Source organism: Zingiber officinale, chromosome 8B (assembly GCF_018446385.1).
Source record: "Zingiber officinale cultivar Zhangliang chromosome 8B, Zo_v1.1, whole genome shotgun sequence".
Lineage (NCBI taxonomy): Eukaryota > Viridiplantae > Streptophyta > Magnoliopsida > Zingiberales > Zingiberaceae > Zingiber > Zingiber officinale.
In genome coordinates this window covers 30,575,551-30,631,338 of record NC_056001.1, presented here as the reverse complement: position 1 = coordinate 30,631,338, position 55,788 = coordinate 30,575,551, and the positions used below count along the sequence as shown (strand labels likewise).

Here is a 55,788-nt window from a genome sequence, read left to right as displayed (position 1 = left end):
CGTGCGCGACATTCGAGGGACGAGAAGCCGAGACGGAAGTCTACTCGAGGAAAAGGCCGAAAATTGGGTTCAGGTGAGCCCTATTTCGGTTGGCCACAATCACCCAAGAAATCAGAGTTTCGGAAGAAGAAAAGGAGTCAAAAGGAGCTAAAAAAGCTTGCTGGAGGTACCTTCAACGAAGTGCTGAAGACGCCTGCGCTGACTACAGTCTTGGAGGCGCCTCCATTACCTTGAAGGCGCCTCAACCTTGTCCGAGGCGCGCCTCAAGGGCATTAGAGGCGCCTCAGACCCAGTCTTCGTGATAGTTTGCAACCGGATAGAGATTTATCCGGTCAAACTGACGCAGCTAGAGAGAAGGACGACACGGGAAGGGAGCCGACAGGCTCGGTGCGTCCGAAGGATGAAAGAGCTGTGAAAGAGTACACCGGTGGACGAGAAGAGCGTGCGCGACATTCGAGGGATGAGAAGCCTGGACGGAAGCCTACTCAAGGAAAAGGCCAGAAATTGGGTTCAGGTGAGCCCTATTTCGGTTGGCCACAATCACCCAAGAAATCGGAGTTTCGGAAGAAGAAAAGGAATCAAAAGGAGCTGAAAAAGCTAGCTGGAGGCGCCTTCAACGAAGTGCTGAAGGCGCCTGCGCTGACTGCAGTCTTGGAGGTGCCTTCATTACCTTGAAGGCGCCTCAACCTTGTCTGAGGTGCCTCAAGGGCATTAGAGGCACCTCAGACCCAATCTTTGTGACCGTTTGCAACTGGATAGAGATTTATCCGGTCAAACTGCTTGGAGGCACCCTCAACCCTCTTGGAGGTGCCTTCAACACTCGGGATAAGATTTTCAGGAGCTATATAAAGGCCCCTGGAGCTAGGAAATTAATGAATCAACTCTGTATTAAGTTCCTAGCAACTTCTGAGCGTTCGTAGTGTGTAAAAAAGGCTTCTCTGCCTATAATAAAGGGGGCATTCTAGTGGAGTTGTTCGACTACCTTGGATTAACAACCCCCTGGGTTGTAACCAAGTTAAACTTCCTGTCTCTCTTTTACTACTGTTATTTTACATTTTATTGTTGCTATTAATTTTTGAGTTAAAAAATATTAAGGAGGGTATTCTTTATTTGCAGGCAATTCATCCTGTTAGAGTGTATACTAAAAGCCTAGCTTTTGTAAACATTTATTTGTTGAAATAAAAGAATCACATTGGTCAATATCTGCATTTATTTGTTAAATATAATTGTTTAATTAATTTATATAGTAGATAACATGGAGTGTGGTGTCACACTCAGAAAATCATGTTGTCGGTTCTCTATAAATTATAAACAGTTGCTCATGACTAAGATGGAAAGGAACAAACCATCATAATAGTCATAGTGTAATTAAGTATTAGTTTGTCTTGACTAATAAATTACACTGACACACTCTAAGTGTATTGAGTATGATCATTTAGGTAAGTTCTTTTTGTACTGACTTAGTAAAAGAACTAGACCTTCGTTATTATGGAAGTGTGTGCTCTTAATCCTAATATAATAACAAGCACATATATTTAATATTTATTTCTTTGACTTATCAAAGGGTGAGGTTTGACTCGATAAATCAATATGGCCGATAAGTTGGGAAATAATATTACTTATAGTGTGTGTTGTTGATTATAGAAGGAATCTGTGTCTTAGTTATCTAGGTTGAGAATGTCTCCAAGAGGAGCTCATAAGGATTATCATGTTAAACCCTGCAGGTGAACTTAGTCCGACATGACAATGAACTTGAGTGGTACTACTCTTGGAGCTAGATATTAATTAAGTGAGTTGTCAGTAACTTACTTAATTAGTGGACATTTGTTATCTTAAACACAGGGAGACTAACACACTCATGATAAGAAGGAGCCCATAATGTAATTTGGGATTGGTGCGGTAGTACGATAATAACTCTCTAGTAGAATGGGTTATTATCGATGAGCTTGAGTTGTGTGTTCGGGGTGAGCACGAGATACTCAAGCTCATCGGAAGGCCAAAACTAATTTCTCCTCTAGGTCCCTGTCGTAGCCTCATTATAGCCTCAAGTCCATCCAAATGTAAGGCTCTTCTTGGTGTCCAAGAAGGGGGCCGGACAATTGCTTGGTGACCAAGCAATGGCCGGCCACATCCTCTTATAGGGGCCGACCCTATTGCTTGGTGACCAAGCTTGTAGGGGTCGACCAAGAATAATTCAAATAGGAGAGTTGTTTTGAATTTTTAAAATCTTCTCTTTAAAGAAAATTATAAGTTTTAAAAGAGAGATTTTAATTTTAAAAACTTTCCTTATTTGAATTTGGCCACATGTTTTAATAGAGAATTTTAAAAGTTTTAAAACTTTCCTTTTTTAACCATCCTCATGGTTTAAGAAAAAAGGGAGATAAGTTTTAAAATTAAAATTTTCTATCATCATGTTAAAAAAGGAAATTTTATAAGAGAGTTTTTAAATTTTAAAACATGGTTTTAATTTTTAGAAACTTTCATTTTTTAACTCCTACTTTAGGTAAGAGAGCTTGTAAAATTTTATAAGAGTTTTTCTTGTAAAATTTTATAAAAAAAATATTTCCTTTATTCCCTTGATGAGGTGTCCGGCTACCTTGCTTGGTGCCCAAGCAAGGGGCCGGCCATATTAAATTAATTAAAATCATCACAAAATTAAAATTGGTGATTGATTCAATCAAGAGGAAAGAAAAGGAAAAATTAAAAGGGAAAAGGGAAAACCCTTGGATGATTTTATTTTTTGTAAAAAGTTTTTTCCTTATTTGCCTTGGGAAAGTAATATAAAAGAATGGGTGAGGGGGCTTCATGAGATACAACTCTTATTCTTTGGCTTGGAGACTCTCTTGGTGGTCGGCCCCTCTCTCCCTCTCTTCTCTCTTTACTCTCTTTTCTATTGCGGTGGTGGTGGCCGAATATTACAAGGAGGAGAAGCTCTTTTGGGTGGTGTTCATCTTGGAGGATCGTCGCCCATACGACGTCCAAGGCGAGGCGAGGAATACGGCAGAAGATCTCGAGGTCATTAGCTTACAAAGAGAAGGTATAACTAGTAGTTTTCTTCCGCATCATACTAGTTATTTTCTTTGTAAGAATTCTAAATACAAGAGATAATTAGATCTAGTTTTTCGAATAAGTTTTTCGAGTTTATGTTTTCTTCTTTTTCGAATTTGTGATTCGATTGTTCTTTTTGGTTAACCTAGAGTTATTTTAAGAAATTAAATATTAGCTTTCCTTAAAAGGCTTTGCCTAGGCGGTGGTGGTTGCTCCCATATCCAAGAAGGCCATGCGCCTCGCCATGCAGTCCTGGAAGCCAATTTTGGAAATTAATATTTAATGGAATTAATAATTTAGGTAGATTTGAATCAATAGTGTTAAGTTCCGTTTGCGATTCAAATCTAAACCATTAAGAACAGATAAGTTAAATTTGGAATCAATGATGTTAAGTTCCGTCTGCGATTCCTAATTTAACTTCTAAAGAACACAATAGGTTATTTAAGGAAAAGTTCGACACTTATACAAAAATTTTGTACAGTGGAATCGGTATGTTTTCCTAGGACTAACCAACACATCCCTCCCCTCTTGCCAGCCCCGCTGCACCAACAAGTGGTATCAGAGTCAGACCGTCTCAGAAGGATTGACCGCCGACTGAAGTACAAAGATCAAGACAATGGCCGGAACAAACATTCATCCCCCAAAATTCGACGGAGACTTCGCTACATGGAGACGAAGAATGGAGGTTTTTTTTAAAACGGATTTTGACATTCTTCTAACTATGAAATTTGGTTTTACAGCTCCAAAAGACAAAGAAGAGTATCAGTGGACGAAGAAAGAGCAAGCTGATTTCATGGCCAACGGAAAGGCGGAATTTCACCTGCTCAACGTTATACCGCCCCAAGAGGTAAGTCTGATAGGAAGCTACGACTCCGCCAAAGACATCTGGGAAAAATTCCTGGAGCTCCACGAAGGCACTTCAGAAGCGAAGCTAGCAAGGCGGGACATCCTCCAGACTCAACTGACGAATCTCTGGATGAACAACAGCGAGAACTCCAAGCAAGAATCAAAGAGCTGATAACTCAGCTAAATAACCTCGGAGAATTGACAACAAACCGAGACTCGATCCTGTAGGCACTCAACGCCTTCCCAAGATCTCCAGAATGGGCGCCCTTAGTAGATGCATACTACATCTCTAAGGACTTTGAGGTAAGTACTTTAGAAAACCTATTTTCTACCTTCGAACTTCACGAGTCTTGAATTGTAGAGCCAAGTCAAGCAAAGCCAAATCTCAATATTGCCCTACAAGCAGAAAAAAGATGATCCTGACTCTGAAACGTCGATCAACGAGTCTGAAGCGGCTCTATTAGTAAGAAAATTGAATAAATTTATTAAGACTAATAAATTTAGATCACAGTCAAAAAGGCATCAACGCAGTAAAAGGGCAGTTTGTTGCTACAGCTGCAACGAGGAAGGGCACATCAAGGATGACTGCCCAAGACTGAAGAAAAGGGACAAGGAGAAGTTTCAAAAGCCGACGTCCTCAAAGCGCAAAAGTCTGAAGGCTACATGGGATGAATCATCATCCTCGGAATCAGAAGTCGAAGCCTTCTCGGGATTAGCACAGATGGCCAACCATCTTTTCAAAGAAACTAGCTCGGAGATGAGCATAGATGAAAGGGGAGGATCATCAGAAGAAGAAAGCTGCGATGAAGGGGGAGCATCAGATATAGAGGTAAGTGAGGTACGTAATCTGACTCCCAAGCAGTTCTTTCAATTCATAAAAGTTTTCACTAAAGACTTAGTTAAATAAGAAAAGGAGAATAATGAATTGAAATTAAACTTAGCAAAAGCATGTCCACTAGAAATGCACGATAATTTAAAATTAAAGAATGAGAAATTGAAAAATTGAAAGATAATTATGCATGCTTAAATAAATTTCCAAAATTAAGACTCAAGTTATATGGCAAATTAAACTGGTACATTAGAAAATATCAGGGACAACATAGGAAAGTTCCCGAAAGTTATATACCCCCTAAGTTCTTGATTAATCCAGTAGGAAGGAACCTTTACTGAGTTCCAAAATCTTTTCTAGACTAACTTTTTATTGGTTAAAAGCTTTCAGCAAGAAAATTAAACGTTAAAATTTCTTTATGAGGCTTTGTCTAAGGAAGTGGTTGTTGCTCCAATAACTATGAAGGCCTAGTGCCTTGCCACGACCTGGAAGCCAAAATATTGAAATAAAATGTTTAATTAACTTTTTGGTAAAGCATTAAAATTAGAATTAAATAAAGCTTTAAAAAAAAATTCAAACAATTTTTTCAAAAATATTTTTATACTTAGAAAAATATTTCAGGCATAAACTTTTTACTTAGAAAAAAATTCTAAACTAATATTTCCTAAGGTAAAATTTCTTCTGAAATTAGAAATTTATGCTTAAATTTCTTTTTGAAAATTATCTTACCTAAGTTTAACTTAGAAAATTTTCAAAAGAAATTCTCAAAATTGTTTAAAAATTACCGAAGTTAAAAAAAAATTTCTACTTAGAAAATTTTCAAAAATATTTACGTTTACCTAAGTTAAAATTTTTTTTGGCAATTATTTTGAAACTGATTTATTTTAAATTTTATTTAACATTGTTTTTAACTTAGAAATTATTTTGAAAATGATTTCTTTTAAAACTTGAACTTTTCTTTAAAAAACTTCTACTTGATAGTTATGACCCCCATTTTTTGCTGTGATCAAGGGGGGGGGGAGATAGGAACACGTTAGGGAGAGTTAAAAATTAAAAAATTTATTTTTGTTAATGCTGCAAATTCTATTATTGCAATCTTTATACTTAAACTATTAGTTTAGTAATTTCTATAAATTACTGTTTGTCTACTTTTTTCTTAACTTGAATTTGGGTTGACGCATATAAAAAAGGGGGAGATTGTTGGGCCCCGTGGTTGTTTTGATGTGATTAACCAAGTTAGGTTAGGTCATGTTTGTTATTTGATCCATGTGTCTAAGTGTGCAAGAGCTTAAGAGTGCAGGAAGTCGAGCGGAAGACGTATCTAGCGAGAAGGATGGTACGGGAAGAGAGCCGACGGGCTCGGTGCGTCCGAAGGACGAAAGAGCTGCGGAAGAGTACACCGGTGGACGAGAAGAGTGTGTGCGGCGTTCGAGGGACGAGAAGTCAGGACGAAAGCCTGCTCGAGGAAAAGGCCGAAAATTGGGTTCGGTCGAGCCCTATTTCGGTTGGCCGCAATCACCCATGAAATCAGAGTTTCGGAAGAAGAAAATGAGTCAAAAGGAGCTGAAAAAGCTAGCTGGAGGCGCCTTCAACGAAGTGTTGAAGGCGCCTGTGCTGACTGCAGTCTTGGAGACGACTCCATTACCTTGAAGGCGCCTCAACCTTATCCCACCCTAATGCCCTTGAGGCGCCTCAGACCCAGTCTTCGTGACCGTTTGCAACCGGATAGAGATTTATCCGATCAAACTGCTTGAAGGCGCCCTCAACCCTCTTGGAAGCGCCTTCAACACTTGGGATAAGATTTCTAGGAGTTATATAAAGGCCCCTGGAGCTAGGAAATTAATGAATCAACTCTGTATTAAGTTCCTAGCAACTTCTAAGAGTTCTTAGTGTGTAAAAAAAGCTTCTCCGCCTACAGTGAAGGAGACATTCTAGTAGAGTTGTTCGACTGCCTTGGATTAACAACCCCCTGGGTTGTAACCAAGTTAAACTTCTTGTCTCTCTTTTATTACTGTTGTTTTACATTTTATTGTTGCTATTAATTTTTGAGTTGAAAAGTCTTGAGTAGGGTATTCTTTATTTGCAGGTAATTCACCCCTCCCCTCTTGCCGGCCTTGCTACACCAACACAAGAATCTTCTAGAGAGGCACCTCTCCGAGACAGACGCAAAGGAAAAGTCGTAGTAGTGATAGTTCTCCTAACCGAATCACCACCCGTTCTCCCAACGGGTGTTGGAGGATCCATTGACAAAGCACTATCAAAGTCTGAACATAGGAGAGTATTCATGGACAACCGACCTGGAAGATCATCTCCTTAAATTTGAGAATGCCGCCCTTCTCCAACAATTTACAAACAGAGTGAAATGTTGAATGTTTCTCACCACGTTTGGCAGGGTAGCCTAGTGATAGTTTAAACGGCTGTTAGACAACTCTATTCGTCGCTTCAAGGATTTCTATAAAGTATTTCTCCACCATTTATCCAATAACCGATGCTACCACAAAACCCCTTGAAGCCTCTTTTTGCTCAAACAAGGGCCTAAAGAGACACTCTGGGCATACATCAAGAGATTCAATCAGGTGGTTATAGATGTCCCCATGACCACCTCGGAGATTTTAGTAAGTGTCTTTTCTTAGAGACACTCTGGGCATGATTAGCAGATATCAAAGTAACCTTGGACAAGAACATTGGACTGCTGTAAATCATATATTAAAGTACCTGAGAAGGACTAGAGATTATATGCTAGTTTACCAAGCAGATGATTTGCTCCCTATGGGTTACACAGATTTCGACTTCCAATCAAATAGGGACAATAGTAAGTCTACATCAGGCTATATGTTTACTTTATGAGGTGGAGCCATTGCATGGAGGAGTGTTAAGCAGAAATGTGTTTCTGACTCAACTATGGAAGCTGAGTATGTGGCAGCCTCTGAGGCAGCCAAAGAAGCTGTGTGGCTCAGGAACTTCCTAATGGACTTAGATATGATTCCTGGTTTGCACAAAATCATCATAATTTATTGTGATAATAGCGGTGAAGTAGCAAACTCGAAGGAACCACGAGCCCATAAGGCAAGTAAACACATAGAGCGCGAGTACCACCTGATACGAGACATCGTCAAGCGAGGAGAAGTTGTTGTCGCCAAGATTGCATCAGCGGATAACCTGGCAGATCCTTTCACTAAGGCCCTTCCGGCGAAAGCTTTCGATCGACATGTTGAAGGAATGGGATGAAGAAGGAAACCCTCATTTACACATTAGCATGAGATGAAGAAGGAAGTTGAGCTAATATGGGTTAGCCTAACTTAAGTACATTGTCAAATATAAAAAAAAAAGAAGAGATTGTTAGTGCAATCATCTTCAGGTCAAGGTTGATCATTTTAACTAAGCTCAGGTTGATCCAAAGTTGAGTTATGATGTTTGACAATATATGAGAGAAAAGTCAAGTAGGTCAAGGGAGGACTAGATACTTGATAGAAAAAATCTTAACTGAAGGCTAGGCAATAGAAAGTCCTAAATGAAAGTTAGACAATGAAAGTCCTAGCGAGGCTAGGCAGTGGAAGACCTAATTAGGAACTAGGCAATAGAAGTCCTAGCGGGGCTAGGCAGTGGAAAATCTAGTTGGAAACTAGGTAATGAAAATCCTAGCAGGGCTAGGCCATGGAAGACCTAGTTGAGAATTATACAATAGAAGTCCTAGCGGGGCTAGACAATGGAAAGTCCTAATTGAAGGTTATGTAAGGAAAAGTCCTACCTAAAGGTTAGACAATGGAAAGTCCAACAGGAAGTTAGCAATGGAAAGTCCAAGTGGGTCAAGAAGGACCGGACACTTGGTGAAAAAGCCCTAGTAGATCATGGTTGATCAGATGCTAGGCAACGAAAAGTTCCAACAAGTCACAAATGATTAGATGTTAGGCCAAGGAAGTCCAAGTAGGTTGAATCAACCGGATACTAGGCAAGATACAAATTCAGCTTAGAAAGACTGAAATTAGGGTTAATAATCGACTGTTAGGAATTGAAATCGATTAGCAAACCCTAAATCTAGAATTCTGTGTTTGCATGCTCGAATCCATTAGTCTGATCGATTGAGCAATGCAGCTGTTTTGTGAGGAAAGAAAAAGCTATCGAATTGATTGGCCTAATCAATTCGGCCTTGTCAATCAATTATGCTAATCAACTGATAATGCAATTTTGCGAGAAAATACTAGGCTATTGAATTGATTGGCTTAATTGATTGGTCACTGTTTCTCTATGAATAGAAGGATTCTGAAGCAATTGAAGCAATCAATTGATAGGAGTTTCGCAAGGAAACAAAAGCCTACCAAATTCGATTACTCCAATCGATTGAAGACATTTTTGCAAGAGAACAGAAAGTTTCAAAATCGATTAGAGGCTAACCAATCGATTGGTATGGCTTGTCAATCGATTGGTTGGACTAAAAAGAGTCGTTTTACAGGTTTTGTACAGTCGATCTGACGTGTCAATCAATTGGAGGTAAGGTTAATCAATTAGGAGGTGTTTTTCAGCTCGAAAGGAACCCTAGAAAAGGATAGTTCATAGACATTTGTAGATGTCAATTCTTAAAAAGTTATAAGCGAAGTGTTGTTGCATTTTCAATTGATCAAGAGACATTTCTAAGCAACAAGATAGCAAGTTAAGCAAGATCTCATTGTAAAGTATTTACTTTCATTTTCATTTGTGTATTTGTTATGCTTGTTGTGTTCTTGTGAAAACAAAGTGTACAAGGCTTCTCGGCCTCCGGAAGGTTTCCGAGAATGAGATATTTATAGTGGAGCTGTAAGTGTGAGGAGTGAACCCTTAGATTAGTCATAAGATGGATACCAAGTAAAATCAAGATGTTAGTATATATTACTTTAAATTTTTACTGTTTAATTAAAATAGAAGAAGTAAAGTGAGCTATTTACACATTTTAGCTCATATATGTCCCAAGTGGAAATGTTAGTCTTCATCATCAACTATTAAATATGAAACTATATTTTTTATTTGTAACAAGAGTAACAAAGTTAAACTCTTGTAACCTTTAACCTTTAACCTTTTGCAATGACATATCGTTATCGAAGCATACGAGGGTGTCAAGCCAAAAATTGCTTGGTTGTCAACAATTCCCTAACCCTAAGGTCATGTAGGAGTACCCTAAGCAGGCAAGGACAATCAACAACTTGGGATAGTACACATTAATTTGTCAGTCTCTTTATTTTTGAGCCCACAGATTTATTAGGATCGATTGCAAATGTGTCGGGTAAGTAGGTGGGTTAATAACGTTTGATCGAAAATGGAAGTATGTTATCTTATCAATTCAAATTTTTTTAGTCGTCAATTTTTGTGATCACGTAAGTGTCTGCCCAGTGATAAATCCTTCAATCAACTCAACTTGATTGTTCTCTCTAGCAATGAATATTTTAGTTGACTCAACCTTTTGTTAGTCAATTGACCTGCAACTTTGTGTAAGCCATTTGGATCAATTGTTTGGTCGATTCAATTATCATAAAAGCTGGTAAAAAGTATCTAAAATTCCGACAATGTTGATCACTAAATACAATTGTCTAGAAACACAGTTGCAAAGTAATCCAAGAGAGCCAACTATGCATTGAGTCGATTAAAATCATAGATAGTCGTTAAAAGAAAAGGAGAGTAATTAACATGGTTAAACACTTTTAAGCATTACCCTTTCTTTATGGCATATCATTGTCGTATAATTAACTGTTTGGGCGTCAAAAGATCACTAACCCTAAGGTCACGAGGGAGAGCATCTTAAGAACTTAAGGGAAGGACAATCAATAACTTAGATGAGGTAGGACACATTTGCCAATCCTTTGGGGCCACATTAAGTTTGACTAGTAAAAAATGTTTAAATTTTTATTCATATTAAAATGGCCTTTAATAATTATATATATATTTAATCTTAATTTGTCCCGTCATGGTCGCACTACTCACTAGTTGCCTATCATTATTACTTATTCTCGTTGTTCTATTGCCTTTTACATTTAAATATTGTATAGGCTTTAATAAAATGATCCTTAATTATCACATACTTTTTTTTTAATCTAGTTGTTTAGACTTCGCACCTTCTTCCTTATTTTACTTGTCGATTAAATTTAGTATATAATTTATGTACATGTATTTGTAATTTATACTTAATCCTTTTATTATTCCTTTAAATATTTTACCATGTATACATTTTCTTTATCATACAAGGTAGAATCAGACAATAATTTCACACGATCGATTCTATGACCAAGAAATAAATCAGAAAACTACAGTTTAACACTACTAAGAGGGTAAATTTCAGAAAATCTTTTCTTTTTATAATCTAAGTGCCCGTATTTTAATCAATAACAATCATCTTCTCTAATTTGCCTATCATGTAAATCTAATACACAATTTATGAAGACTTAGAAACTAACTTTCAAACTATTTATCATATTTAAAATTCGAACTAGATTGTTATCTTATGCTTAATCACTATATTGGTAGTGTATATGAAATCAGACAGTTAAAAGTTAAGGGGACGTGGCAATCAGAAATCAAGGAGATATGACAGTCAGAAGTCAAAGGGATGTGTCAATTAGCAGTTACGGAGAAGGAGTTAGACCGTCTGGCATCATCAGCCGCATAATTTTCGATCGGGTACTGACAGGTTAGGATCCCAGATCTGAGACAGGAGATGTAGCCTCGACTGAGGCCTGACCTTCTCCAACTGGTCTGGTTTCCTCAACCCGATCTACATAGATAGGTCTGGTACTTTCAGTAAGATAACTCCCGGTTGGCCCTTCAATACTCCAATCGTGAAAGATGGGACCCTCGTCTCAGCTTGTCTTCCTCATTAAGACTCGGGCTAGGCGTCACACCCTAATGGTAAGCCCGAACGGCTCATAGCTAAACCCAGGCGGGATAGAAGACACTAGACGACAACAAGGTCAGGAAATCATAACTATCTGCCAGGGAATAACTGTCATATGTCAGGAAATATTTCAATGGTCTAATGTCATCTGCGAATAAAACCTTCCCTCGATCCATAAGAGGGTGCCACATGTCCTCCATCATCCGGCAGACCCTGACACCCGACATTCTCTGACATCGGTCAGGCTCCAGAGGTACGCATGGTCATATAAAAAGGGAGGTCCTCTCCCTTGAGTAGGGACGCTCTCTCGCACATTTGCACTTATCCTCTACCATTTTTTTTCCTTCGTACACCTTTCTTCTGGGAAAAAATTCCATGACTTGAGCGTCGTAGGGTCTGCTCTGAGGACTTTTTCCCTGGTTTCTGACCTCTAACGCTCCGTGTACTTATCTGAGTGTGCGCAGAGTTTAAGTATTGTTGGCTTAGTTATCACCGTCCGATAAGGGTATCTTAGCCGCTTCTCCATCAACATCAATAATAATTCATCCGACTTTCGTCTGACTCATATTTCGAACAGGATTATATATATATATATATATATATATATATATATATATATATATATATATATATATATATATATATATAATAAATCCAAAAACCATTAGAAAAACTATATTATCATGCACTTACTAGTAAGATATTTATGGCACTATTTTTTGTTTTTGTTTTTTTGATAATAGGTAAACATTATTATTAATTATTAATACACTTGCGGGGTCCACGATTCTGGTAAATAAGAACAAACAAAGGGCGAATTATTGTAGGCCATGTCGGCAGCCGAGAATCTACGGCTTCTTCTTTCCCTCCGGTGGCCGCAGCGCTTTGTAGGTCGAGTACCCGGCCACCGTCGGCGCCTTATCCCTTGCCTCCTCGCCCTCTTTTTCCAGAGAGAGCTCCTCTTCTGGAAGACTACAAGGGACGTACTGAGCAGTTGGGCACACGGGCTTAGCCTGCTTCTGGAACCGGGCGCAGTCCTGCGCCGGCCGCTGCCCTGGCATTCCGGAGATGCAGTTCCCTTTCACGTCCAACACATTGCATCCGATCAGCCCCACGCAGCTCGGCCCCACCGAAGTGAAGTAGTTTCCGGAGAGCGAGAGGTTCACCAGGCGGCCGTACTTTGAGTTCGCCAGCCGGCAGACGGAGTCCGGCACCTCTCCGGAAAGCATGTTCCCGGCGAGGTTGAGCTGCTCCACCTTCTTCAGGCAGCCGAACGAGAGCGGGATCGGACCGGTGAGCTGGTTGCTCCCTGCGTCGAACACCGTGGCATTCCTCAACAATCCTATCTCGTACGGCAGGCAGCCGGAGAGCCGGTTGCCGAGGAACAGGATCTCGAGCAGAGTGTTGCAGGCTTGCCCAATCGACCGCGGGATCGGCCCGGTGAAGTCGTTGTACGCGAAGGTGATGTAGTTCGCCGGAGTCTTCCCGAGGTTGGCCGGGATTTCGCCGTTGAACTTGTTGTTATTGAGGAAGAGCACCTGCGTTTGGATGTCGAACACGGAGGGAGGGACTTGGCCGGAGTAGCCGTTATAGCGGAGGTCGAGGAAGGAGAGGTTGACGAGGGAGAGGACGTTATTCGGGAAGCAGCCGGTTTGGAGGTTGTTGCTGACGTCGATCTCGTAGAAGAAGGGGAGCTGAGTGAGGTTCGGCACCGTGTCGCCGAAGCGATTGGAATTAGCATGGAAGATGGCGAGGTCCGGGAGCTGGTCGATGAACCCGCGCACCGTCTTCGCCTCCAGGTAATACCCGTTGAAGTCGACGGAGGCCACCGTCGGCATATTCCGTTTATCCGGCGGCCCTTCGCAGTAGAATCCGCAATAGCTGCCACAGAATTCATCAAAATTCAATATTTATCAGCGCAATCAACTAAAAATTCAATTTTTACGATGATAAGCTAACGATTACCCAGTGTTCCCTTTGGAGCAAATCTGAGCACCGACCCAGGTTGCGGTTATGTTGTAGGGATCGCAGGTTATGGTGCTCAGGAACTTCTGGATGACCTTGTAAGCTCTGTACTGAAGAATGTTGGCGAAGTCGCACGGTTGCAGCTCGCGCAGAGGCTTCGGTGGCGGAGAACGGTTCGAGCAGGAGGAGGGATGAGGCAGCGGCGGAGAACGGTGTGGAGGGGAGGTGGAGGAATGAGGAGGCGGCGGAGAACTGCGCGAGGGGGAGGAGGGAGAATGAGGAGGCTCCGGCGAGCCACCGATCACAATTCCTGGCGAGCCACCGATCCCAATTCCGATCCCAATCTCTATGGCTTCTCTGTTCCCATTACTGCCAGAACAGGGGAACAGAAACCAACAGAGGAAGCAGAGTAATTGCAGGAGAAGCAAATGGCGACTCCTCCGGCGATCCTCCATGGCTGAAGCAAACTAAGAATCGCTGCAGACGTTTATATAGGAAGATGAACTTGCTTTCTGCATGGTTGAGAATCGGAGAGGAAGCGGATAACTACAGCTGGAAGATTTGGACTTGGAAGTGGATGTTTCTGAAACTCCATGTGGAATGATGGGAGAAGGAAAAGTAGAAGATGTTGTTTAAGGTCTGGTGAGGGTAAGCCATTGCCATCATCGCACTCGTGACGACGTGGACCGATGACTGTCGGTCTCCGTTTTTTCGATCGATCAAATAAACTAATTTGGATGAAGAAAGAGGATAGGAATATGTTGCTCTTGGTAGATAGTTTCGGAGAATCGCGGCTGCATCGGGGGACGAAGCTTCATCGTGTAAAAACAATGTCAATAAAATATATTCAAGGGTGAAAATAAAAAAGTTGTTGGACTGTGGGGTTATTTTGATGTGATCAATCAAGTTAGGTTAGGTCATATTTGTTATTTGATCCCTGTGTCTAAGTGTATAGGAGCTTAGGAGTGCAGGAAATCGAGCGGAAGACGCAGCTAGTGAGAAAGATGGCACGGAAAGAGAGCTGACGGGTTTGGTGCGTCCGAAAGATGAAAGAGTTGCAAAAGAGTAAACCCGTGGACAAGAAGAACGTGCGCGATGTTCGAGGGATAAAAAGTCGGGACGGAAGCCTGTTCGAGGAGAAAGATGGAAATTGCATTCGGATGAGCCTTATTTTCGGTTGGCCGTAATCACCCAAGTAATCAGAGTTTCGGAAGATGAAAAGAAAACAAAAGGAGCTAAAAAAGTTAGCTTGAGGTGCCTTCAACGAAATGTTAAAGGCACCTGCGCTGCATACAGTGCTGGAGGCGCCCTCATGGCCTTGAGGGCGCCTTCAACCATGTCCGAGGCGCCTCAAGATTATTGGAGGCGCCTCAGACCCAATGTAGTGACCGTTTTCGCAGATGGATAAAGTTTTATCCATCTACTCGGCTGAAGGCACCCTCAACCTCGTTGAAGGCGCCCTCAAGGCTCGAGATAAGTTTTCCAGGAGCTATATAAAGGTCCATGGAGTTAGAAAATTAATGAATCAACTATGAATCAATTTCTAGCAACTTGTAAGAACTTTTAGTGTGTAAAAGACTTCTCTACCTTCAGAGAAAGAGACTTTTTATAGTGCGCCTATTTAACCGCCTTGGATTAACAACCTTCTTGATTGTAATCAAGTCAATTCTATGAGTCTTCTTTCTTTTCTTTTATTGCTGTTATTTCTTCTATTTTTGTTGCTAATTTTTGAATTGAAAGTTTCAGGAAGGTATTTTCATTTACAGATAATTCATCCCTCCCTTCTTACCGACCCCGCTGCACCAATAAAAATGTCTCCTATTTTCATTATCATTATAATTAAAATAAACTAATGCGCTCATACACCTCATCACTTTTATTATATTTACATATCATATAAAATTCTATATAAAATTAGGATATGTAATATGTTCATTAAATTATATACTAACTATATTTATATTTTATATATGTTTATTAAGTTATTATAAACTATTTATATTAAATCTAAAGTTAAAATGTCAATAATTCATGCTAATTTAACAAATATTCCCTTTTGTTTTTTACTACTTACAGAAGGTAGGTGGGGCGTTATGTCACATTTCGGCCGTCACCACGCCGCATAACCGATATAGTAATAAACCATTATAAGCTACTCCTACCTGCAGGTTGCTTGGCGGTGTGGGGATTCACCGTCGGAGTTCCAATCTCGTCTCAAGGAGAGAGCAGAGGAAGCAACGGGAGCTGCGATCCAGATCCGAAATGGTTTGTTTCCGTGCCAATCTCTCAGAGTCCGGTATGTTGTAGTTTTCCTGTTTCTTGTCGTAGATCTTCTGCGATCCTCGTTGAATGTTCCGGTTGTCTTTGGCGATTTCTACATGTTGCTTCCTTCGTATTTCCTTGGATCTTTTCTCTTCTTTTCTTTGGTCTCTCTTGGTTTCAGTAATTTTACTGAACATATAAAGCAGCGGATCTGAAAGAATCTGAAAGTTGATTATTCATCTACCAACAATGTTTGCTTTAGATGTGCGGGATACATTGATTACACTGTCGTTAAATCCTGAATCAATGTTGGGAAAAAAAAAGTTATCACCTTATAAAGGAAACTAGTGTCAATATGTTGCCATCTTCACAGATGACTTAGAAGCTAGGGCTTGAACGATGGATCCTTTCCCCATTTTGTACTTCCATATTGCGTTAGTGTTGAAGAAGCCAACACCAATTTTACACATTTATTTTGTTAACTGAATTTGCTATGGGAACAGATATGAAGTATCTTTTTTGAAGGTAGGTAGTTGTAGCTGCCTAGATTTGGTTCCGAAGGATCGATTCAATACTCAGTGGATTGTGGTGTTAATTGATTTATCTTAGGATTTTGCAATCTGTATACTAATTGCTAAAGTGCCTATAGCTGCTACGCCCTCACTTCATGCACGACCGGTATATCATTTTGTTATGAGATGGCTTATCCCACCTTTTACAGAGCGAGTCTCGGGCATGCATATAATACTAGATCCCTATAGATCAAACCATGGAGCTAAGTCTCTGAGGTTGCACAAACCATTGTCTCTTGTGCTTCTAATAATGGATCATTATAGGTGAGCTGTTGTTGCATTGTCCATTTGCTTGTTTTTCTTTCATTAGTGGTTAATCCACTATTTGGTAGAGTATAGTAAAACGTTGCTGTTCTGTATGTTGTATTTATTATCTTAATGGCAAGTCTTCTATTATTAGTTACAGTTTGTTTACAAGTAAAGGAATTATAATTATTCTTAGGCGTAGACAGGCATTCTAGATATGAGGCTTCTTAAGAAATCTACATCAAATTGTCGTTGCTACTAATTTTTCTCCTTTCAGATCCATTTTGTAATTCTACTTAGTCGACAAGGGAAAGTGAGATTGACAAAATGGTATTCACCATACCAGCAGAAGGAACGAGCCACAGTAAGGCAATCTACTTATGCCTTGATGTTATCTGACTATTTTTCAGGAAAAAAAAATCTTTAAGAATGATATCATAGAATCTGTAGTTGACTTGGTATAATTTTTAGGTCAGTTCTTTCTTCTTAAAAGTATTAGATGGTTTTGCACATGAAAACTAGAGGACCACATGTTGATTTGTGCGATGCTTTCAATTTACAGAATTTTTAAAGTGATTGGGTATCCGTTATCGTGTCCTAGAACCAGTGCATAAATTACTTAGTAAAACAAACTAATGTTATTTTGTTATTGTGTTGGTCTGTGCTAATTTGTGTATTTATGTTTACACATTAATTTTAAGGTTATCCGGGAGCTTAGTGGCCTTATTCTTTCACGAGGACCAAAACTTTGCAATTTTGTCGAGTGGAAGGGGTACAAAGTTGTATATCGAAGGTATGTAACTCTATTGTGACTGTGGTGACTTAATAATTTCTTACTCAGTTTATTAACCACAGTAGCTATCTTGTTTATCAATCATTGACCAGATATGCTAGCCTATACTTCTGCATGTGCATCGATCAAGACGACAACGAGCTGGAGATCCTTGAGATCATTCATCATTTTGTCGAGATATTAGACCGTTACTTTGGCAGCGTGAGTAATACACAAGCATCTTTTGGAATGTTCCACTCCAATTAAGTTTATGCTTCATTTGTCTCTTTTTGTCCTGCCAGGTCTGTGAACTCGATCTGATCTTCAATTTCCACAAGGTATCGCTGTTATTAAAATTATTGTTTGTAATTCACATGGAACTCTTGGGAATTCTTCCTCTCTTGCCTGAACAAAGCAATTTACAGGCATACTACATTTTGGATGAGATTCTAATTGCCGGTGAGCTTCAAGAATCAAGCAAGAAAACTGTTGCTCGACTTATAGCTGCCCAGGTAACTGAACTGATATATGGAGTGTTGAGTTCTTTTCTATTTCAAAGCCAATCTGCTAGGCGAGATCAGTTAGGTTGCCAAGTTGGGGTAAGTATGCTATACTGTCAATATCAAGTAGATAAGGTAAGTGACTGTATGCGAGCTAATCATACACATGGACGAGTAGCTCCTAGATCCAAAAAAGTATTTCCATCAGGTTAAGCTTGTTCCGTCTCAAAATGAATTGTGACAATTGCCCTAATATACCCACAATACGAACTTTCGCACTTGTCCATGTGAGACTGATTCTATTATCGACATACTCATGTGATTACTGACATGAATCTAATCCTGGCTCTTTCAGGACACAATGGTCGAAACGGCAAAGGAAGAAGCTGGTTCAATCAGCAATATGATTTCACAAGCAATGTGATCAAGATCGCCGAGTGCTGTTGTCTTTTCTACTCTTAGACACCTTTGTCAGTATTTTCATCTCATGGTTCTGGTGATCTACAGCATTATTCCTTTGACTTCTTCTATCTCATTCTATGCAAATATTGCTAGTTCCATCTGAATTTAAATTTACTTTAAATTTTAGGTTCTGTATTGCAAAAGCTTATTTATGCAATTCGAGCTCTTGATCATAGAAGGGTTTATCTTCTCTTCTTTGTAGCAATTTTGGTCATTATTTTGAAATTTTTTAAGGAAATAAAATTTATTTATTTTTATTTTTACTTTTTTTTTAAGAAAATAAAACTTTGCAAGAGGAGAAAAAAAAATGATGACAAAATTTAAATTTTAAATTTGTTGATAGAATTTTAATCAATTATTATAAAATATGATATTTATGGAAATAGTATATTTGTGTGTATATAATATGCATACACATAAATATTAATTGGTAGTGAGATAAATCGCATGACGGCGACCGAGAAAACCGGCGAAACGGCGGCGCCGCTGCTTCTACCGCCGCCTCGTTCCTCGGAGACATGCTATGGTGTACCCGCCGCCATTTCATCCGTCGCCGTTTTTCATGACCCGGAGCCCCCGGCATACGTCTCGCGACTGCAGATGCTTCCGCTGTTTCGGCTCGATGATTTCTTGTTCCACCCTCCTCTTCGGCGCCTTCCTTCTTGTCGTCCTCTTCTCCGCCGCGTTCGTCCTCTGGCCCTCCGACCCGGAGCTCACGTAGTCCACCTCCAATTCGATCACATCCATGTGACCACGAGATCCGAGGCCGATTTAGACATCTCCATGGGCGTCGAGCTCAGGATCCGCAATCCGGCCTTCTTCGCTCTCGATTACCGCTCCATCGTGGTATCGATCGGGTACCGTCGCGGCTAGGGGAGGCCGTATTAGGGCACGAGGGGAACTCTCTGGTCCACGCCAAGCTCAAGCTCAACAGGATCCATTTTTTCAAAGATGTCTATTCGATCCAGGATCTTGCGACGGGAATCGGGATCTCTGCCTTTGGACACAGAGATCGTGGGTGAGGGCAGGATGCTGCTCTTCTTCTTCGATGTCCTTGTTAAGGTAAATTTTGCAAAGGCTAGAGCTTGTTCTTATTCTTCCGAATTGCACATTGAATTGGTTATGCTTTTTGTTCCTTCTTATTCAATGTAAATTGCTTTTCCCCTCCCGATGTGACACCGCACCCCCTTCCCCTCCTCTCTCTCTCCCTGTCAAATGACAGATTTATCCTTTTTCTTTTCTTTATTTTTTAAAATTTTTATTTAATTTTATTTTTAATTAATTTTATTTATTATTTTTTTCATAATACTTATATATTTTAAATTTTATTTAATTTATTTTTTTAATTAATTTAGTTTATTATTATTTTCATTAATACTTATATATTTTTAAATTTTATTTTTAAATTAATTTTGATTATTATTTTTTAAATTTTGATTTAATTTTATTTTTAATTAAATTTGCTTATTATTTTTTTATTTTTTCAAAACACCCTTTTCTTTTAAATTATGATCTTAACTCTTGACATATATTAGAATCTCCATTCCCTTTAAATTATCCATCTTCCAACCGACACATGTCAAAATCTATCATCCATTTAAATTACCCCTCTTCCAACCCTTGACATATGTCAAAATCTTTCATCCCTTTAAATTACTCCACTTTTAACTCTTGAAACATGTCAGAACTTATCACTCTTTTTAAATTACTCATGTCAAAATCTCTCACCCCTTTAAATTACCTCCCTACCTCCCTTCCAACCCTTGACATATGTCAAAATCTTTCATCCCTTTAAATTATCTCACTTTCAACTCTTGACACGTGTCAGAATTTCTCACTCTCTTTAAATTATCCATCTTTCAATCTTTGATACATGTCAAAATACTCCTCTCCTAAAATATATAACTAAAAATAAACAAAAGATTATAAATATATAATAAAAAATTATAAAAAAATATGGATCAACAGCTTCTTTTTTTTAGCTTGAGCAACACATTTAGAGAACTCCTAAAAAAAATTATTTAAAAAAAAAATAAAATGGATAAAAAAATAGATTAACAAAAATAAAATAAAATAAATAAAAAATAAAACTTAAAAAATAATAATAATAAATTAAAAAAATAAGTATTGGTGAAAATAGTGAATTGTTTGAAACAACTTTTTTTTTTTAAAAAAAAAAGGGTAAACATGTCATTTACGAGGGAGAGAGAAGAGATGGGGGAGGGGATGCTGACAGTTGGGAGGGGGGAAAAGCAGCTCTCTATTCAATCTATTCGATCATAGTTTGAATATATGAACATGTAAGAATTGATTCCCCTTATTTGAAGATGCAAATTAGGAATTGGATTTCTTCACCTCGGTGCAATTGTGTTAAGGTAAATTTTGCAAAGGCTTGATCTTGTTCTTGTTGGATCGAGCTTATTTACAACGGTTCTTGTTGGATCGAGATGTACATGAGAGGGGGGTGAATCAGGTGGTTTTGAAAAACTTCAAAGTAAGTAAATGAGTGTAACATAAATAACAATATAAACAAAAAATACAAGAATGCAAGCGATTTTACTTGGTTTAGAGCCTTCGGCGACTCATACTCCAAGACCCAGGTCCCGCGGACCTATCGATGGATAATCCATTAATAACCTATTCTAGAAACGTCAGAAGAGGGGATCAATTACAAAAAGAATAGGAACAAGTGTAACACGCTACACTTTTCCTTTTGCTATAATTAAATATAGAACTAAATTTCATTACCCAACACTTTCGAAGATGATAGACTTAGGCTCGGTGTCGGATGACTCCTTAGCAGTAGTCAGACGTAGCAACGGCAAGAAGTCGGAACAGTCGAAACTTCAAACGGACTTGTAGAAGCTCATAAAAGAGTTGGTGAAGAAGGTTTGGTCGAGCAACACCTTTATAGAATGTGGAAGGCACCTTCAATGGCCCTGAAGGCCCCTTCCATACACAAAAGTCTATCCCAAAAAATGTTGCTCCTTATCGCCGACGAAGTGAGATTTTATTTGATGGAAGGTGCCTTCCATAAACAGTATTGAAGGCGTCTTCCGTCACCTGTAAGGCGCCTTGGGTACTATTCATCCGAGGCTTTTTGTGCTCCCTTTACCCTGCAACAAGTGTTAATCCAATGCAAAGATATTTAACCTACAAAACAAGCTTAGCACGATAAAAATTATGATTAATTTATGACTTAGATCCTGCCCTCCAGATCCGGATCTAGTCAGGGTATCAATTTAGGTTTTCAAAATGGACTTAAATTGGACTGGCGCCAACTGTCCCCTTTAATCGAGACTCGTCCTCACTTAGTCACTCTCCTCCAATGACTTACCTTCACTTACCAAGTGTTGAGTTACCTCCTCGACGTCCAATTTGACCCACCGGGTTTTCCTATCGGAATCACACATCCGGACTTCGCCAACCGAGAATCGAACATCCCAATCTCCTGTCGGAATCGCACATCCGGACTTCGCCAATCGAGAATCGAACATCCCGATCTCTTACCGGAATTGCACATCCGGACTTCCTTCCATCGAGAATCGAACATCCCGACCTCCACCAAAATCCTACATCTGGACTTCCTGTTTGGTGTCAGGTCCTCTTGACCTGTCAAGTTAGTAAATCCTGCACACTCGATAACAAGATTAGATCAACAACACATCTAACTTTAATTTATTTGTCATTTATCAAAACTCAGGTTTGATCATATGTGCTAAATGCACCAAAAATCTCCCCTTGTTTAATGTAATGACAACCTGGGTGAAAGAAAGAATATATGTAAAAAAAAAAAAAGCAAAAAAGCAACATATATATAAGAAATGATTTTAAGAGACAAAAAATGAAACAATTAAGTTTAATCTCTTTATCTATTTAGGGTTAAGTTTCCAGAGTTTTTCAAATTTTCTTTGATTTTCTTACTTAAATCATAACCTTCCCCCTTTGTCATCCATCAAACTAAGTAGATAAGTATACCAAATTGCAAATACACAAGTAATAATTTGTTCAACAAAACTTGTAGGTTTATTAGAGGGAGGAAATAAAATTGAATAGAAATTTTTTGATTTTCCAAAACATTTTGACAATTAATTGTGCAAAATAAACAATTTGTAAAAAAAGTTTGCAAAAATTATACAAACTATTTTAGAAAATATTTTTGAAAAGTTTTGAAAAGACAAGTTGTGCTACTTTTGAAAAGTTGTTGCACCTTATCTTTCTAGAATACTTTTGAAAGCATTTTCAAAATAGTTTTTGTTGTCTTTGTTGTTGTTAAAGACAAGTTATTTTTCAAAGTGGAAAAACAACCTTTGAAGAAATTTTTTAAAAAAAATCAAAGAGTTTTCGAAGCAAATTTCAAAATATTTAAAGTATTTTTAAGCAAATTTTAAAAAACTTGTATTTTATTTTTCAAAATACATGTTTGACAAAAACAATAAAATTTTTTGCAAAAGGAATTTTTTAAAGTATTTTATAAAATATTTTTTACACGAAAAATTAGTAGAAAAGGAAATAAATCATTTTGAAAATCATTTTCAAATATCCTCTCCTGAACCTGATATATTTTTATTTAAAAAAATATTCATCAAAAAATTTGTCTTAAATGTCTAACCGTTAGTTGCTGAGTAATTATCAGAAGATAACAATGTTCACTTGGTTAGTCAAGTTAAGTAAATATATCCAGTTAGTTGTCGACTAAAATGGATTACTTAACCTAATCACTATAATTTTGGTATTTTTCGCTGAGACTTATAGTGATGCACTAATATTAGCATCTGAAGTCCAGGCAATAGGCCTATGTATCTCACGTCATTCTGAGTTTTTGAATACACAATCAAGGTAGACCTAGTGTATTTGTGAGATGCTCGATACCTAAATCTATAGGAACATGCTTTCTATGAGTTTGATCTAATTTAAGGCCAAAACAAATTTTGAAATACTAGGAAAATGAGAATTTTTAGAAAACATAAGTAAGGAATTTTTCTAGAATTTGAAAATTGTTTTAAGGAAACACATCCTCCTCTACAAAGGAATTTCCTAGATTATCCAAATAAAGTGAAAAATTTTTGACTATATAGCTCAAGCAAATAGATACAATAATATATAGCAGTGCACCGAATATAATTAGGTCTGGTCATCATCGGCAGGTGGAGGTGGGGGCTGCTCAGGCACTCGTAAAACTCGAAGGATCGACTACATCTGTATGTCTAGCTGCCAAAGTCAAGTGGTCATCTCCTCCTAGAGAGAGGTAAATCTGGTGGTCATCTCCCCTCGAAGTGAGGTGAACCCCTCCGAAACTAACTGTCAGATTTATGCGGAAAACTCCTCAAGTCTGGCAAGTTGGTCCACTACAGAAAGTGAAGTCGAGGGTTGAGTTGAGGTTGAGGGTTGGGTCGAGGTTGGAAGAGATGCTCCTCTATCGTAAATGCTAGCATTTCCTTTCCCTCAGCCTGAATGATAGGTGGCATATCCTCCTCGGCCTTATTTGGAATGTCTAACTGCGGTCCACTCTCCAAGCTAGTCCCCCTTGAGCGATGACATCTATATATAATGCAAGCTAACGCTGACCAATCTCATCATATGCGTTAAGGGAAGTCGACGTACCCTGGGTCATATCTACTCCTATGGTCGAAAATATGGAAGTCAAAATGTGACAGTAGGTGTGACAGGACATATGAACCTATCACCTAGTGATGAGACTGGATGCATGGATGACATTCTGAAATATGTGTAATGCAATGTTGATGTCTATGTGCTGGAATAGTGCATACAAGAAAAATGAGTGGGAAGGACACATCATCGCAACATCGCGAGATGTAATGGGCAAAATGCAGGTGGTTAGAACTCGATACAGGACATAGTCCCGAACCCTAAAAGAGAGATACCTAAAGTTAGTCACTATGGGTACTCTCTCCTCTCTAAAGAAATACATATAAATAGTATCTAATGTAATATGAGAATAGGGTTCGCCAAATGGCAAATCCCTACTAGGGTAACATAAAAAAGGGTAGGCAGACCTCCTAAATCCTAAAGTATCATACAATAGAGTGGGTGAGAACCTAAAGTTCTTACCACCCATTCTAGTGGAGTATGTCAGGTCATCGATCTTAATTAGGTTATTATAAAACTGGACATATAAGTCTAAGTTTACTGAGTGACTACAGTAGACTAGCCTATCCAACTGATAATAGTCTATAACCTCTATGATAGGGGTGAAGAATGATCTACTTAGAAACCTAGATTTAAGTGTAATATATGAACGCTCTAGGAAATTTAGCCTAAGTCGCTCAGTGGGAAATCTAGCATCGGTAAAGAGGATACTGCTGGAACTGGTCTAGGACGAAATAATATTTTGTCTTTTCGTAAAGTGGTTTATACATGCAAACATTCAAGAAAAATCATATAAATAAGGAAAGTAACTGTATAGATCGAGTTAGAGGGTACCTAGGAGGAGGAAAGAGTGAAGAAAAAGGTGGAAAATCGCTGCTAGAAGGTGCCTTGCTGCGAACAAAATTGTGAACAGAGCAAGCCTCTGTTCGTTGTAAAAATTCGGATTGAAGGCGCCTTCAAATCGATGGAAGGCACCTTCCATGTGTTATGGAGGGCCCCTTCAGCCGACTGAAGGTGCCTTCATTCGGTTGGGTGAGAATTTTCCCGCCCTTTCGAGGGCACCTCCAATTGTATTGGAGGCACCTTCGGTGCCTGCTCCTTTTTTAAAAATTTTATTTTATTTTAATTTAATTTAATTCTAGTTTAAGTTAAGTTTAAATGTGATTTTAAGTTTTAAATTAATTTTAATTTTTAAGTTAGGTTTAGATTTTATTTTATTTTATTTTAGTTTACTTAATTTGATTTTAATTTAATTAATTTGAATCCTTATTCATGTCATCCGATCAATATTTTCAATCAGGGAATCCTATAATTTTGTAAGATGAGTTAAATTAAATTTTAGGGTTTGGTTTAACTTGTATTAGATTCAAGTTTAGCTTCGAGTTCAACAAATAGACATTGTTTGGATAAACGTCTAAGTTGTGGTGAGTCACCTGGACATCATTAGAGTAACCACGCCTTTGAAGTTTTCCAAATAGTTTTATCTACTAAACTTAATACAAAACTTTGGTCTAACCAGTTAGGATTAGTAAGGGGTAATTTCAGTTAGTTCTACTAAGCCAAATGCAGCAGATCAAAACCATATCTTTCTAGACATGTATAGACAGAGCTTCCCTAACCTACTATCATCCAAACTTCTCGAGTACCATTTATCAAGTTAATCTTTTGTCTCTATTTATCCTAGTCCTAATTACCCAGTCAGGTAAATTATTATTTTTAGAGATGCAAACTAATTTGAAACCTTCCCCTGAATTATTGAACTTTGAATTTAGGTTTTAGGTTTGTGTCAATTTGCTTTATAGTTATAATAGACTTTGTTATAGTTTGAGTTTAGATTAATTTTGTTTTTATTTAATTTAGGTTTAGTTTTTTATTTATTTGATTTGATTTTATTCTTTAGGTTTGAATTTAGTTTTGAAGGTTTAATTTTTTAGATTAAGACTGAGTTATTTAATTTATTTTGATTTAGGTTGTATATTTTATTTTTGGGTACATAGTATTAATTAAGTTTTACTTGCGTGGTTAGACACGCTTTCGGAACCCAAGCTTGAGTTAGTTTTTTATTTTGAGTTAGGATTAGGAATGATTTAAAGGTATAGTTAGACTTGTATCCCAGTCCGGATTTATTGTACACAGCTCTTTGGGATCTAAACATCATGTTTAGATACTTGAATCCTGAAATAAACTTTTCCAACTATTATGTTAACTCTTTAACTTGACTTTTCAAGACAGAATTTTCTTCCTCAAGATTTATAGCTTGAGTTGAATTTCTGTTTTGAACTTCGTCAGTTAAGGAGGTCGAGTTCGATTGTTCCTTAAGGATGTTATTTTCCATAAGGAGTTTAGCGTGTTCCTTAACTTTTGTTAATTTTTTGTTTAAACAGGAAATAATTTAAAAATATTTTGTGGTATAATTAAATATTACCTCAATTGGTTCATCTGAACCGGATGTGGATCCGTTGCTCGATTCGTATTCAGATTTTTCTTCTTGATCTGTTTCACCTCCGGTTGCCATCAGCGCGAGGTATCTAGTTTGCTTTGGTTCATCATCTTTCAATCCGTCTATGGAAGACTCGTCCCAAGTCGCCTTTAGTGCTTTCTTTTGCTTTGTCTTCTTGATCTTGTCTCCGTTTGGATATTCGTGTTTGAAGTGCCCTTTTTTGTTGCAGCCGTAGCATGTGATGTTTGCCTTTGAGTTGTTGGATGCGGACTTAGACATCTTTTTCATGTCTCATTTGGTGAAGTTTTTTTTGCGTCCAGTGAACATCTTCTTTATTATGTTCACTAGTTGCTCTTCTTCATCTGATTCCGAGTTGGACTCAGTTTCCTCCTCGGGTTTAGCTCTCTTCGAAGTACCTGCAAAAAATGTAATTCCTTTCTCAACCTTTGTGACGTTAGTTTGTTCGTGCAGCTCCAATTCACAAAATAGTTCATTTAATTTTAACTTTGAAAGATTCCTCGAAACTTTATAGGCATCTACGATCGATGCCCATAGTGAGGTTCGAGGAAACGAGCTCAGAGTGTACCTTATGACATCGCGGTTCTCAAGTTGATGTTCAATCATGTGCAAGTCGTTGAGAATATCTTCGATCCCCGCGTGTAGTTGGCTTACTGTTTCTCCGTCCTATATTTTAATATTAAATAAAGTATTTAGAAGCAGATCTCGTTTAGTTACATAGGCATTGTTGGTTCATTCGTGTAATTTGATGAGTTTGTCCCATAGCTCTTTTTACATTTTCGTGCGGGCCGATCCGGTTGAGTTCTTCTTTCTTGAATCCACACTGGTTCGTGTTCAATACCTTCAAGTCGATCTGGGCCTTTTTGTTATCATCTGTGTTCCATCTTTCTGGATCGAGTGGTACTTTAGTTGCTTCATCTACAAGCGGCTGGTACACTTATCGGATGGTAAACCATTGCTCGATGTCCGTCTTCAAGTAGACCTCCATTCTCTTCTTTCAATACGAAAAGTCGTTTCCGTTGAAGAGAGAAGGACGAGCGGTGTTGTATCAATCAAGTTGGGCCATTTGAAATATTTTGTAAAAAAATAAAAAGAATATCCCAAAACTAGGTTTTGGATTAACAGAGTTTGATGTGAAAATAAATATCGAGGACTCGTCTGGTGTTGCACTAGCTTCGAGTTAAAACCGAACGAGAAAGATTTATTTGAAAAGGTAAATTTTACCAATTCCAATAAAATACGAAAATTGAAATTCAAAAAAAATAATTCCCCCGGCTTGATTGGTGGTTGCACCAATTCAGAGCTAACTTGGTTCTGATAACACTTGTTGGATCGAGACGCATGTGAGAGGGGGTGAATCACGTGGTTTTGAAAAACTTCTCTTTTCTTTTAAAATCAAAGTAAGTAAATGAGTGCAGTGGAAATAAAAATAGAAACAAAAAAATACAAGAACGCAAGCGGTTTTACTTAGTTCGGAGTTTTCAGCGACTCCTACTCCAAGACTTAGGTCTCACGAACCTATCGATGAGTAATCCACTAATAACCTCTTCCAAAACCGCCGGAAGATGCGATCAATTATAAAAAGAATAGGAACAAGGGTAACAAATTACACTTTTCCTTTTTACTATAATTAAATACAGAACTAAATTTCGTTACCCAACACTTTCAAAGATGATCGGCTTAGGCTCGGTGTCAAACGACTCCTCAGCAGTAGTCAGACGCAGTAACGTCGTAGCGGAGCAACAGCAGGAAGCCGGAACAGTCGGAACTTCAAACGGACCCATAGAAGCTCGTAAAAGAGTTGGTGAAGAAGGCTTGGTCGAGCAGCAAGTTTATAGAGTGTGGAAGGCGCCTTCAATGACCCTAAAGGCGCCTTCCATCCCAAAAAGTTTGCTCCTTATCGCTGATGAAGTCAGATTTTATCCAATGGAAGGCGCCTTCCAAGCTCCTGAACTCACCTTCCATGAACAGTACTGAAGGCGCCTTCGGTTGCCTGGAAGGCGTCTCGGGTACTGTTCACCTGAGATTTTTTGTGCTCCCTTTACCTGCAACAAGGTTAACACAATAAAAATTATGATTGATTTATGACTTAAACCCTGTCCTCCAGACCAGGATTTAATCAGGGTTTCAATTTAGATTTTTGAAATGGAACTAAATTGGACCGACGCCTACTGTCCCTTTTAATTGGGACGCATCCTCACTTAGTCACTTTCCTCCAGTAACTTACTTTCACTTACTAAATATCGAGTTACCTCCTCGATATCCAATCTGACCTACCAGGTCTTCCTGCCGGAATCGCACATTCAAACTTCGCCAACCAGGAATTGAACATCCCGATCTCCTGTCGGAATTGCACATCCGAACTTCCTCCCATCGAGAATCGAACATTTCTACCTTCTATTAGAATCTCACATCTGGACTTCTTGCCTTGTGTCAGGTCCTCTTGACCCGTCCAGTTAGTCAACCTTGCACACTCGATAATAAGGTTATATCAACAACACATCTAACTTTAATTCATTTGTCATTCATCAAAACTGATCATTTGTGCCCAATACGCCAACAGTTCTTACTTGTCCCAATTGCACATTGAATTGGTTATGCTTTTTGTTCCATCTTAGTCAATCTATTCAATCATAATTTGAATATATGAAGTTATTTGGAGATGCAGATTAGGACTTGGATTTATTCACCTGAGTGCAATTGCTTGTGTTAAATAAGACAATCAAGTGAAGCATGCTACAAGCTAAATCTAGGAATAGATGAAAAGGAACAAGATAAGATTTTACTTGCAACCAATTTTTCTGTTGTCTCTTGGGTAGGAGTCCTTTCCCCTCTATTTCTTGTAAGTCAAATTCATGAAATTCATCTACTAGTTAAAGAAAAAGAGATAGGAGAGGGATTGTGACAAACCAAAATTACTATCTTGCCTTTAATTGCACTCACAATTGCATGTTACCCACCACCTTCTTTCCAATGTTTGCCTACTATTAGGCACCTTGCTTGATCCTGTCATCGCTATTACCGTTGGTGCCACTGGCCCAGTGCCCTCTTGGAGCAACTTTAGCTCCATCAAGCTTGCTCTGACCGGAGCCTCAAAGAATGCAACAACCCAAATGATCATGATAAAATGAAAGCAAAAGTTAATTGGAAAGACAAGAAAGCTGATCCACACATTAATCATGGAAAAAAGTGAATCATCCTCTTTATTTACATCCGTTCAAGGGGACAAATCGAAGTATACTTTCTTGTCATTCACCCCCTCCCTCCATCTTTCCGTAGTCTCAATATACCTACTCGTTCAGTTTTAGAGGCTTTTGATATGAGAAGTGATATTTTAGTGAAGAAAAATCCTTAAGAGTTTCATTAGGAAGGGTTGGCTTATAATCCATTGTGTTGTAGTAGTTTAATCTCGATCACCTCATGAGACTCCCTATCTACGAGATGTCTGGTACTGGCGTCCCTTTATTTCACACTGAAGCAGCTTCCGTGAAGATGATTAACAAATAGTATGACTGAATTGTAGAATAGTAAGATCCTACAATTTAACGATTCTTCTCTAATGTTTAATTATAATGCATCTTCTATTTAACTAACTTTCTAACAAATATATCACAATGAAAAAGGCTAAAAATCTCTTAAACAACGGTGACCCATATGGATCACATAAGTAGTTTTAATTCTCCAGGTTTATATTGTTTTCTTTGGCAACCCTCTCCTGTCTTCATCTCTGTCTAATTCATTGTTGCAGGGAAAATTTTCCCGTTCAGTGATGATTAACCCAGAAACCCATAGAATCATTCATCAAGACTGCTACCTTGAAGTATGCCAATTGACTCAATCATTTACATTTAGTAATCTTTACTCCGAGTGTTGAATTGTCTCTCAATCTTCCTTGAACTCCTAAATTCTGATTTAATTCTTTGAAACTATCCAGAAACTATTGACTAATTGATCTTTTTAGCAGAAGATGAACGGGTGATGATTATCACAAATTTCATCTACCGATGAATGCCAACTTCATCCATTACAAGGTATTCTGACTTACCCTGTAATATATGTCTTCCTATTTGTAGCAAAATAAGTTATCGTTAGATCATCTGTCGGAGGTGTTGTGCTAATAGATAGTTTTCATACTTTAACCTATAAAATTCTTGGTTTATGTTTGTGTTAAATAAAGCTCATTGAAAAATACTGTTGTGTTAATTTGTACTTGTGAACTTACGATAACGTTAACAAGGTTTTAAATACTGTTTTTGTATCATTCACCACACAGACTTAAGTTGTGAATTGTGTTTGGTTTAGAAAATTTTATAAAAAGATTTGTTTTAAATATAAAATAAATATTTAGGATTGATTTTTTTTTAACATGTCTAAATTTATTAAGGTGGATGACAATTTTAATTATTTTATTTTTTAAAAATTACAAGTTGAAAATAGATTTTTTTTTTTTAAGTTAGTAAGATGTCTCCCATCCATTGACAATGTTGGCTTGGTTTTAAAAATTGTTGTGTGATAGTAGGCCTGGGTAAAACTTATCCTCAAGTTTGAGAGCTTCCATTTCAAGAGAGAGCTAGGCTTTAGTGGGAGCTTCTGCAAATAGCATGATATAGCTTTCGTGAGCGACCACAAGGGACAAGCTTATGTGAGCAATTGTAAGGACTAGGCTTTTGTGCTGGAGCTTCAGCAAGCGACTATGACAAAGCTTAAGAGAGTGAAGGTTACGGTTTAGTTGTTTCGTAGTGAAGCTTTTATGATAGGACTTTCACGACTAGGGATCTTTTGCAAGTGTGATTTTTGTTTACATCCTTTTCCTCCTCAAGACCTATATTATTTTCTCTGTCTCCTCCTTGATTACATCCTCCCCAACTCTAGAAACCACTACGATTTGTAGGTAGTTTACTAGAATGAAAAACAACTAACCCATTTTCTATCTAGTTTGTGTAACTCGCATAGCTTGTTAAGCTCATTTGACTCTCTTGCCTTGTCTAGCTTACTTGCTTCATCTCGACACAATTGCCTCACCCTATTTGGCTCACTTGACTTAGTAAGTCCGCTTTGATCGGCCAGTTTGCTTCCTAGTGTGTTCAACACATTTGTTTCATCGCATCCTCTAAATCCACCTAGCTCATCCCAGCTATATGGAACACTTAATATGCTATCTATTCTATTCTTCACCTTCCTATCGATTAGCAGAATTATATTTTCTTTAGAATAATAATAGTCGAGAAACATAATTGAAAATAATAAAATTTTGAGGATAGGTATTTTTAAATTACTTTTTAAAATGAAATACAATAATAATACTCCATAAAAAGAAAACAAGTACTATGCTGGATGCTGTGAACCAAACAAGCAAGAATAAACTCACAACACTTCAATGTGATATATGCCTGATGCAGCTCTGATGCAATCACCAAACACCAAAAGTAAACACCAAAGTGAAAAAGTCTCACCCACTTGAGAACCCTCCACTTTTTTTTTTAATGCAGAAAAAAAAAATTTATTTTAGCTCCTAATGCTTACTTTTCTTAAAGATGTCACTGAAATTATAACTTATCATCATACTGTACAATCAGAAATGTCTTAGTTAACTTAAACTCAATAGTGATGTGACAATTTTTATGATAAACCAAACAAGTAAATCTTGAGGGAGTACATGAATTTTTTTTGTCAGAAAAAGGAAGACAACAAAACAAAACCAAGGGTGTTTGCTGCCTTTTTCTCTGGTAGTCTCACATGTGAATGCCTCTGTATACTTTAATGCAGAGACCAAAGTGGAACTGGTCCACATACAAATTGGCTGTGTGCTGAAGTGTCCCCAGTAGCTGAAAAGATGACAAACAGATATGAGGCGGCAAAAAATATATGAAGAATGACGGTTGAAGTTAGAGGGGACCAGTTCAGCTGGTTCATATGGGAAAGTAGATGAAAACCAAGCCAAAAACCAATGGCCAGAGGCTAGCAACTAGCAAGTATGAAGAAGGGTGGTTGGTGACTTGGGAATGGAAAGAAGTGGCACTTTGGTGTCCAATTCCTAAGTGCCATCATGAAGCAACAAAACTGGACTTGCATGTGCCAGAAGAAATAAGCCTCATGCTTTTGTCCTGCCATTAAAGGTACTTTTAAAAGGACCTCTCTGTGGACTTCTTTTTTTATTTTTTTTTAATCAAGATAGAAGATTTTTTACATATCACTGTGATTCATATTTATATATTGATCCTTAGCTTCAGTCTAAGCATAACATCATCCTCAGTTTGCTAAACCATCAGTTTTCATAATTTATGCCTTGTATAGTTTTGATTATTTTACCTCATGATTGAACCATGTTTGTACCAATATTGATAATATTTAAACTATTTAAGGAATTCAAAGTATTTCATACTTATTTCAATTATCTAACCTGTCTAATAATGTTCATGTCAATAACATATTAGATTTTTCACCTTTAAATTCCCCCTAATAAAATCAACTATTCTAACTATATGTTTTTTATCATATTATCTCAATTTATTTTCTATTACTTCATCATTAATCAAAAGTACACTTAATTATTATTAAATATTAGTATTCCTTTTCCATTTCATTCTCTGTCATACTTTCCACATTTTATTCCTATTACTTTTTCAACGGCTCAATACTTTCATCTATGAAGTATGAACAAAGTAGCTCAATAGAATCGTATTGTTAAACAGTTCAATTCTGTGATCCGTAAATTGTTCAATATTGTGATCTATAAATTATTATTATTGTTGTTGTTTTAAAGTTCAATATTTTGATCTACAAAAAATATGGCTCTTTTCACTTTATAACGTTCTCCAAAGTGAATCAATCTGTAAAGCTATTCGAACAATCACATAGTGGAGCTAAACATCCAAAGTAAACACGTAGCTTAAGATCCTACTATTTCATATGGAAAATAACAAATCCAAAAGTGCATTCAACATAAAGCAAATAAAACTTTTGATCCCAACTAATTGAAGAACTATACAAGCTTATACTTTAAATTTCTGAAGTCATGACAATTTAAAGATAAAGAAGTGCAAAGTAGTCAATAATCGATCATAGAAAACAGATTGTTAAAGAGTTCAGATGTCTACATGCCAAATTTCAATGGTTTAACTTAACACTGAGGCAAGATAGGTTACAATAAGCACAATAATCTTGTAAAAGAAACAATCACAACCCCACTACTCCTGTCTAACAAAGCCACCAGAGGTGGCAGCAAAGCAAAACACAGCGATAATAGCAGCGAGTACTGTGGGAACAGCTTTTGTTCCGGAGTTGGTTGCAGTTGGAGAGATACCACTGCTAGCACTGGTAGTAGGGGAACCAGGCAGGGAGGTGGATGATGCGGTGGGGGAAGGGGAAGGGGATGGGGAAGGGGAGGAAAGCTTTGAAACTTTAATGTCCACCCGTTGTCCAGCATCACAATGACCCGGAAAGCCACAGATGAAGTAGTAGTGACCCTTATGCTTGATTGTAATGGAGTCGTTGCCGGTCGCATAGGTGGCAATTGGAGATGAACTATTGCATGCGTTGTAGTTGGTCTTGTTGACCTCAACAACATTGTGGAAGCTCTTGGCATAACTGAACACTGCCAGTTGGGAAGATAAAATGAATTGGTTAGACATGGAAGGTAGAATCTTGAGTTTTGAGGCTGCATCCTATGAAGAAATTAGAAGAGTAAATTTTGGTCGACAATAAATCTACGTAAAGCAAAACAAGTATCAGAAAAATGAACATAAGGACAGGAAATGTGGTTTGCAAGTCATGAATCATCGCCTGCTATAACAAAAGCTTGTGATGAGCGCAAGCCAAACATGCTTTTGCTTTTTACTGTAAAAACAAAAGCTTTGTTTAGCTTGATAGCCATTATCATCTCTTTTAAAACATTAGTGATACTATAAGGAAAGCAAGATCACATTTCCAAAATCAACAAAGCAAAAGTTTCTGATGATGACAAAGTCAATCAATGCAATTAGTTGCCTACAAGCCCCACTGTATGGGGATCGATTTAAACAGAGTTGTCCTGACCTGAGGAGCAAATTGACCTTGAAGATCTGAAAATTTTAAAGGGAAAACAACTCGGCTAGAGAGTTGAAGAATGGCAAGAAGAATGTTGTATGCTCATGGAGAACAATCGCAAATTCTTAAGCCCGAATTCAAGTTTCTATAGCCAACATGTACACTTAAATGTTATAGTTGCACTTCATCATTTGTTAGAGCTTGTAAAAGTGAGTAGAAGGCTGAAGGCTTCATTTCAATCGGGGAATTGAAGAAGGCCTCACCTCATTGAATTTGCCCTAGTTCTCGACCACGGTTCACAGAACACAAACCCACAGATCGAGCTTTTAGAACTGACGAACACACTTGCCGAATTGAGGAACTTGCCTTCATTGAGTGTATTGAAATTTTCTTACCTATGCTGACCAGCATGAAATGAAAATTAGAACCCTAAGTACAAGGTTATATAAATTAACTTCGCCATGTAAGTATGATATATCTAGATGAATTCCTTCCTTCAGAGATCCCACAGAAATATTAAAGCCCACTGCCAAATGGACACATTATTATCACTGTTTAACTTCACTATCTATAAGTTTCATAGACCAAAGGTGGAAAATCATGAACAGTGTGTGTTTCATATATGCCTAGTTCAAGGATCAACTAAGAAATTTTATGCTAAAACATTAAAATAAAAAAAATTAAAAAAAAAAGGTAAAATGATGTTTCAGTTACAAGAAAAAAAAACTTTTAGGGTTAGATGAAAAAAAGAGAGAAGATGATTGTATGGATATTTTAGTTGTCTCTGGTTGAGATACTGGATATAAGCAAAAGCTAGAAACCTTCAATTTCTAGAACAAATCCACAAATAAAAAAAGTATTTGGAAAAACGAAACCGGAAATCTTTGTTACAGATCTAACAGAAAGTTATTTTTCAAAAAAAAACACATAAAAATCAAAGTAGATGTGAGGAATGAACTCATACTTGCCCCCAAAAATTAATAATATACAGATCGAACAAATATGTGTCATATATCAAACAGAGTTAAGATTTGTCCTCCAGAATAGAAGCACCTTCGAGAAAAGACGAGAAAATCACACTGAAAGTGAAAGATGAACTGTTACTTTTTCCCTCAAAATGGAATCTGAGTCCTGAGAAACAAAACAAGCTTTTCTTTCGCTGATAGAGATCGAAGAAAGGGGGCGGGAGGGAATGGGGGGGAACTAACCGATGGTGTCGCCGACATGGAAGGTTTTGCTTTCGGCCCAGGCGGTGTAGTTAGGGCTTCCCATGATGGTCCATCCCAGGGCATCTCCTACAGTGAGGACGGCGCCGTCCGACGGCACTACGCTGACAGCGAGCAGAACCCCCACCACTGCCATTGCCGCCGCCGCCGCCGCCGCCGTGGGCTTTCTCTCCATGGCAGCACCGATAGAGAGAGAGAGAGAGAGAGAGGAAGGCTGGTTCCTTCACTTGGTCACTGTGGAGCTTCGCGGAAGACGAGTGATGGTGGGAGTGCGATTTATACAACTTCCCTTCATCGTGATTTTATTTTATTTTATTATGTAAATTTTATTTTGCCCCCTGCAGTTTATTTATATATTTAAAAAATAATAATAAATAATATTATAATTAATTCATATATTTCTAATTTATTAATTGCAGTGTGTTATCTGTTATCATGTCTTTATAAGTACGAATTGATTGGTGATGTAATAAATTTTAAAGGAATTAAAAAAATTAAAGAACATTTTTAGTTCTTTTCATCTTTTATTATTAAAAAAATATTTTATGTTATTTTTATTGTGATATTTATATTAAATTGTTGAAGTGATTTTGACAAAATTAGAGTAATTTTTAATTAAGTAATAATAATAATAATAATAATAATAAATGGAATATTATTACACATCTTTTGTTGCACAACCCATCCAGTATATTTTTTTATACTATTTTTTTTTTTGCCTAAATATTAAATCTTAAACTTTAAGAGTATTTATATTAATTTCTCTATAATATCTTTAAAATTTGATATAATTCATCCATTTTATTAAATTTAGATAATTATTTTTCACCATACACTATATCATATACCCTAAAATTCATTATCTTTTATTTTTTATCTCTCTTTTACTTTTTAAATTATTTTTTCTCTCTCCCAAATTAAATGATATTTTAATATTTAAGAAATAAATTTCATTATTTAAATTTAGAGAACTACTATTCATGATATCTAAATTTAAAGAATATATAGGATAGTTGATGCAAAGATTTTTTTTTTATATAAAATATAAAATTTAAGATAAATTATTATTCAGAGAAGCTAATGTGTGTGTATATACACACACAAATTTGATATGTTGTTCTATTTTTATGCTTAACTACCTTGACTCAGTGCGCTGGGTGCTTGGAAATGATTTAGGCTCCTGGAAGTATGAGTCACTTGTGGACAAAGTCGTGTGTGTATATATATATAATTTTAATTAAATCACAAAGAATCTATCAAAGGGTGCTCCAGCGTACATAAAATCACATAATTATCCTTCAATACTATTTCCATTATTATTCTGTCTATATCTTTTGCCTAAATCCTGAATTGGTCGAGCGTATTGTAGCAGCTACGAAACCGTAGTTGCTACAACTACAAATAATTACAACAGCAACAAATTGTAGCTGCTACAACTACAAATAGTTATAGCAGCTACAGTTTCATAGCTACTATAATTATAACAGCTGCGGTTTCATAACTGTTATAACATGGAAAGTAACCTTAATAAAGAGATTCAAAATTTTTAGAGTTCCAAAAAAAAGGTTTTAAATAATAATTTTTAGCCTAAAATTGTGTCTTTATCGGTTATACATGATAACAAATATACATTTATGAATGAGATTTGATTTAAATATTGTGTCATGTAGTTCAATTAAAGTAAAAAATTATGACTTCTCAAAACTTATCTAATATTCACATTATTGTAGTAACTACTATAATTATGTACAACTATGAGTTTTTGTACAATTATGTACCTAACTACCATGCTCAACTCAATGTGAGTGCTTGGAAGTGATTCATGCATCCGGAAGTATGAGTCAGTTGCGGACGAAATCGCACACAGGGAGTCAGGTAGCATATATATATATATATATATATATATATATATATATATATATATATATATATATATATATATATATATATATATATATATATATATATATATATATATATATATATATATATATATTCTTCAATACTATTTCTATTATTATTCTGTTTATAGCTTCCGCCTAAATCCTGAACCGGTCGAACGTGTTGTAGTAGCTATGAAATTATAGCTGATACAACTACAAATAGTTGTAATAGTTACGATTTCGTAGTTGCTATAATTAAACTAGTTATAATAGCTACAGTTTTATAATTGTTATAACATGGAAAGTGACCTTAATAAAGAGATTCAAAATTTTTGGAGCTTAAAAAAAATTATTTAAAATGATATTTTTTTACTTAAAATTGGGCCTTTACCGTTTATACATGATAACAAATATAAATCTTTGAATGATATTTGATTTAATATATTATGTCACGTGATTTAATTGGAATCAAAAGTTATGGTCTCTCAAAACTTATCTAACATTCACGTTGTAGCAACTATAATTTATAACTGTTACAATTATGTACAACTATAAAACCGTAGTTGCTACAACTGTGTAGCAGCTATGGATTCATACTTACTACAACACGTCCTTGTTCAAGATTTAGACGAAAATTACATGTGAGAGATAATAATAGGAATAGTATATTGGAGAGTAGTTGAGTAATTCAATATGGAGTGACATCCTTTTTTATTAAAAAAATAAAATGATCGTCTCCAAAAATAAAAGATTCCTTTTTGCTTTAAATTTTAATTAAATTAAAATAATTTTACTATAAGTATTTCAAATAAGGATACTTTTAAAATAAAAATTACTATGAGATTTTTTTAATGAAAATAAGACACATGAATTTTATTAAAAATGTTTATCGATTTTATAAATTTTAAATTAATACTAAATTATTATTTTTATTATAATAAAAAGTGGTTATGTTCATATCAGATGTCTCTCACAGTAAAAGATAATTATGTGAAGGGAGTCGATCTCGAGGTAAATCATAGGATCATATTATAGTCGACCGCAAGATGATTAATGAATCAGAGGAATTAAGAGATTATATTTTAAAATATATATATAGGATCATCGATGACTTTGATCTAATAATTCATTTTAGATGCGCATCAATGTACTCTTAATTATTCCCGAATCTATTTTTGTGTTTTTTTTTTTCTAGTTGAATCATCTTGATGGTCAATAATTGACTAGAATACACCGTGTTATCAATTGGAGTTGGCTAGAGACAAATCGAGGGTGAAGTGAGTCGAGATGAGAGGAGAGGTATTTTTTTAAAAATAAAAAAAAAAATCATGCAGTAAAAGCCCAAAAATGGTGCACTTAAAGTAGGTTGAGTGAATCTTATTACTATCTTATTTCCATTCATATTTTCTTTCTTGAAAAAAATATATATAACAGAAATTATTCAAACAAATTTAAATTTCAAATTATATTATAGAGTAAATTCCATTAGTAATTTACTATTTCATGCGTAGAAATCCGTAGAATATTATAGAGGAACTAATATTCTATTAGTAGTTTAATATCTTCTTGTTTCGTATTGTAAGAGTTAATTAGAGGAACTAATCTTCATTGTTTTGTGTCTGAATGTCTCCATATAACAATGCACAACTTGCTAATCGCGCAGCCATCAAAAAATATGATGAAATAAGATCGATTTTGATTGGTCATTTTATGTGTTCTTCCTATAGAAGTCGTATGACCATCGGTTACTCACTAGTTAATTATGCACCCGTCAAAAATGCAATGTTAGATTGATAATAAAAGAGGAGCGGAGGTGGAAGGTTTGTTGATCTTTTATGTTGGCTTAAGGGACCCTCCTATTTAACGCCACCCTCGCTGGTTGATCTTTTCTGGTGGCTCAAGGGACCCTCCTCTTAAACACTATCCTTTGCTCTTCATGCTCCATCCTTTACAGGGGGGAGGGAGGTGGTCCAAAGTCCCACCAAACAAGGCCATGCCACACCAGTTTGGTCCCCTCCACAATCTCATTGAAAACTTTGACACGTACGGCATTTTTTTCAAAGGACTTATCATTCTTTCAACACCCCAAAGCCCAAACCACCCCAGTCCAGAGGATCCCGCCCTCGTCCCTCCCCTAGCTCTGGACTCCCGTCCTCGTCCCTCCCCTAACAGAGAGTTATTGCTATCTTTAATATGTTTCCAATAGATTTTTAAACTTCTGTTAAGAATAGTGTCTGCGAATTTAATCTATCTTTTTGAACCAAGGTCTTTTCTTATATCTTTTAACTGTTGATTATATTTTACTATTGTCTCGCAATATGTTGTAAGTATAATTTCAAGTTTACTGTAGATAAATAACATAAAAGCTTCTAAACAGTAGATTACTGTTAAAAGTTCGTAATCTAAAGACATTAAATGGTCTTTTTCTTTATATTTACTAGAGACATAATGACAGAGAGACTCTGAAGTTTTAGGATCATATTTTGATTTTTTTTCCTAAATAAAGCGTTACTCCAACTTGTCTCACATCCATCTGTTTCAATAACTAGGTAGTATGAGTCTAATGGTAGAGTTAACTTAGGTAAGTATTGTATCATGGTTTTTATTTGTTTAACCAGAACAACATCTTATTGATTAATACATTTGCCCAGTTTGAGAGGTTTTATTGTATAAAGGATCACTTAGTTTACCAATATCTTTTAAGTACAGTCTAACATAATTAAGTAAGTCTAAAAAAGATCTGAGGGTTTTTATATCTTCCATTTTATTTGGAAAAGCTAAGATCTTATTGGAGATATGGGATTGGAGTGTAATTTTTTCCTGACCAATAAGACTACCAAGGAATTCTATGTGTTAAAGCTAATTGCATCTTTTTCCATGAGATAATTAATCTATGTTTTTCAAATAAGTTAAAGATTATGTATAAATGAGCATAATGTTCTTGTTTGGTACGTGAGAAAACTAGAATGTCATCAAAATATACACAAGTAAAGGAGGTCATAGGTCTAAAAATATCATCCATTTTTCTCTGAAAAACCTGAGGTGCTATTTTAAGTCCAAAAGGCATGACTAATCATTCAAAATGTTCTTCTAGGCAAAAAAAAACTATCCAGGAGACTGATTCAGGGTGCATTCTGACTTGTCAAAACTCAGATTTCATATCAAACTTCGAGTACTATTTTGATTTCTGAATTTTGTTAAGTAGTTAATCTTTATCTGAAATTTTATATCCATCTTCATGACAATTGTCATTAAGGCGTTTATAATTGAATACCATCCTAGATTAGCCTCGTTTTTGTTCTGCACCTTTGTTCACAATAAAAGCAGGACTTCGGTGTCTAGAGGCAGAGCGTTGTATGGCCTTAAGTGCCAAAAGTTGGGTAATTCTCAATTAGTGTATTTTAAATCTTATGCTTTAACGGTTAAGTCTGGGTTAATGATATGTAGTTTATAATATGTTTTATCTTTTTCCAAGTATTTGGTTGGATTTTGTCCTATAACCTCTAGCTTTTCAAGTCTAGAGATAACCGCATCCAAAGTGTCTTGCGTAGTAAGGTGTTTAAGTATGAGGGCTTAAGACAATCTTGATAGTATATGGTAAAGACATCTTCATAAAAAATAGGATAAAGGTTAGTATAGCTAAATTCACTCTGGTTAGAGAAGAAAGAAAGGGTTAGGCTTTCGCTAAGTCTTACTAGTTTTCCTACAAGGAGAGCTTAACAGTTGATTTCTTGGAGTGAGGTTTAGGACATAGGTAAGAGGAAGAGGGAGAGGAAGAGGAAGTAGGGTTCCCACATTCAGCAGGAGGGCTACCACCACTCTCAAACTAGGCAAAGGTATTTAATCAACAAGATGTTGATCTGGTTAAACAAATCAAAACCATGGTACAACACTTACCTCAGTTAACTCTACCATTAGACTCAGACTACCTAGTCATTGAAACATATGGATGTGAGATGGGTTGGTGGCGCTTTATTTAGAAAAACAATCAAAATATGACCCTAAAACTTCAGAGTCTCTCTATCATTATGCCTTTGGTAGATATAAAGAAAAAGGTCGTTTAACGTCTTTAGATTATGAACTTTTATCAATAATCTACTGTTTAGATATTTTTATGTTATTTATCTACAGTAAACCTGAAATTATACTTAGAACAGATTGCGAGACTATAGTAAAATATAACCAACAGTTGAAGGCTTTTTACTTTCTCCCAAGTAGAATATAGACCAGCATAAGCTCCTGATAAGATAGCATAACATGAGAACTTTTTACCAAGTGGTTTCTGCACAATGGTAAGAAAGTAGTTTGTAAGAGCATTGATAATGACTATTTTTTGACTCGATATTCCTGGGAAAGTTGGAATGTTCCAAACATTGTCTATCAAACATTGTTGGACATTATCAAGTTGTCTTCTCAAGAGACATTTAAAAGTATCTTCTTGCCTGAAGTATTGTGGGAATTCTTGGACTCCAAATTTCATAGTGTGTTGGTGTCCATAAGTCCGAACTCTTTTCTGTTTGTCCATCCTGCATAAGTAGTATTAGATATTCCATTAAAAAAATTCTGCTACATTATTGAGTAGTGCTAACTTGATCGTGCAACGACCCTTGCTAAGCGGTCGGGTCGCCCGATGAAGGCCACCACACAACCCTACCATGTAGAGGAATTTTTTAAAATAATTTTTAATGGAAAAGATATTTTAGAAAAAAAAATACCCTGCACCCAACGTGCACGACTGAATGCATGTGAGGCGTTCGAAAGTGTTCTGAATGCCCTCACGTGCCCAACATGTGTGTATATAATACTTTGATAACTTGGACGATGTCGATGGGCGTCGCCTAACCAAAGCCACCACACTACCCAACGATGTAGAGGAATTTTTTTTAAATAATTTTTAATAGAAAAAGTATTTTGGGAAAAAAAAACACCCTGCACCCAACGTGCGCCACTGAGTGCATGTGAGACGTCTAGAAGTATTCCAAATGCCCCCACGTGCCTTATATATATATATATATATATATATATACACACACACACACAAAGCATATGCATGTTTTTCAAAATGTCCTAAGAAAAGACAAGCCAAAAAGTATCCCTGACACCTTTCCTTAAGTAAGCACACAAATCTTTAACGTGACAGGTGGAAAGCTTCTAAAGTACGATTTATCTACTGGATATATTTTACTGTCAAGTGACACAAACCTCCAAAAGGGTATGATGAGACATGTAAATGGATCCCACTGTAGGTCGGCCGGATGCCACTTGGCAGGGATGTCCCAACCCGATCATACTGAACAGAGCTATTTTCCTTCATTATGCTGTCTAATTTTTGGAGGGTTGTCTTTTGTCTGACCGAACACACCATCCGCTCCACAGGGATGGTGGGACGGGTGATTTATGGTTTGTCACTTAACCCTAGTTGTAAGCTTTTCAGAGGATGGCCGTTCGAACGGTCACGTCTGACCAGCCTTGGAGGCTCGTTTAGCCAACTTCGCCTGATTAGCCGATCTAGGCGTTTAACTGTCTTGACTTTGACCTCCACGTCAGCCGCTCTTTCTTACTTTGATCCTTCTTTGATGGGTCTCTCTTCATTACCATATCAAAATACAACTATATGTAAGCATGAGCCGACTCAGGTGAAATGTTAATTTTTTTTGTTTATTTGTTTAAGCTCATGGTTAGATTAATAAGATTTTATTTTTAGGATTTAAAAGTTGAATTATAGTAAACGTAAAAAAAAAAATTTAAAACGTAAAAAAATTAAATCCTCACATGATGTCAAGGTAAAATTTGCAAGATAATAAACCATATATATGGGCGCCCTCACATGACCGTGGGCCCCACGTGGGATCACCTCCTTAGCACGCCTGATGAGGTGCCCAACATATCAACATTCTATATATAATATCCATCGTTTACTATTTGGGACTTTAGGGTATCTAATCTCGTTTATTATTTCCTTAGCTTTCATCTCTTAATGTCGTTGTTGGCCCGGCCCCAGTACTTTCGCCGTTGGTGTTAATGTGATTCACAATAATTTTCACATTGAACCTTTGAATATATATATATATATATATGTGAATTATAGAATTATACTCGTGAGTCAGATAATTTTCAGCAAAAATCCAAGTAAAAGTGTTCATGTCAAGAACGTGTGTTTGGACTTTGGTGAGAGGGGAATATTGATTGAAGTCACACGCATTCTATGCAATTGAAGAGAAAGTTTGGTCATGCAACATTCATCCGAAGCCAACCAATTTAATACAAACTAAATTCCAGCACAAGAGATTTAGTCTACAATGCAAGAATTGAAAATCAGGTTTCATGAGCAGGAAAGGTAGTGTCGATTGAATTTTCTTCTAGACTTGCGTCTTGTTTATCTGCGCGGATTGATCATATCAATCGAGGGGGAGAAGAGAAATAGAATTGAGTTTTCTCCACTCCTCTCCTCTCCTCTCCTCTCGGGTAAACAAAGTTCACACTTGGTCATATAACTGCCGCAAATCTCAAGCTAGGCAGTAAGAGTGACAAGGCTCTCCTTATTACAAAGGTTCTCTGTATCCCATTTGATATCTTCGTATCCGAGAATCAATAAATTCCATCCCACATTATTCATAAAATTTCGGGTCTTCTTTTTCAACTCCAATCACTTGATAATTTCCACAAGTACAAATTTCACTTTTTATGGGTCTAGAGATTCTTTCACAAAATAATCTATCTTTTTCCGATTTATTGGTCTTATAATGAAACGTATAGGGCTTTGTCACCTTTCCAACTATCTCTCCATTAGGTAAGATTTTATTGGTCCAAGCCTTTATTTGTTGAGGAGAAACTAGGCCAATTCAAAGTTGATAGATGATTTGTTGAGGAGAAACTAGGCCAATTCAAAGTTGATAGATGGGTTTTGAGGAGTAGCTTGGAATGGAGTTTCCTCAGGTAAATTGCGATGCAAATAGAGCATCGATTTGAAATGAAAGAGGCCAAGATCTCGGCTAGAAACGTCTTCAAGGAGAAGACAGAAATGGAAAGGACAAGCTAAAGAAATATAGAAAATTTAGTTGATGCAATCCATCAAGCTTGTTAATGGACAGATCATCCAGCAGGAGAAGAATTAAATCTTTGATATTTTGATCTACTAAACTTTTGATTTTATAAAATGATGGTTAAATCTGCTATATTATATGACATTAAATATTGAATTGTGAAACGAGCACATGAGAAAAAATGAAAATCGATATTAAAATGAATTTGTGGACATATGAAAATAGACCAATAAGAAATGAAAACATTAAAAAAAATTAGGACACAATCCATTAAAGAAAATTTTAAGAGATGCATCTAAGATAATATTTACATATATTTAGACAATTAATAAATGCTCTAATTAAGTAATATGATATCATGATAAATATATACATTAATTGAAAAAGAGGGTGATAAAAAAAATTTGATTTGCAATAATAAAATTAAAAAAATATTTAAATATAATAAGGACATAATAGGGAATAGTGTTTAATGGTGCAAGAAGATTCATACAGTCAATCTCATTTAATGGGATAAAAATTAGATGGTCATTGTAAACTATTTGTGGATCAAAACTTAACCCCTTTTGTCTTCCTCTTTCCTTTAATCAAGTAAACAAATTCCTCTTTTTTCTTCTTCCTTCTTGTTTCCTTTACTCAAGTAAACAACACCATTGGATTGCACTTCCCTCTCCTCTCCTCGTCCCTCTCTCGGCAAGTAAACTAAGCCTACTAAAACCTTCATTTTTTTTCTATCCTCCCATAAAATTTTCCGAATATACAATTACTTTACCTACTTACAAACTATGTTTCCTATCAAAGAACTACACGAGTTTACAATGAAAGATCATGAATTGGTGGTATTTTGAGCTATGATAAGAGCAACACACCTCACTATTCACTGACTGAAAAATAGGTGTATACTTCAGAAGATAAAACCAATTTTTACACTACAAAAGTGATAAAATGGCAACAGATGCCATGTACAATTTGACTGTCTCTTTCATTATTTTTATAGTTGAGAAACCGAAACAAAATAGGCGGCAAAAAGAAGGTAATGTGTGACACAGAGCAAACTTAGCTGTTGCAATCAAGAAGCCTTCATATTGTCGAAGCCGACACTGGCCTTCACGAAGAGGAAAGCAGCAAGTTATGTCAGTTCGTGTAGATTTATTGGAGGATGATAATCAAGTTTAGGGTTCATACAAGGAAGCTGTGGTTCTCTGCGAGAAGAGGAGCAAATGTTTTACAAAAATGATCCATGTCAGCATTGAGGTTGCCAGATCCGCCGATGAGCTCTATGAACTTCTTTCTATCAGGAGCAAGTTTGATAGCAATCTGAAAGGAAGTTCGTCGGTGAATAATTGGAAGGGGAAAACATAAGAACAGAAATGGCGGTAACATGTTTACGGAAAAGCTAGAACTGGCAAGCCAGCCATGCCATTTCTTTAAGGTCTTTGTGTAGGAATCATCGCACACTTGTGTCATTGTCCAGTTTGGATGATCCAGCAAGTTCTGAAATAGCTCCACTAGGAAGTCCATTGCTCTGAAAGAACATATATCACAAATTCATTTGCTAGCTGAAATCATGGGGGGAAAAGTTTAGCTTGGCTTGTAAGAATGCAGGAAAGACACCAAGTATTCAGAACCCTTTCGAAGACTTACGCAGTGTATGAAATGCAAAATGAGTGTTTTTTGTTTGTTTCCCATTACAAACTTTCTTTGATTTATCGACGACAAATCTGAAAAAGGTTCAGATTGCCAAAGTTTCAGCCTTAAAAAGTGAACCGTGATCCAGATAAGAGCATGCAAATCCTTTTCTGGTTAATGCTTATGATGCATTCGAGAATAAATGTTTGCATCAAGATAAATCCATCTGTCCTAAGTTTCTAAGTTATAATAAAAAAACTAATCGTCGGGCCAGCTCTTAACGGCTTGAGAAACATCTCTATCTATAGGATATGAACTCTGTAGTGAACTATAGGAGGATTAACCAAGATCAAAGTTGAGTGTCTTCATGTTTTCGATTCCATGCATGGTTCACTGAGTTTCTCAAACTAACATTGGACAACACTCAATTACCATGGTTTACAATGATAAAACATCTTTCACAACCTTTTTAGACAACCACAGCACACATAGAGAGAGAGAGAGAGAGCCTGCCAACTTTGCATAGTCGAGCAGTGCACTAGTTTATAGAAGACCAAGAGACACAAAAAAAAAAAACAAAGCCTCAAGCCTAAACCTCCTTCCCGCCCTGCAAGTACAGCACATCTGTAGTGGCACTCCACCTTGGACGAGCTCACCTATACCTCAACACCAACTTCCACCTCGAGAGAGATAAACTCATCCCTAAGAAGTCACCACTACCCTGGCCAAAGTGCATCCCACCTTGTCCAAATTTAACAACCACTTAAGGTGCCTCGACAAACTTCAGTCACCTCAGGCTATTTAGATAAGACGCTCAATTGGCCTTGACCGAGCTCAACTTACATTGATCCAGCTATGAGCCTAATTTATGTCCAAGCCTAATAATAAATTTAGCAAATTACTATTTAATATGTTGTGTCTCGACCATAGGAGGAGGAATCGAAGTGCTACATTAATTCAAGTTGCTTTAAAAAATGGTGGTGCATATAAAGGTCCCAACTTCTGATTGGTCTACTAATGTATCCAAGAGAAGCTTACATGACATACATTTCATTACTTTCCAGTCCACCGAGGTCACATGAACACATTTCTCTTGAATCTGCATCATCGTTTAAATTGAAACAAATATCCTATGTCAACATAGGAAACCAATGTCTATTTTCTAGGATCTACCATATGAAAATACTATTTGAGAAGTTTAATTTAGAGTCTTATCACAATTAAGAAAATAGCAGACCTTGTTAGCCACAGAAGGCCGTTGGTACAACTTGAAGAACCTTTCGCTGTTTTAGAATCTACCTCTACTTGCACCATACTGTAGAGATGTTCAAACTTGGATGGATCAGAATTATATTTGGTTTCGAGCCTCTGCAAGAACAAATAGGTAAACTATGATTCAATGGTATAGCTAAAAAATTTAGGGTCAACTTACTAATAAATTTATATAAAAATAATTATAATAAACCTAGATAAAACTGGAAAAAAAAGGAAATGAATAAGCCTCAATTATTAATAAATGAATTTACAAAAAAATATCATTAACTGAAAACAAACTTAAATAAAGTCATTTTATCGGCATTCAATTTTTAAGGTTGAATACCCAGGATTTGACATCAATACATTGGTTATAGCTAAAATTAAAAGTAGAGTGCAATCTGATATTCCCAAAAAAAAATGCTATTTTTATAGTTTTCATTGGCAGATATAATCAGTTGAACAATAATCGATTGGTTTAATCAGGAACCACAGGAGAATCAAGTCTAAATGATGCAATCTAATTATCTAAATTTTTTGGTTGAACTTGAAAAATTAAACACTTCAACCATAAAACTTTCCGTAGTATCAGGGAATATGTATTGCTTCCAATAAACCCCAAGTTGAAAGGTGCAAAATCTTTCATCAGAGACCTTCTATATGACAACGATTAAGGGTATGCCCACACAAACATGACAAAGTGGAAATATTTTGATTTTAAAATTTATCTATTATTTAGGAAATTTCAGTGGGATCAATTGAGCCTCAATATGGCTAGATCCCTTATAGGAAGAAGTGATGATAACTGGATTTTTGGAAAAAAAAAAAAAAAAAAAAGACTATTTATTTGAAATTGGGAAACAAAGTTACAAAAATCCTTACTATCCAATACAACTAATTCATAAGAAAGTCTCACCGTAATATTGCCCCCAATATCAGACTTCACAATAGCCAGAGCAGTTCCGAAATTATCTGGCAAAAAAAATATCAAAGTTAGAGGGAAAATATAACAAGATACTGCAAGAATGAATTTTTCAGATTGAGTGATCATCCAAACATTTGTTTCTTAACAACATTGTCAGGTGACAGAATTAAGAGTGTCTATATTGAAAAGTAACACAAGGATCACTATAGGTGAGCTATGGTGGATTCATGTAGTGTTGTGATATTTTATCAACTAACAATCTTTACTATATTCAGGTGATTGAAAAGTTTTTTTTTTTTTTAAAAAGGTGATTGAAAAGATATTACAAATAAGTCAAAATTAACAACTCCCTATCACATTGGTGACAAGAAACAAATCTAACAGCATAGAAAAAGAAATAATGCGCATATCTATCGAAACAAGATATCAACTGCATTCCACATACACCACTGAGCTACCAAAAATTCAGTTAATGTCTTGCAAGGTATTATTGTGTACACACAACTCATTTGTAGCAACCCATCAAGACATTAGGAATTAATGCAATTCTGATTCAACTTAGCCTGAATCAAAACAAAGTAGAATCCAAGAATTTCATTGCAATTCTTCGTTTTAGGGAGAAACAAGAGTGAAGAGAACAAGGTACCTAGAACTGGCAGGATGAGCTTGCACACATCAAGGAAATGCTTTGTTAACATAATGCCATTCTCTGACTTGACGTGCTTCATTCCTTCCAGTGAGGGAGTGAACACAGTGCCCGCCATTTGTTTGCTATGATCCTTCGATCTACTAAAATCATACCAAATATAAAAGCTTCACATCAACCAAAAATAACAAAAAGTGGAAAAAACAAAGAAGCGATTCGTTCCAAATACCACAAACATCTTTTATATCATAACTCTAATAAAAGCAAGGCAATTATTGGTATCCGGGCATTGCCCGTAGAAACTATCATTCACACACTTTAGAAGACAAATAAGAATCAATCTTACTTGACCCGAAGAAGAACTAAAATCAATACTAGGTAACAAAACAAGAATCAGGCGATAAGAGAGAAATCCTATGCATTCTTGTGATCCCGTACAGTTTCTCAAAATAAAAACAAAGTTACTTCTGTGGTTTTTTGACTTCAGATCTATCAGAAACTCATCAAAGGCCCAATCTTTCTGCAAAATACCAACAAGACTAAGAAATCGATCGTGCACCAACCTTTATGAGAAAGAAATGATACGATAGACTCGTGCTTATCCTCCTCCTCCTCCTCCGTGACTATCAGAACAAAGGAAGCGGTTTAAAATAGGGCACGGGATTGAGAGATTTGAAATCATTTTTATGAATTGAATAGAATCGACGTGAAAGGAGCACCTTGTACCGAAGAAAATCGTGGAAGGCATGAATACACTTACACAGAATACGTGTACCTGCGCGATCTTCCCAATCTCCGCAATTGTCGCCGCTGCCGTCATCCATCGTCTTCAGCGCAATCGCCGGCGAGAGCCGTCGACGCTACCGCTCACTCGTCGCTTCCTCCATCCAGGGCCGCACAGGATCCCCCGCTCACCATCGCCCACGAGGGAAGAGACAGGGCTGTGGACGATCGAGCTGCTTATCGAGCTCAATATTATATTAAAAAAATAGATAATTCAAACAATATTTTTATTATATATATTGCTTTTCTCATATTATAAATAGTTAATAATTACAGATATGAGCTAGTTTATTAGTGTTTAATTAATTAATTATTTTTAAAAAAAAAAAACAAACGAACATAAATAAATTTTCTTCAATTCTTATCAATAGCAACAATTGGTGAAAACAAAATATTTTACTAAAATTTTAATTTAGAATTGCATAATTAATATTTCATCAACATATTCAAAGAACAATTATTACAAGATAATTAATTTCTTCACCAGCGATTATACTTGAAATGGATGCTTCCTAGTTCTTCCTATGTTGGTTACATGAACAATCAATCTGTTAAAAATGGTAAACACAAAAACAAAACCTTGCTACCTGTTGTTGTTGATTTTCAAAATCGATTCATCACCGTCACAGTAAATACGAATTTCGGTGGCTTATGTTCCTCCATCGAGTTGGTTTGATGATGAAAATTTGACTTGATTCGAATATCTTTAAGCTGCAGTCAAGTTTTGATGGGTTCATACTTCTCACCAGTAGCGCCACCTTTCTGCTTCTGGAATTCGATGTATCGCAGTGTGCTAGCGAAGAAGGAATCGGCTGAGGGATCTGACGAGGTGTCACTTTGCGTCTCAGTTTTGATGAGTTCAATCAGACCTTGCAGTATAGAACTTGTAATTTGGGGATTTCCTTTCTCAAAGAAGTAAAGGTACCTGCAGAAAGAGGAGCAGAATAATTTAGAAAAGGAAAGGCGGGTGGATTCGCCTTTGATAAATGCCAAACATCATGTTCTTTGATCGATCGATCACGTTACTTGTTCAATATTTCAATGAACAACATCACCGGGTCACCACTGCCCCTCGTCGCATTTGCCATTTGTTGTGCGGCATTTGCGATTCTCAAGGCCCGCTTTAAGCAAAGGAGAACCCTGAACAATAAGGTGCAGAAGGATCAAGAAAACATTCTAAGATACTGACATTGTAAGATGCGAAGAACTCAAAGAAAATGCTGAGAAACAGCCATGTACTGGTAAAACTTCTGTGCTCAAGTCAGACTCTAGATTCTGTACATCGAAGTCCAACAAAACTAAAAATACTCACCCTATTCGTCTTTGACCTTATAAATATGGCATTAAACTACATATACACAAACTATCTGTAGGTTCAACCGAGGTTCAAAATATTGTGCCATGTCAAAATTTCAGTCCTCGGCCAAGGCATTTCGAGATCAACTTAAACAAGCCTTAATTCTATAGAGTCCTAACCGATAACAAAATTAACAAAGCATCTCACCAACTACTGATTATACCTTCGTAATACATAAATGAGCGCATTCAATGCTGCTCCAAGGATATTTGGGATTAGGAGTGATTTCTTCACGTGTCTATAAAGATATGTTGGTATTCATTGTGAGTTGGACTTGGATTGCCACATTTGAAACTGTAACAAATTTAAGAACAAGATATAGATACATTTCAGTTTCTCCAACTTGATTGCCCCTCCTATTCACTATTATTGATGCTTCAATGGTATATCTCCTCTTACGCCACTTTTCTTAGTGTTTCATCTCGTCCCATGATCAAATGGAATCAAAAGACAAACTCTAGGAAAAAAATCCTACTGTCTCAGCTGATTTCAACAATACTGGACAATACAACCCTGTCTTTGTTGGTGCTACTAAAACCATGTCGACATGGGCAACACAGTGGCATTTACCGACGTTGACACAGTATCACATCAGTTGATGGCTAATATGATACATTATAGCATGCCAGACGACACTGGTTGATACTTGAAACCATGGGTTCAACAATGAAAATGGAACTGTGCAAACTGAAACTAACCATTTGTGCATCACAGAAATCTATTGGACTGAGTATAACCAATGACCACGCTATGCAAACTTACTAAAGCAGGGGCTAATATTTTTATCCCAGGAGGAGTCATGGTGCGAACGGTCAAAGACTTAAAATATGGCATTTGAAATTGGTAAAGGAAAGACATTAGTCCCTAAAATTTTGGGTGTGAAGTACACAATCATTAGTCACTACTTTCTGGAATGGTGGAGCCAAAACCAGGTCAAAATAAATATTATTCACCTTTCACCATCTTTAACTCCATCTTGATCGTCAACCCAAAATAAATGAGAACATGCATAAACTGCTCTACATTGATCAGGCTTCTTCAAAAGCTTCGCCGAATACTGGAGAGAAGAATGATGTGAGTCAGCATGCCAACTTTAGCACATCATGAGTTAAAATAAAAGTGGGAAGCAACAGCTATTCATGCAGGGAAAAGTAAGATCCCACCCCTGTGGCCTTATGTGTAAGCGTATCTCGGTTTTCAACTCCAAATATATTCATCCGCTGAAGAGTTCCGGTAATTAAGTGAATGGCAGTGACTTGAGCTTTTGAGTCCTGCCAAAATAAAGATATTGAGGTACCCTTTAATTGAAATAAAGTCATTGAGTATTAATTGAACTTTGCTTGCCTAAGAATGACATAAATTCATTGAACTTTACTTACTGCAACCTCCTCTTCGTACAAAACAAATGCTTGAGTGAAGAATTCATAAGCAATAGGTTCCAGATCACAATCATTAGCGGCCTGAGTCAGTTAAACAGTTAACATTTAATGAGGAATGTTCGATCTCTAATGGACTTAAGCATAGCCTCTTGTGAAAAAGTTTCCCTGCGTATCGGTTCCTCACCCCGATATACCCCTTATAGCTAAGCCTTGCTTTGAGTTTCCACATTCCAAATACATCCCTCTTTTCCTTTTGGCAGATCCATTTTACATCCAGCCTTTTCACCATTTAATAGTTCTCTGGCTCCGGACTTTGTCGAGATACATAGATTATTTATGAATTTTATTCATGAATATAATACTTCACTTGAGTGCTTCGTCATATGTTCGGCGATCAAGTTCATGTTTACCTGAGATCAAGTCTAAGACTCTCCCAAAACATGAATCTTTCAGGTTGCCTCACCCAGCCCTCCCCTCTGACAAGGCACTGTCCGTAGTTGTGTATCATTTGTGATATGTATTTGCGATTTCTTGTGATATTTCATCTTGTGACCATTGGTACTAAAGTGAGCGTGTCCTCTCTCATTTCTTCTAGAATAATTTCACTCATGGGCTTGCCTCATATCTTCTCAATCCCAAAACATAAACCCATCAAAATCAAATTTTGACACGACTCATTATCCAAAAGGATCAAGATAAATTGGAAATACGCATTCTACATACAGAGTTCATAGTATTTGTGCGGAGAGAGAAGGGAGGTCCGTAGCTCCGAGAGCATCTGAACCGAGTACCTGAGCACGTCCTTCAAATCATTGGAATCCTAAAAGACGGAGGTGGATACGGATCAGAAGAGAACGAGAACAGTTAGGGTTCCAAATCAGTAACTGGGGGTGGGATAGACGGAACCAGGGCGCGATGCATGTAAAAGGCGTTGTGCTGAACGCCGGCGATGCCCTCGGCCAGCCACTTCTCTTCGTCCTCCGTGTCCGGCAGCATCTCGATCTGCGGGCGGCGATCTCCTCTACTACAAATGCAAGAGGTCGTTCGATTTGATCCTCTTCTCCTTCGCTTTGCCGCTGCGTCTTCCTCTTCGCGTTCCGGTCGTAACTTACGTTCTCTCCGGTGCTTTGGATTCGGGATTTGACGACGTGACCGAACTGGGATAGTAAGCTGGCACAACGAACCGTGGACCCCGCGATTCGCCAGTTGAAAGGTTGAACCGGTCGAATAAGGAGGTGAATCGGTGATGTTACGGGTGACTCCAAATTATTGTTTTGGAATTTACATTTCAAATTGAATTCATTTTATAATGTTTTCGAAATAATTTTTTCTTATTTCTAGAAAGATCAAAAATAAATTTTATTGTATTAATGATGTAAAAAAATGGTTACAAATGTTTTACTTTTTATTTAAAATTTCATTTTTTAAAAAAATGAAATAAAAAATAAAAATTTCAAATGTTAAGCTTAATTAGATAATTTAATCTACAAAACCCTAATGCTATTAACCATCAAATTTAGCATATCCAGTTTTGAAGGATTGATACAGTTAATATTTGTTTAAATAAATTTTAAAATCAATTCTTAATTAGTATAAAATATCTAATTAGATATCTAAGCTCATATATAAAAGGGGCTAATTAAGGTAAAATATCTCTCATAATTTACATACATATATTTTATCATATAACCATCTTTCATAATTTATTTATCTATATCTTATCATCAAACTATCCCTATAATTTACCTCCTGTATTAATATTGTATAGTGAAGCCGCTTAGTATATTCAAGTTTCTTTATTTCTAAGAATCTTATTAAACTCTAGCAGAAAGAAAGTGTTCAAAATGTTGATTAATTTATGAAATTTATATTATTTTCTAATTTTTAACTTTTGAGCAATTAAAGATTATAAAATTTTATAATTAAATTTTACACAAATTAATAAATAAGTATTCGTAAATTGTTCAAAGATATTAATGAATATTAACAAACCGGATTCACTAATCTACTATTGAACATAAATAAATTTTTATTAGATCAATTTTTATTTTATTTTATTCTTTTTAACTAGTATCATGTATTAGCTTCGGGTTGAATAACCCTAGATCTCCTAGAAATGACTAATCTAATTTTATGAAAATTTTCTATCAATTATTAGAATAAATTTGAAAGTACCCGCCTCTAGCATCCTAGATTTATCATCCAAAGAAAATACCTTAGTGGGGGCCGTATTTGAAAATTAAACCATGAATGCTCAAGAGATTACATGGGCGTCATGCCACACACGGTAACAAAAGGACGTTATCAGATCCAATATTGAACTTATTTATAAACATTCGATTCATCTACCATCATAATCACGAGAGGATATAGCAAGCTGATATTTTCTCGATGTAATAGGTAGGAAAGAATGGAGTTGGAAGAAGGTGAAGATGTGATTGAGGAAGTGAGGGTATTAAAGGAAGAAGGAGAAGAGGCAGAATCAAAAACATATTTAGAAGATGAGCAACTAGGTATTGCAATGGTGATTGGTGAAGTTAGCGAAGACTCGGTCGATACAATTGAGAAACGCAAGAGAGCCGAGGAAGAGTAGAGACAGCTTGAGGATCTAAGGGAAGAGGTTGGAGGAGAAAAAGGCTGAGACCGGGGGCATAGTGGATTTTCAATTAGGAGGGATAATTTTCAAATATTCATGAAATAAGGAAGGAATAATTTATAATTCTTGGAAGATCAATGCTTTTGAGAAAAATAGAGAAGATAAAATAAAGAAGAAGAAATAAAAAAAAAAGAACTTTACTTTCTTCGTTAGCAACTTTGACTAGTTTCGATAAACTCGGCAATAACACAAAGAGAGCAAGGTAAGACAAGACATGACTATTTTGCTGTGCCAATAAAATCCTAAAAAATACCAGAAGAGGAAGAAGATAGGGGGGTTGATGGCTGCTTGATCTTGTTGCTAGAAGAGGGCAACAATTGGTGTTGCATTTCTTGCTTGCCGGAGAAGAGAAAGGAGAAGAAAAAATCTCTTGTGCTTTAAAAAAGGAAAGGAAAAAATTATAGGTTTACTAACGTTGGAGAAGAGAAGGAGAAGGAACAAATGAGGAAGAAGAGGAAAAAAAATAAAAGAGAGGAATGAGGTGGCAAAAGGCGAATACGCTCGCCCCCAGCGTCCCTGTCAATCCGTCCCAGGCCAATACGGAGGAGGTAAATCA

The 55,788-nt window shown here is 36.6% G+C and overlaps 5 protein-coding genes across 14 annotated transcripts; 1 reads left to right on the top strand and 4 right to left on the bottom strand.

Annotated features, from left to right (window-relative positions):
• Positions 1-12,243: 12,243 nt before the first annotated feature.
• LOC122015683 (uncharacterized protein At4g06744-like) lies at positions 12,244-14,143 on the bottom strand. The gene is made up of 2 exons (XM_042572699.1): positions 13,545-14,143; positions 12,244-13,460 (listed from the first exon to the last, which is right to left on the bottom strand). Exons 1-2 carry the CDS (start codon positions 13,997-13,999, stop codon positions 12,428-12,430), a joined length of 1,488 nt encoding a protein of 495 aa, XP_042428633.1. The 5' UTR covers positions 14,000-14,143; the 3' UTR covers positions 12,244-12,427.
• A 501-nt stretch (positions 14,144-14,644) lies between these two features.
• Positions 14,645-32,667, top strand: LOC122015684 (AP-1 complex subunit sigma-2-like). Of its 4 annotated transcripts, XR_006120947.1 has the most exons (10): positions 15,594-15,809; positions 16,902-16,988; positions 17,326-17,417; positions 17,510-17,618; positions 17,699-17,734; positions 17,822-17,908; positions 18,252-18,366; positions 30,175-30,246; positions 30,391-30,457; positions 32,193-32,667. XR_006120947.1 is itself a non-coding variant. In XM_042572701.1 (8 exons), the coding sequence occupies exons 1-7, from the start codon at positions 15,807-15,809 to the stop codon at positions 18,318-18,320; spliced, it is 483 nt and encodes a 160-aa protein (XP_042428635.1). In that variant the 5' UTR covers positions 15,593-15,806; the 3' UTR covers positions 18,321-18,366; positions 32,193-32,667. The 4 variants fall into 4 exon arrangements, 2 of the variants coding, with proteins under 2 accessions (XP_042428635.1, XP_042428634.1); XR_006120948.1 differs by having other exon boundaries at positions 14,645-15,809; positions 17,822-19,420; XM_042572701.1 differs by lacking the exons at positions 30,175-30,246; positions 30,391-30,457 and having other exon boundaries at positions 15,593-15,809.
• An 804-nt stretch (positions 32,668-33,471) lies between these two features.
• On the bottom strand, positions 33,472-35,942 carry LOC122017843 (mavicyanin-like). The gene is made up of 2 exons (XM_042575548.1): positions 35,660-35,942; positions 33,472-34,020 (listed from the first exon to the last, which is right to left on the bottom strand). The coding sequence occupies exons 1-2, from the start codon at positions 35,850-35,852 to the stop codon at positions 33,614-33,616; spliced, it is 600 nt and encodes a 199-aa protein (XP_042431482.1). The 5' UTR covers positions 35,853-35,942; the 3' UTR covers positions 33,472-33,613.
• A 9,542-nt stretch (positions 35,943-45,484) lies between these two features.
• LOC122017397 (glycolipid transfer protein 1-like) lies at positions 45,485-50,568 on the bottom strand. Of its 7 annotated transcripts, none has more exons than XM_042575009.1 (9): positions 50,428-50,568; positions 49,818-50,013; positions 49,621-49,680; positions 49,058-49,200; positions 48,403-48,458; positions 47,470-47,600; positions 45,993-46,128; positions 45,789-45,920; positions 45,485-45,708 (listed from the first exon to the last, which is right to left on the bottom strand). In XM_042575009.1, the coding sequence occupies exons 4-9, from the start codon at positions 49,173-49,175 to the stop codon at positions 45,673-45,675; spliced, it is 609 nt and encodes a 202-aa protein (XP_042430943.1). In that variant the 5' UTR covers positions 49,176-49,200; positions 49,621-49,680; positions 49,818-50,013; positions 50,428-50,568; the 3' UTR covers positions 45,485-45,672. The 7 variants fall into 7 exon arrangements, with proteins under 7 accessions (XP_042430943.1, XP_042430938.1, XP_042430939.1 ...); XM_042575004.1 differs by having other exon boundaries at positions 45,485-45,703; XM_042575005.1 differs by having other exon boundaries at positions 45,485-45,703; positions 49,058-49,197.
• LOC122017398 (vacuolar protein sorting-associated protein 35B-like) lies at positions 50,558-52,701 on the bottom strand. The gene is made up of 5 exons (XM_042575012.1): positions 52,577-52,701; positions 52,361-52,468; positions 52,151-52,254; positions 50,867-50,980; positions 50,558-50,765 (listed from the first exon to the last, which is right to left on the bottom strand). Exons 2-5 carry the CDS (start codon positions 52,412-52,414, stop codon positions 50,558-50,560), a joined length of 480 nt encoding a protein of 159 aa, XP_042430946.1. The 5' UTR covers positions 52,415-52,468; positions 52,577-52,701.
• Between the last annotated feature and the right edge of the window lie 3,087 nt (positions 52,702-55,788).

What these genes read in the sequence shown, in the direction of transcription:
- LOC122015683 (XM_042572699.1), bottom strand. Translation starts at nt 13,999, where the DNA reads ATGGAGGATCGCCGGAGGAGTCGCCATTTGCTTCTCCTGCAATTACTC. An exon ending in TGCTCCAAAGGGAACACTGG is followed by an intron (nt 13,461 to 13,544) that starts GTAATCGTTAGC and finishes ATTCTGTGGCAG; the next exon opens with CTATTGCGGATTCTACTGCG.
- LOC122015684 (XM_042572701.1), top strand. An exon ending in AGCAGAAGGAACGAGCCACA is followed by an intron (nt 16,989 to 17,325) that starts GTAAGGCAATCT and finishes ATTAATTTTAAG; the next exon opens with GTTATCCGGGAGCTTAGTGG. An exon ending in CTCGACTTATAGCTGCCCAG is followed by an intron (nt 17,909 to 18,251) that starts GTAACTGAACTG and finishes TGGCTCTTTCAG; the next exon opens with GACACAATGGTCGAAACGGC.
- LOC122017843 (XM_042575548.1), bottom strand. Translation starts at nt 35,852, where the DNA reads ATGGAGAGAAAGCCCACGGCGGCGGCGGCGGCGGCGGCAATGGCAGTG. An exon ending in CCATGTCGGCGACACCATCG is followed by an intron (nt 34,021 to 35,659) that starts GTTAGTTCCCCC and finishes CCCAACTGGCAG; the next exon opens with TGTTCAGTTATGCCAAGAGC.
- LOC122017397 (XM_042575004.1), bottom strand. Translation starts at nt 49,175, where the DNA reads ATGGCGGGCACTGTGTTCACTCCCTCACTGGAAGGAATGAAGCACGTC. An exon ending in GCTCATCCTGCCAGTTCTAG is followed by an intron (nt 48,459 to 49,057) that starts GTACCTTGTTCT and finishes TTTTTTTGCCAG; the next exon opens with ATAATTTCGGAACTGCTCTG. An exon ending in ATATTGGGGGCAATATTACG is followed by an intron (nt 47,601 to 48,402) that starts GTGAGACTTTCT and finishes TTGTTCTTGCAG; the next exon opens with AGGCTCGAAACCAAATATAA.
- LOC122017398 (XM_042575012.1), bottom strand. Translation starts at nt 52,414, where the DNA reads ATGAATATATTTGGAGTTGAAAACCGAGATACGCTTACACATAAGGCC. An exon ending in TTACACATAAGGCCACAGGG is followed by an intron (nt 52,255 to 52,360) that starts GTGGGATCTTAC and finishes TCTTCTCTCCAG; the next exon opens with TATTCGGCGAAGCTTTTGAA. An exon ending in GGAGTTAAAGATGGTGAAAG is followed by an intron (nt 50,981 to 52,150) that starts GTGAATAATATT and finishes CTTATTGTTCAG; the next exon opens with GGTTCTCCTTTGCTTAAAGC.